The following is a 72,089-nucleotide window of genomic DNA, read 5'->3' as shown; positions in this document are numbered from 1 at the left end:
TCTCAAAGAAGGATGAGAAGCTACATTTTCAGGGTCGGACAAGGAGCTAATTTAACAAATTGTGATTGCAGGTTCCTGGATACGAATAGAGAAATGAGCAAGCCGCAAGCAAGACTAAGGATTAGAAAGAGCTGTCTCCCACGGAGCAGTAAATCTGTGGACCATTAAAATAATCAAGTATCAATTAACGCTCTTTTGGAAAAGTCCTTTTTGAGGATTTGGTTCTCATTATAACCAGAGATGATCAAACACACCACGGAACACCTCGGTATGAGAGGAAGAGATGAAATTGGAGGGAAGGGGATTATCATTAGATGTCTGTATAAAGAAAATCAAAGTTAGTTTTGTTTTTGGCAATGTGCCAGCTCCTTGGAGGTGTATTATGCCTTCTTATAGGGCCCCATGCACTATTTTGCTTATTTTATTCAGCATTGCAAAACACTAAATATTAACTAGCCTATTTCCAGGAGTTCCCAAGCATACTTTCATGTCAGCATTTCACGGGCAGCAAATGAAGTGACATAATACGTTAGTAATTCAGCAGAAGTTTCAGCTCTGAAACGGATAGATAAAAGGAAATATTAAACAACCCCTATTCAAAAGTGCACATGTGAAGATATTTTCAAGATATTAAGGGGAACTGATAGGGTAGATAGAGATAAACTATTTCCGCTGTTTGGGGAGTCTAAGACTAGGGGACATAGCCTAAAAATTAGAGCCAGGACTTTCAGGACTTCTACACGCAAAGGGTGGTAGAAGTTTGGAACTCTCTTCTGCAAACGGCAACTGATGCTAGCTCAATTGATAATTTTAAATCTGAGATTGATAGATTTTTCTTAACCAAAGGTATTAAAGGATATGGGGCTAAGGTAGGCATACGGAGTTAGGTCACAGATCAGCAATGACCTCATTGAATGGCGGAACAGGCTTGAGGGGCTAAATGGCCTACTCCTATTCCTATGTTCTTATGTGGGAAGGGCAGTATCAGACTCAGCAGTGATAGCCCTGTGCTGAAAATACCTGTCAACACTCACTGACTGAACTCACGTGAAGAATGGATAAGGTACTAGAAAACACGCATGGAATCTTACCTCGGCAACAGTAACTGCCTTCTCTAGATGAGGGAGAAACCTGGGGAAAAATAACAAGCAGATCTCTAGCAGTGTTATTTGAAAGAAAGAAAACGAGTAGGAGAAAAAGATAAACAATAAGAACACAGAACCTCCACAGCAGTAATCTTGAATCCCCGCCTATGTCTCTTTTCTCTTTTCAGATGCTATGTATTTATATAATTTTCTGTTTTTAATTCAGATTATCAGTATTTGCATTTTTCCCCCATTTTGTCCCTTGTTGTTTTCTGCCATATGTTCCTTGAAATCGTTTGAACTATGCTATATTTAGTTGGTACTGCCAGCAAACACTAAAGGAACATTATTACCGTTTGCAAATGTTTTGCTTAAAAAAACAAACGTGTATTAGGATGTGGCACAATGTAGGCCATTGTCTGGATGTGTACTTGCATGAATGCAAATCTAAAGGATTAATGGGTTAAAAAGGCAACCTCCTAAAAGTATGTCAATCTCTCAAAAGTATGTTAATCTCTCAAAATCCCTCGTAAGAACGGGATATGACGCTCGACTCGTCGATCGACAGTTCCGACGGGCCACAGCAAAAAATCGCATAGACCTCCTCAGAAGACAAACACGGGATGCAACCAACAGAGTACCCTTTGTCGTCCAGTACTTCCCCGGAGAGGAGAAACTACGCCATGTTCTCCGCAGCCTTCAACATGTCATCGATGACGACGAACACCTCGCTAAGGCCGTCCCCATGCCTCCACTACTCGCCTTCAAACAGCCACCCAACCTCAAACAGACCATCGTTCGCAGCAAATTACCCAGCTCTCAGGAGAACAGCGTCCACGACACCACACAACCCTGCCACGGCAACCTCCGCAAGACATGCCAGATCATCGACACAGATACCACCATCACACGAGAGGACACCACCCACCAGGTACATGGTTCATACTCCTGTGACTCGGCCAATGTTGTCTACCTCATACGTTGCAGGAAAGGATGCCCCGGAGCATGGTACATTGGCGAGACCATGCAGACACTGCGACAATGGATGAACGGACACCGCGCAACAATCGCCAGACAGGAGGGTTCCCTCCCAGTCGGGGAACACTTCAGCAGTCGAGGACACTCAGCCTCCGATCTTCGGGTAAGCGTTCTCCAAGGCGGCCTTCGAGACACACGACAACGCAAAATCGTCGAGCAGAAATTGATAGCCAAGTTCTGCACCCATGAGGGCGGCCTCAACCGTGATTTTGGGTTCATGTCACGCTACATGTAACCCCACCAGGAGGGGAAAAATAAGTTATCTGTTTTTAATACAACTGGCCATTCTTTCTCTCTCTCTCTCTCTCTCTCTGTCTTTGTAATCTGACCGCTTGCGTATTCAGTGGTCTGAGGTGTAATGTTCCCCTGTGTGAACACCATCCATGCAGAGGCGTGATAACAGGCAGTTGGAAAGATTATCTGTAATCACCCGGCATTGTTCTGTGGCTATATATGCGGTGCTTTGATGGAAACCTTTACACACCTGACGAAGGAGAAAAGCTCTGAAAGCTTGTGATTTTCAAATAAAACTGTTGGACTATAACCTGGTGTTGTAAGATTCCTTATATTTGTCCACCCCAGTCCATCACCGGCATCTCCACAGCACATCTTATCAGTAAGGAAAAGAGAGAGCAACGGAGGGAGAAATAATCAGAGACAGGGCAACGGAGGGAGAAATAATCAGAGACAGGGCAACGGAGGGAGAAATAATCAGAGACAGGGCAACGGAGGGAGAAAGAATCAGAGACAGAGGAACGGAGGGAGAAATAATCAGAGACAGGGCAACGGAGGGAGAAATAATCAGAGACAGGGCAACGGAGGGAGAAATAATCAGAGACAGGAGAATGGAGGGAGAAATAATCAGACAGGGCAATGGAGGGAGAAATAATCAGAGTCAGGGCAACGGAGGGAGAAATAATCAGACAGGGCAACGGATGGAGAAATAATCAGAGACAGGGCAACGGAGGGAGAAAGAATCAGAGACAGAGGAACGGAGGGAGAAATAATCAGACAGGGCAACGGAGGGAGAAATAATCAGAGACAGGGCAACGGAGGGAGAAAGAATCAGAGACAGGGCAATGGAGGGAGAAATAATCAGAGACAGGGCAACGGAGGGAGAAATAATCAAAAACTCAGCACCGAGTGAGCAGACAAAAGTGATAAAAATAGAAAAACTATCAAACCAGGCACTGTTGTCTCAGCGATGTCACCATAACTATAGTTGTCAACATCGCCGGTGGTTTCAAACTTGTGCAGATGACCGGAAATGAACTGTGTACACTCAATAAAAAGTCCCATGACAAAAAAAGAGAGCAAATACAGATTACGTTACAACGTTAATGTAGTTTTCAAAATGCTTCATTTACAACTGATACATCCATAAGCCCAAACAGGTTGACCTTCAGTTTGATCCCTTCAAAAACCCAACTTTTGAGAAATATAAGATTTTTTTCCCTACTTATGGTAACAAGGGGGCTTTAATTTATAAAATTCAGCATATCCCTTTATTAAAGCGAATGTATAAATCCCATAGTTTTAATACATTAAAGGCCCAGAAAAATAGGCGTGTGCTGGCCCAAACCTTAGACATATCTGCACCAATAACGTAGTAAGCTGCATCCAATATTCTATTATCCATTTTGACTAGACTACAGGTGAATATAGCACACTTCGCTGGGGATCAGAAAGTGGGCACGGGTGCAGCTCTTAAAGGGCTGCAGCTCACCATAAAAGGGGAAACTCTGGTGGGGGCCAAAAAAGATGCCTAATTGTTCACACTGGCACAGTGGAGACATGTGGAAAACACAGCTCCCTTTCATGTGGAAGGATAGGGGATCCTGCAGCAGATGACACATTTAAGGAAGATAGTCCTATTGGGTACGGTAGCATAGTGGTTATGTTACTGGGCTAGTAATTTGGAGTTATGAGTTCAAATCCTGCCATGGCAGCTGGGGAGTTTAAGTTCAATTAATTAAAATAAAAATCTGGAATTTAAAAAACTAGTATCAGTAATGGTGGCCATGAAACTATCGGATTGTCGTAAAAACCCCTCTGGTTCACTAATGCCCTTTGGGGAAGGAAACCTGCTGTCTTTACCCGGTCGGGCCTATATATGACTCCAGACCCACAGCAATGTGGTTGATTCTTAATTGCCCTCTGAAATGGCCCAGCAAGCCACTCAGTTGTAAAATCTCACTTAAAAAAAAAAGTCATAATAAGAATAAAACCAGACAGACCACCCAGCATTGTATCACTAGGCACCGGACATGACAAAGGCAAACCAAGCCTAGTCGACCCTGCAAAGTCCTCCTCACGAACATCTGGGGACTTTCCGTCACCATCCCTGGGTATGTCCTGTCCCACTGGCAGGACAGACCGACCAGAGGTGGTGGTACAGTGATATATAGTCAGGAGGGAGTGGCTCTGGGAGTCCTCAACATTGACTCCGGACCCCATGAAATCTCATGGCATCAGGTCAAACATGGGCAAGCAAACCTCCTGCTGATTACCACCTACCGCCCACCTCCATGTTGAGCACCACTTGGAGGAAGCACTGAGGGTAGCACGGGCACAGAATATACTCTGGGTGGGGGACTTCAATGGCCATCACCAAGAGTGGCTCGGTAGCACCACTACTGACTGAGCTGGCCGAGTCCTGAAGGACATAACTGCCAGACTGGGCCTGCGGCAGGTGGTGAGCGAACCAACAATGAGGGAAAAACCTACTTGACCTCGTCCTCACCAATCTACCTGTCGCAGATGCATCTATCCATGACAGTATTGGTAGGAGTGACCACCGCACAGTCCTCGTGGAGATGAAGTCCCATCTTCGCACCGCGGACACCATCCAACAAGTTGTGTGGCACTACCACCGTGATAAATGGGATAGATTCAGAACAGATCTAGCAGCTCAAAACTGGGCATCCATGAGGCGCTATGGGCCATCAGCAGCAGCAGAATTGTATTCCAGCACAACATATAACCTCGTGGCCCGGCATATTCCTCACTCTACCATTACCAACAAGCCAGGGGGTCAACCCTAGTTCAATGAGGAGTGTAGAAGAGCACGCCAGGAGCAGCACCAGACGTGGCAACCTGGTGAAGCTACAACGTAGGACTACATGCATGCTAAACAGCGGAAGCAACATGCTATAGACCAAGCTAAGCGATTCCACAACCAACGGATCAGAACAAAGCTCTGCAGTCCTGCCACATCCAGTCGTGAATGGTGGTGGACAATTAAACAACTAACGGGAGGAGGAGGATCTGTAAACATCCCCATCCTCAATGATGGCGGAGTCCAGCACGTGAATGCAAAAGACAAGACTGAAGCGTTTGCAACCATCTTCAGCCAGAAGTGCCGAGTGGATGATCCATCTCGGCCTCCTCCCGGTATCCCCACCATCACGGAAGCCAGTCTTCAGCCAATTCAATTCACTCCACATGATATCAAGAAACGGCTGAGTGCACTGGATACAGCAAAGACTATGGGCCCCAAAAGCATCCCGGCTGTAGTGCTGAAGCCTTGTGCTCCAGAATTAGCCGCGCCTCTAGCCAAACTGTTCCAGTACAGCTACAACACTGGCATCTACCCGACAATGTGGAAAATTGCCCAGGTATGTGCTGTCCACAAAAAGCAGGACAAATCCAATCCAGCCAATTACCACCCTATCAGCCTACTCTTAATCATCAGCAAAGTGATGGAAGGTGTCGTCGACAGTGCTATCAAGCGGCACTTACTCACCAATAACCTGCTCACCGATGCTCAGTTTGGATTCTGCCTGGACCACTTGGCTCCAGACCTCATTACAGCCTTGGTCCAAACATGGACAAAAGAGCTGAATTCCAGAGGTGAGGTGAGAGTGACTGCCCTTGACATCAAGGCAGCATTTGACCGAGTGTGGCACCAAGGAGCCCTAGTAAAATTGAAGTCCATGGGAATCAGGGGGAAAACTCTCCAGTGGCTGGAGTCATACCTAGCACAAAGGAAGATGGTAATGGTTGTTGGAGGCCAATCATCTCAGCCCCAGGACATTGCTGCAGGAGTTCCTCAGGGCAGTGTCCTAGGCCCAACCATCTTCAGCTGCTTCATCAATGACCTTCCCTCCGTCATAAGGTCAGAAATGGGGATGTTCGCTGATGATTGCACAGTGTTCAGTTCCATTCGCAACCCCTCAGATAATGAAGCAGTCCGTGCCCACATGCAGCAAGACCTGGACAACATCCAGGCTTGGGCTCATAAGTGGCAAGTAACATTCGTGACAGACAAGTGCCATGCAATGACCATCTCCAACAAGAGAGAGTCTAACCACCTCCCCTTGACATTCAACGGCATTACCATCGCCAAATCCCCACCATCAACATCCTGGGGGTCACCATTGACCAGAAACTGAACTGGACCACCGGCGCACTGTGGCTACAAGAGCAGGTCAGAGGCTGGGTATTCTGCAGCGAGTGACTCGCCTCCTGACTCCCCAAAGCCTTTCCACCATCTACAAGGCACAAGTCAGGAGTGTGATGGAATACTCTCCACTTGCCTGGATGAGTGCAGCTCCAACAACACTCAAGAAGCTCAATACCATCCAAGACAAAGCAGCCCGCTTGATTGGCACACCAGCCACCACCCTAAACATTTACTCCCTTCACCACCGGCGCACTGGGGCTGCAGTGTGTACCATCCACAGGATGCTCTGCAGCAACTCACCAAGGCTTCTTCGACAGCACCTCCCAAACCCGCGACCTAGAAAGTCAAGGGCAACTGGCACATGGGAACAACACCACCTGCACGTTCCCCTCCAAGTCACATACCATTCCGACTTGGAAATATATCGCTGTTCCTTCATCGTTGCTGGGTCAAAATCCTGGAACTCCCTTCCTAACAGCACTGTGGGAGAACCTTCACCACACAGACTGCAGCGGTTCAAGAAGGCGGCTCACCACCACCTTCTCAAGGGCAATTAGGCATGGGCAATAAATGCTGGCCTCGCCAGCGACGCCCACATCCCGTGAACGAATAAAAAAAAACTTGTGTACATTGTCCTCTGGTAAAAGCATAGATGCGAGCTGCTTGAAGTCATTGCAGTCATCCAGCTCCCTCTTACCTGGATGCGGTGGCCCCAAAAAGTGATTGGAAAATTGGACAGGAAGAGCACCTGGCAGTTGAGGTTCTGCGCCTGACATTCTAATTGCAGATGGTGATGTCCAAGGCCCCCCTCGGCAGTGGAGCCTCAGAAAATAAGGTCATTCCAATCAATTCTAGTACCCTGTCTGTCCCTTCCTTTAAAGAAAATTTCAATAGGTCACTCTGGATGGATGAATTAAAAAGGACCGAATGGTTGTCCTCATTTTTATATCTTTTGAACATCATTTCTATAAGAATGCAACACAAATCACTTTCTTAAAATAAACTTCAAATTTTCTGCCAACATTTGAAGTTTTCTTCCCTCCAACACATTCCAGTGATGTCACTGATGGGACATGCTGTCTGTGTCCTGGAGTCGCTCCATTCATTTTAATGAAGCTGGAAATTCAGACTGGCCTGAGAACTGACCCAGAGCCACCCTACACTGGGAAATACTTAAGGAACAATTTTCTGACTTCGCACCCTCAAAGGGGAGCCTCCGATATGCACTTCAAATGGCCAAGATTCCCTGCCAGGAATGCAAAGTCAGAAAATGAACCCTTTTGAGTCTTACTACATTATACTTAAACAGTGGTTATCCTATAAGTGCCAAAATCAGTTGTAAAGTTATATTATTGAAATTTATAATTAGGATGGAAAGACACCAAAATTGTGAGAGCTGAGCATGTTTTTAGGTGAAAAAAAAAGCAAAATACTGCGGATGCTGGAAACTTCAGCAGAAAAAACAGAAAATGCTGGAAACACTCCGCAGTTCAGGCAGGAGGAAGGACTAAAGGTTAGGTTAATGTTTCAGGTCTTATGACCCTGCGTCAGAACTCAGAATCTAATAAGATCATTTTGAATAAATAATAATCTTCACTGAGCAGTTAGAAAAATACAAACCTGTGACATTATTTTTCTGTAGAAACTCAGTTGCAGTTCTCGGAAGAATGAAAAACCAAAATGATGATTGAAAATGGATTTAGCAACTTAACCTGGAGAAAGCCACAATTACTCTTTCGAAAATAACAGCTTTTGTACACACACCCACATCACCAAGGTCACAGGACTAAAGCCTGCATGGTGAGAGCTGGTTATGAAAGAACGTTCTGTATACTTCTTTCTAAAACAGGAATGGCACACCCACCCAATACAGTTGCTATGTTTTTACTGTTCACAGAATTGGCCATGCACAAAATTCAATTAAATCTAGGGCAGCCAATTTCATACGTCTGAGAGAAAAATAATAATTTTCTCATCAACGTGCTGCTTCTCAGTGTCATCATCCACAGGCACAGGGTCAGCTTCTGTATGTATGCTGATGACACCAGCTTTTTCTATCCATCACTTCCCTTGACCTCATGTCCAATCTGACATCAGGTCATGGATGAGTCAAAATTTCCTCCAACTGAACATTGAGAAAACCAAAGTAATTGTTTTCAGCCCCTGCCAAAATCTCTGCTTCCTTGCCACTGATTCATAGAATTACATTAAAATTGCAACACTGAAAGAGGCCATTTGGCTGAAGCAGTCCCTGTTGGGGTTTATCCTCTACATGAACAGTAGTCCTAATCCCATGTATTCACCCCCGGGTACGGTAGCATAGTGGTTATGTTACTAGACTAGTAGTCCAGAGGCCTAGACTAAAATCCAGAGTTATGAGTTCAAATCCCGCCATGGTAGCTGGTGAATTTAAATTCAATTAATTAAATTCAATTAATTAAATAAAAATCTGGAATTAAAATACTAGTATCAGTAATGATGGCCATGAAACGACTGGATTGTTGTAAAAACCCATCTGGTTCACTAATGTCCTATAGGGAAGAAAACCTGCCATCCTGACCCGGTCTGTGGGCCTAAATGTGACTCCAGACCCACAGCAATGTGGTTGATTCTTAATTTCCCTCTGAAATGGCCTGGCATTTCAGAGGGTACAATCTCGTTACGAAAAGTCATAATAAGAATAAAACCGAACGGACCACCTGGCACCGGACACGACAACGGCAAACCAAGCCCAGTCGACCCTGCAAGGTCCTCCTTACTAACATCAGGGGACTTGTGCCAAAATTGGGAGAGCTGTTCCACAGACTAGTCAAACAACAGCCTGACATAGCCATAACTCACAGAATCATACCTTTCAGCTAACGTCCCAGACTCTTCCATCACCATCCCTGGGTATGTCCTGTCCCACCGGCAGGACAGACCGACCAGAGGTGGCGGTACAATGATATACTGTCAGGAGGGCGAGGGCGTGGCCTTGGCCTTGGGAGTCCTCAACATTGACTCTGGACCTCATGAAATCTCATGGCATCAGGTCAAACATGGGCAAGGAAACCTCCTGCTGATTACCACCTACCGTCCTCCCTCAGCTGATGAATCAGTCCTCCTCCATGTTGAGAAGCACTGAGGGTAGCAAGGGCACAAAATGTACTCTGGGTGGGGGACTTCAATGTCCATCACCAAGAGTGGCTTGGTAGCACCACTACTGACCGAGCTGGCCAAGTCCTGAAGGACATAGCCACTAGGCTGGGCCTGCGGCCTGTGGCAGGTGGTGAGTGAACCAACATGAGGGAAAAACTTATTTGAGCTCGTCCTCACCAATCTACCTGTCGCAAATGCATCTGTCCATGACAGTATTGGTAGGGGTGACCACCGCACAGTCCTCGTGGAGATGAAGTCCCGTCTTCGCACTGAGGACACCATCCAACGTGTTGAGTGGCACTACCACCGTGCTAAATGGGATAGATCTAGCAGCTCAAAACTAGGCATCCATGAGGCACTGTGGGCCATCATCAGCAGCAGAATTGTATTCCAGCACAATCTGTAACCTCATGGCCCGGCATATTCCTCACTCTACCATTACCAACAAGCCAGGGGATCAACCCTGGTTCAATGAGGAGTGTAGAAGAGCATGTCAGGAGCAGCACCAGGCGTACCTAAAAATGAGGTGCCAACCTGGTGAAGCCACAACTCAGTACTACATGCATACTAAACAGCGGAAGCAACATGCTATAAACAGAGCTAAGCGATTCCACAATGAACGGATCAGATCAAACCTCCAGCAGTCCTGCCACATCCAGTCGTGAATGGTGGTGGACAATTAAACAACTAATGGGAGGATGAGGCTCTGCAAACATCCCCATCCTCAATGATGGCAGAGTCCAGCACGTGAATGCAAAAGACAAGGCTGAAGCGTTTGCAACCATCTTCAGCCAGAAGTGTCGAATGGATGATCCATCTCGGCCTCCTCCTGATATCCCCACCATCACGGAAGCCAGTCTTCAGCCAATTCGATTCACTCCACATGATATCAAGAAATGGCTAAGTGCACTGGATACAGCAAAGGCTATGGGCCCTGACAACATCCCAGCTGTAGTGCTGAAGTCTTGTGCTCCAGAACTAGCTGCGCCTCTAGCCAAGCTGTTCCAGTACAGCTACAACACTGGCATCTACCCGACAATGTGGAAAATTGCCCAGGTATGTCCTGTCCACAAAAAGCAGGACAAATCCAATCCGGCCAATTACCGCCCCTTCAGTCTACTCTCAATCATCAGCAAAGTGATGGAAGGTGTCGTCGACAGTGCTATCAAGCGGCACTTACTCACCAATAACCTGCTCACCGATGCTCAGTTTGGGTTCCGCCAGGACCACTCGGCTCCAGACCTCATTACAGCCCTTGGTCCAAACATGGACAAAAGAGCTGAATTCCAGAGGTGAGGTGAGAGTGACTGCCCTTGACATCAAGGCAGCATTTGACCGAGTGTGGCACCAAGGAACCCTAGTAAAATTGAAGTCAATGGGAATCAGGTGGAAAACTCTCCAGTGGCTGGAGTCATACCTAGCACAAAGGAAGATGGTAATGGTTGTTGGAGGCCAATCATCTCAGCCCCAGGACATTGCTGCAGGAGTTCCTCAGGGCAGTGTCCTAGGCCCAACCATCTTCAGCTGCTTCATCAATGACCTTCCCTCCGTCATAAGGTCAGAAATGGGGATGTTCGCTGATGACTGCACAGTGTTCAGTTCCATTCGCAACCCCTCAGATAATGAAGCAGTCCGAGCCCGCATGCAGCAAGACCTGGACAACATCCAGGCTTGGGCTCATAAGTGGCAAGTAACATTCGCGCCAGATAAGTGCCAGGCAATGACCATCTCCAACAAGAGAGAATCTAACCACCTCCCCTTGACATTCAACGGTATTACCATCGCCAAATCCCCCACTATCAACATCCTGGGGGTCACCATTGACCAGAAAGTTAACTGGACCAGCCATATAAATACTGTGGCTACAAGAGCAGGTCGGAGGCTGGTTATTCTGCGGCGAGTGACTCACCTCCTGACTCCCCAAAGCCTTTCCACCATCTACAAGGCACAAGTCAGGAGTGTGATGGAATACTCTCTACTTGCTTGGATGAGTGCAGCTCCAACAACACTCAAGAAGCTCGACACCATCCAAGATAAAGCAGCCCGCTTGATTGGCACCCCATCCACCACCCTAAACATTCACTCCCTTCACCACCGGCGCACTGTGGCTGCAGTGTGTACCATCCACAGGATGCACTGCAGCAACTCGCCAAGGCTTCTTCGACAGCACCTCCCAAATCAGCGACCTCTACCACCTAGAAGGACAAGAGCAGCAGGCACATGGGAACAACACCACCTGCACGTTCCCCTCCAAGTCACACACCATCCCGACTTGGGAATATATCGCCATTCCTTCATTGTCGCTGGGTCAAAATCCTGGAACTCCCTTCCTAACAGCACTGTGGGAGAACCGTCACCACACGGACTGCAGCGGTTCAAGAAGGCGGCTCACCACCACCTTCTCAAGGGCAATTAGGGATGGGCAATAAATGCCGGCCTCACCAGCGTCGCCCACTTCCCGTGAACGAATAAAAAAAAAACCTTGTTTCCATAACCCTTTCTCCCCCTTTCCTTCAATCATTTCTCTGACTTGTTCTTAAATGCTGACATCGCCTATGACTCAGTCACTAACTCCTGTAGTGCATTCCACAGCCTCAGCCTCACAACCCTTAAAAATTTTCTCCTGCTCTCTGTCCTAAATCTCTTACATTTAATCTTATATCTGTGTTGCCTCATTCTAGACCCCTCCATCACTGGAAACAGTCTCTTTCTATCTACTCTGTCCCATACCTTCATAATTTTAAACACTTCTATTGAATCACCATGGGACCATATGGGACTGAAAGCCAATAAATCCCCCAGGACCTGATAATCTGCAACCCAGAGTACTAAAAGAGGTAGCCATGGAAATAGTGGGATACTGCAGGGATCAGTGCTTGGGCCCCAGCTATTCACAATATATATCAATGATTTGGATGAGGGAACCAAATGTAATATTTCCAAGTTTGCTGATGACACAAAACTAGGTGGGATCGTGAGTTGTGAGGAGGATGCAAAAAGAGGCATCAAGGCGATTTAGACAAGTTGAGTGAGTGGGCAAATACATGGCAGATGCAGTATAATGTGGATAAATGTGAAGTTATCCACTTCGGAAGGAAAAACAGAAAGACAGAGTATTATTTAAATGGTGATAGAATGGGAAATGTTGATGTACAAAGGGACCTGGGTGCCCTTGTACACCGGTCTCTAAAAGCAAACATGCAGGTGCAGCAAGCAGTTAGGAAGGCAAATGGTGTGTTGGCCTTCATTGCAAGAGGATTTGAGTATAGGAGCAAGGATGTCTTACTGCAGTTATACAGGGCCTTGGTGAGACCACACCTGTCTCCTTACCTAAGAAAGGATATACTTGCCATAGAGGGAGTGCAGCAAAGGTTCACCAGACTGATTCCTGGGATGGCAGGACTGTCGTATGAGGAGAGATTGGGTCGACTCGGCCTGTATTCACTCGAGTTTAGAAGAATGAGAGGGGATCTCATTGAAACATATAAAATTCTGACAGGGCTAGACAGACTGGATGCAGGGAGGATGTTTCCCCTGGCTGGGAGGTCCTGAACAAGGGGTCACAGTCTCAGGATATGGGGTAGGACATTTAGGACAGAGATGAGGAGAAATTTCTTCACCAAGTGGGTGGTGAACCTGTGGAATTCTCTACCACAGAAGGCTGTGGAGGCCAAGTCACTGAATATATTTAAGAAGGAGCGAGATAGATTTCTAGGCACAAAAGACATCAGGGGATATGGGGAGAGAGCGGGAATATGGCATTGAGATAGAGCATCAGCCATGATCATATTGAATGGCGGAGCAGGCTCGATGGGCCGAATGGCCTACTCCTGCACCTATTTTCTATGTTTCTATGTTTCACCACTTAATCTCTGTTCCAACAAAACAACCTAGATTTTTCAAGTCCTTCTTTGTATTTGTATTTTTTCATAATAGGCAGCATTCTAATTAATCTTCAGTGTACCCTCTCTATTCCATCAACATCCTTCCTATAGTATGGAGCCCAAAACTGTACACAGTACTCCAACTGTGGTCTTACTGAGCTTTATTAGAGATTCATCATTACATCTTGACTTTTATATTTCATACCTCTTGCCATAAAACCCAGTATTTCATTAGTTCTTCTTACAGACTTATCCACTTGAGGTGTTGCTTTTAAGGTCTGTGAAACTAAACTCCCAAATCCCTTTGTTCTTGCATATCACTCCTTCCCCCATTCAGAAATATTTACTATGCATCCTCTGAAAATTTAAACACCACTCCCTCTAACACTATATCCAAATCATTGATGTACCACAGATGTTAAACTACCTGGTGTGTAAGTATCCATGATGTGGAGATGCCGGTGATGGACTGGGGTTGACAATTGTAAACAATTTTACAACACCAAGTTATAGTCCAGCAATTTTATTTTAAATTCACAAGCTTTCGGAGGCTTCCTCCTTCACATCGTTCACCTGACGAAGGAGGAAGCCTCCGAAAGCTTGTGAATTTAAAATAAAATTGCTGGACTATAACTTGGTGTTGTAAAATTGTTTACAATTGTAAGTATCCAGGTTACTTCTGTCTCCCATTTTGAAAATAGATATTACATTGGCCACTCTCCAGACCTCCAGCACAGAGATATGTGGAAATTTCAGGGTCACACTGGATAGACGCATCTGAAACTTTTTTGTGTAAACACCATTTACACCGTTTCTCCGGAGTTTTTGTGGATCTTCTGCCAAAGTTACAGTGGATGATTGGGAGAACCCCAATAGAAATTCAACCCTTAGGTGCTGGTGGTTGTCATAGCCAAGCCCAGTCCTGTTCTCAGCTGACGTGCACATACGCACACTTTCAGCAGGGTCACCGAAGTGCGGGCCCTGGACATGTTGATGGGATTATCCTCTTCAGAACGGACTTCCTGCCGTCCCTCTGATTCCACACCACCCCCAATTCTCTGGGTTGTGTCCTGTTGAATATGCATGGTGGGATCTTGGCGGGATTCCTGCCACCAGCAGGGAGCCCACCAGTGCAAAGAGGGAAATGGTGGCAGGATTGCTGCTGTAGCAACCGAAGAGACGACAAACATTTAAAGGGGCAGAAACACCCTGAATACTGATGCAGCTACAGCCTTGTAGGCTTCGGCAGAGACCAAGGCATACATAGATAAGTTATTGGAGGCTAGATTGGAGGGAGATGAGGGTACTACGAGGCCTTCTCCCTCCATTAGGGGAACCATGGACTGTTACTGTTGCGCCCTGGGACCTACTGCCACCTTCCGCCATCTTGACTTTTATATTCCACACCTCTTGCCATAAAACCGAGTATTTCCCAGGACCTGGGAAGCGGCAGTGAGTGGGGCAGACCGGGGTTGGGGTGTGGGGTGAATTCTCCAGGGGATTGCGGGGGAAATCCCAGCCCTTTTCTCTCCCTAGTTTTGGGACTCTAGGTCATTTGTAACATCAACGTTAAAGCCACAATAGACATCAATTAACAACGGTATCAAATCTGAAAACATCTTGGAGTGTGTGTATGTGGTGACCCATAGTTCATTTACTAACCGAGTTACTAGGGAATCAGAGTTCTTTTTATGCTTATCAAATCAAGGGTGAATATTAGATAGATTAATATGGTGATGGTTAATTGTATAAAATTGGGTGTTTAAACAGCACTAATAGCAATGTTTCACTTCAAACATGTAACCTTCAAACATTGTAACCTTCTTATTACCACCTAATAAAAATTATTTTAGCCAAAGATGATCTTTTGGAGGCTTTGCATTCCATCCCTACATTAATAATGCTTTAGCCAAAACTAGACAACAATAATTGCCACAACATGCATTCTGCACAGTAGCATTTATTGTAATGTTAGACATATGGACATCAAGCAAGGTGGAAAACGTCATGGTGAGATGTATCACAAGATTTTATTGTGGATTATATTATTACCATAATTTGTTTATGTGATTTCAAGTCCTCTTTGTAGAATGCAACATGAAAATGTCACCAGCGTATCTCCTGTAGGGGAAATTCAAAAATATTGGTTTTTTTCAATATGTTCTGCTATGATCTGTTCTGCGGGTTTCTAGAACATGATGAAAATTTCAGCGAGGAATCAGATTTCTGTTGCAGAAACGGAAACACTTTTTGTTTCCTTCTAAATGTTGAAAGGTCACTTTTTTAGTCAGTGTTCCAATTGCTGCAAATGTGCATTCTAACCTCAAGCTAGCAGCTGGGTTTGAATTAGACTCTCAGAAGTATTTTACACAGGAAACAGACTCCACATCCTCTCCCACTGCTTCCTATTGTAAAGAGACACAGGGCCCGAAATTCCACAGACCCTTTTAGGGGGGTGGATGTGCTGTGGGATGGAACATTCAATTGCTACTTTGTCCTGCTGTTGACCCCCTCCCAAATCACAGAAACAGGGTCATTTACAAGCCTGAGATAAATACCCTGCACCTGTGAAAGTGAAACGGGCCCGCCTGCCCTAATGAGTTAGCGGAAGTCAGAGAGGCACCTGCCACTCTGACAGGGCACCCAAGACCTGAGAAGGGCCAAAGAAAAAAGCCCAAAATGTCCCACAGAGAGCAAAGGGACAGCTTTCCGGGGACCTTCTTAAGGCCAAATACCGGATCAATGCCTGCTCAGTAGGGTCTCTGCCCCACTTAATTTGTGGCACTTCTTATGCGAGACCCATTGGGTGTGCGCGGGCGGCCCCAAATTGCAGTTCCCTGACAAGATTGTTCCGCAGTTCCACCCTCCCTGGCCCCTGAAATTTCAAGCCTTCGGTCTTCAAGGAAAAGTGGGTAGCAAATCTTTTTGATGAGATTTACTATGAGTAAAGAGTAAGTTCGTTTTATGCACTGCAAGCTGTAAAACCTCATCATTCAGAAAGGTATTCCCATTGACATTAACAAGGATCAGACTTGCACCCTTGAAATAGGATACTCACACAAATCTGTGCAGAGGGTAATGATTCAATGTTGTCGGGGGTGGGGTGGGGGGGGATTGTGGAGAGAATTTGATAGCCTCATTGTTCACTGGCTTTGCTTAACCATGTTTATTGTTTCATTCAGTTGACCTGTGTCAACTTGTTTATTATGTACTGGTGCCATCTACATGTAAAGTTATTGGAAACAAAAAAGAAATCTGCTCTTTGTTGGCCAACTTTAAAAGTTTCTAACCATATGTTGTGGACCACACTATCATATTACTTGCTAAGAAAGCAAGGGAGGAAGTAACAGAGGCTCTGACTATCATTTTCCAATCCTCCCTGGCTACAGGTGTGGTGCCGGAGGATTGGAGGACTGCTAATGTTGTACCATTGTTTAAAAAGGGAGAAAGAGATAGACCGAGTAATTATAGGTCAGTCTATCTAACCTCAATGGTGAGCAAATTATTGGAATCGATTCTGAGGGACAGCATAAATTATCATTTAGAAAGGCATGGGTTAATCAAGGACAGGCAGCGTGGATTTGTTAAGGGAAGATTGTGTCTGATTAATTTGATTGAATTTTTTGAGCAGGTAACGAGGGTCGATGAGGGTAATGCGTTTGATGTAGTCTATATGGATTTTAGCAAGGCTTTTTTCAAGGTCCCACATGGCAGACTGGCCAAGAAAGTGAAAGCCCATAGGATCCAAGGGAAAGTGGCTACTTGGATCCAGAATTGGCTCAGTGGCAGGAAGCAAAGGGTAATGGTTGACGGGTGTTTTTGTGACTGGAAGGCTGTTTCCAATGGGGTCCCGCAGGATTCAGTACTAGGTCCCTTGCTTTTTGTGGAATATATTAATGATTTGGACTTGAATGTGGGGGGCTTGATCAAGAAGTTTGCAGATGATACAAAAATTGGCCGTGTGGTTGATAGTGAGGAGGAAAGCTGTAGACTGCAGGAAGGTATCAAAGGACTGGTCAGGTGGGCAGAAAAGTGGCAAATGGAATTCAATCCAGAGAAGTGTAAGATAATGCATTTGGGGAGGCCAAACAAGGCAAGGGAGTACACAACAAATGGGAGGATACTGAGAGGTGTAGAGGAACAAAGCGACCCTGGAGTGCATGTCCACAGATCCCTGAAGGTAGCAGGACAGGTAGATAAGGTGGTTAAAAAGGCATACGGGATAGTTTCCTTTATTAGCCGAGGCATAGAATATAAGAGCCGGGAGGTTATGCTAGAAATGTATAAAAACATTGGTTAGGCCACAACTTGCGTGCGACGTACAGTTCTGGTCACCACATTACAGAAAAGATGTGATTGCACTAGAGAGGGTACAGTGAAGATTTACGAGGATGTTGCCAGGGCTGGAGAATTTTAGCTATGAGAAAAGATTGGATAGGCTGGGGTTGTTTTCTTTGTAACAAAGGAGGCTGAGGGGAGATTTAATTGAGGTGTGTAATATTATGAGGGGCCTAGATAGAGTGGATAGGAAGGACCCATTTCCCTTAGCAGAGGGGTCAGTGACCAGGGGGCATAGATTTAAAGTAATTGGTCGGAGGATTAGAGGGGAGCTGAGGAGAAATGTTTTCACCCAGAGGGTGGTGGGGGTCTGGAACTCACTGCCTGAAAGGGTGGTGGAGGCAGAAATCCTCAACTCATTTAAAAAGTACATTGAAGTGCCGTAACCTACAGAGCTACTGACCAATTGCTGGAAAGTGGGATTAAGCTGGATAGCTCTTTTTCGGCCGGCACAGACATGATGGACCGAATGGCCTCCTTTTGTGCCGTAACTTTCTATGATTCTATGATTCTCTGAAAATAGAAACGAGGCTAACATATATAAACTATCAGGTATAAAAATCTTTCACTATATGTTTTTTTCTGTTGTGTTTATTTATGTGTTGTACCCATTGAAAGAATAGTGGGGTAGAAATTGGTGTACGTTGTGCCTGTCTTTCAGCCGTAAATGGGTGCAGCAATGACAATTTTAGTAGTCGGCCCGCGTGCGTTTGGGCTACTGCTAAATCCGTCTGCCCCATTTTTCGGGCATCCCTGGCGGCTGTCTAAAACAGGCGTTAGGCACTTACATATGTAAACGAAGGGCCTTAATGCCTGTTTTTAGTCCCCTTGCCAAAATTTGTTGGTGATGAGTGGAGCAGGAGCCGGGCCTTGGGATTCTTCAACGGTCCCTGCGGTCGCCAACAAAATTCAGAAATCGTTGCTGTGAAGCCAGGAGGAGCAGGAGTGCTCCCCCGACTCCACGTTCCTCACCCCCATTCCCCACCCTCCTGTTGCCGTTTCAACCCCCCTCCCAGGATTTACCTTCAAGCTGCTACCGGCGAGGCAACAGGCCCGATATTCATCTGAGTAAAATGTATGAGCAGGCACGAAGTTTTATCAGGAGGGGCGGCAAATATGTAGATGGAGGAGAAAAAGTTATTTTACAACTTTCAAAAAAAATATATTCCACTGAGGAAAAAAGGGTGTAAAAGAAATGACAGCCATCCGTGGCTAAGTATAAAAATCAAGGATAGTATCCGACTAAAAACAAGGACATATAAGGTAGCCAAACTTGGTGGGAGGATAGAAGATTGGGAAGTCTTCAAATGACAGCAAAAAGTAACGAAAGGATTGATTAAGAAAGGGAAGATAGATTATGAAAATAAATTAGCAAAAAATATAAAAATAGATAGCAAGAGTTTCTATAGTTATATAAAAAGAAAAAGGGTGGCTAAGGCAAACATAGGTTCCTTAGAGGATGAGACCGGGAAATTAATGGTGGGAAACATGGAGATGGCAAAAATGCTGAACAAATATTTTGTTTCAGTCTTTACGGTAGAGGACACTAAGAATATCCCAACACTGGACAAACAGGGGGCTCTAGGTGGGGAGGAGCTAAATATGATTAAAATCACTAAGGAATTGGTACTCAGTAAATTAATGGGACTCAAAGCGGATAAATCCCCTGGACCTGATGGCTTACATCCTAGGGTCTTGAGGGAAGTGGCAGTATGGATTGTGGACGCTTTGGTAATAATTTTCCAAAATTCTCTGGACTCGGCAAAGGTCCCGGCAGATTGGAAAACTGCTAATGTAACACCCTTATTTAAAAAGGGTAGTAGGCAGAAGGCTGGAAATTATGGACCAGTTAGCCTAACATCTGTGGTGGGTGAAATTTTGGAGTCTATTATTAAGGAGACAGTAGTGGAACACTTGGATAAACATAATTTAATAGGACAAAGTCAGCATGGCTTTACGAAGGGGAAGTCATGTCTGACAAATTTGCTTGAGTACTTTGAGGACATAATGTACAGGGTGGATAAAGGGGAACCAGTGGACGTAGTGTATTTAGACTTCCAGAAGGCATTCGACAAGGTGCCACATAAAAGATTATTGCTCAAGATAAAGAATCACTGGATTGGGGGTAATATTCTGGCATGGGTGGAGGATTGGTTATCTAACAAGAAGCAGAGAGTTGGGATAAATGGTTCATTCTCGGACTGGCAACCAGTAGCCAGTGGTGTTCCGCAGGGGTCGGTGCTGAGTCTCCAACTCTTTACAATCTATATTAACGATTTGGAGGAGGGGACCGAGTGTAACGTATCAAAGTTTGCAGATGATACAAAGATGGGAGGGAAGGTAGAGAGTGAGGAGGGCATAAAAAACCTACAAGGGGATATAGACAGGCTGGGTGAGTGGGCGGAGATTTGGCAGATGCAATACAATATTGGAAAATGTGAGGATATGCACTTTGGCAGGAAAAATCAGAGAGCAAGTTATTATCTTAATGGCGAGAAACTGGAAAGTACTGCAGTACAAAGGGATCTGGGGGTCCTAGTGCAAGAAAATCAAAAAGTTAGTATGCAGGTGCAGCAGGTGATCAAGAAGGCCAACGGAATGTTGGCTTTTATTGCTAGGGGGATAGAACATAAAAACAGGGAGGTATTGCTGCAGTCATATAAGGTATTGGTGAGACCGCACCTGGAATACTGCATGCAGTTTTGGTCTCCATACTTAAGAAAAGACATACTTGATCTCGAGGCAGTACAAAGAAGGTTCACTCGGTTAATCCCGGGGATGAGGGGGCGGACATATGAGGAGAGGTTGAGTAGATTGGGACTCTACTCATTGGAGTTCAGAAGAATGAGAGGCGATCTTATTGAAACATATAAGATTGTGAAGGGGCTTGATCGGGTGGATGCGGTAAGGATGTTCCCAAGGATGGGTGAAACTAGAACTAGGGGGCATAATCTTAGAATAAGGGGTTGCTCTTTCAAAACTGAGATGAGGAGAAACTTCTTCACTCAGAGGGTAGTAGGTCTGTGGAATTTGTTGCCCCAGGAAGCTGTGGAAGCTACATCATTAAATAATTTTAAAACAGAAATAGACAGTTTCCTAGAAGTAAAGGGAATTAGGGGTTACGGGGAGCGGGCAGGAAATTGGACATGAATTTAGATTTGAGGTTAGGATCAGATCAGCCATGATCTTATTGAATGGCGGAGCAGGCTCGAGGGGCCGATTGGCCTACTCCTGCTCCTATTTCTTATGTTCTTATGTTCTTATTAAAATCACAGGGTAAGACATCTCCTCAAGAAGAAAGGGGTGGAAAGAGCCCATCAACCTTTGGTCCTCAGTTTAATGGCCTGTATGAAAGCTAAAACATTCCTGCACTGGCACCCAGTGCATTGTGTTTGAACTGCCTGCTGAATCTATAGCTTAAAATAGAGTTACAGTACTCTGTTTGCAACTATTGTTAGAGGTCAAGACTTTTATTATTATAAAGGTCTAACACAGTGTCACCTGCAGGTATAACTGATACTGCATACGAACATACTAGTTAAGAGCAGGAGTAGGCCATTCGGCCCCTCGAGCCTGCTCTGCCATTTGATAAGATCATGGCTGATCTGATTGCGACCTCAACCTTACTTTCCCATCTACCTACTATAACCTTTGACTCCCTTGTTAATCAGGAATCTATCTAACTCAGCCTTAAAAATATACAATGACCCTGCCTCCACCGCTTTCTGGGGAAGGGAGTTCCACAGACTCAAGACCCTTTGAGAGAAAAAAAATTCTCCTCATCTCCGTCATAAATGGGAGACCCCCTATTTTTAAACTGTGGCCCCTAGTTCTAGTCTCTCCCACAAGGGGAAACATCCTCTCAGCATCTACCCCTTCTAGTCCCCTCAGGATCTTATATGTTTCAATAAGATCATCTCTCATTCTTCTAAACTCCAGTGTATACAGGCCCAACTTTTCCAACCTTTCCTCATAGGATAAACCCCTCATCCCAGGAATCAGTCGAGTCAACCTTCTCTGAACCGCCTCTAAAGCAATTATGTCCTTTCTTAAATAAGGAGACCAAAACTGCACACAGTAGTCTAGATGTGGTCTCACCAATGCCCTGTACAAATGTAGCAAAACATCTCTACTTTTATATTTCATTCCCTTTGCAATAAATGACAACATTCCATTTGCCTTCCCAATCACTTGCTGTACCTGCATACTAACTTTTTGTGATTCATGTGCTAGGACACCCAGATACCTCTGTACCTCAGAGTTCTGCAATCTCTCTCCATTTAAATAATATACTGCTTTTCTATTCCTTCTGCCAAAGTGGACAAGTTCACATTCACTGCAGTTACATGGTGACACTTTTACAATGGTTCTTGTCCCCCAGGAGGCCTGATATAGGAGTTTTGGGTGGAGGTAAGAAATAGCAAGGGAAATAAATCACTGTTGGGAGTAGTATATAGGCCCCCTAACAGTAGCTACACTGTAGGGCAAAATATAAATCAGGAAATAAGGGAGGCTTGTAAAAAAGGTAATGCAATAATCATGGGCGATTTTAACTTTCACATAGATTGGACAAATCAAATTAGCAAAAATAGCCCTGAGGAGGAGTTCATAGAGTGTATTAGGGACTGTTTCTTAGACCAATACGTTGAGGAACCAACCAGGGAACAGGCCATTTTGGATATGGTAATGGGTAACAAAACAGGATTAATTAATGATCTCAAAGTAAAGGATCCCTTGGGAAGCAGTGATCATAACATGATAGAATTTCACATCCAGATTGAGAGTGAGGATCTTGGGTCTGAAACTACTGTATTAAACTTAAATAAGAGCAATTATAAAGGAATGAGGGAGGAATTGGCTAAAGTGGACTGGGTAAACAGATTAGATGGTATGATGGTGGATATGCGGTGGCAAACATTTAAAAAGATATTTTATGACTCGCAACAAAAATATATCCCTGTGAGGAGGAAAGACTCCACAAAAAGGGTGAACCAACCAAGGCTAACTAAGGAAGTGAAGGATGGTATCAGGTTAAAAGAAAAAGCATACAACATGGCAAAGATTACTGATAAGCCTGAAGATTGGGAAAACTTTAAAAACCAGCAAAAGATGACTAAAAGAATAATAAAGAGGGAGAATATAAATTATGAGAGTAAACTAGCAAGAAAAATCAAAACTGACAGTAAAAGCTTCTACAAGTATATAAAAAGGAAGAGGGTAGCTAATGTAAACATTGGCCCCTTAGAGGATGAGACTGGGGAAATAATAATGGAAAACTAGGAAATGACAGAGGAATTGAACAGATATTTTATTTACAATACATATCAATGACTTGGATGAAGGAACAGAGTGTCTTGTGGCCAAATTTGCTGATGATACAAAGATAGATGGAAAAGCAAGTTGCAATGAGGACACAAAGTGTCTGCAAAGGGATATTGACAGGTTAAGTGAATGGGCAAAAATTTGGCAGATGGAATATAATGTGGGAAAATGTGAAGTCATCCACTTTGGGAGGAAAAATAAAAAAGCAAAATATTATTTGAATGAAGAAATACTACAAAATGCTATGGTACAGAGAGATCTGGGTGTCCTCATACATGAAACACAAAAAGTCAACATACAGGTGCAGCAGGTAATCCGGAAGGCAAACGGAATATTGGCCTTTATTTCTAGGGGGATGGAGTATAAAAGCAAGGAAGTCATGCTACAACTGTACAGGGTGCTGGTGAGACCACACCCAGAGTACCGCTTACAGTTCTGGTGCCCTTATTTAAGGAAGGACGTACGTGCATTGGAGGCAGTTCAGAGAAGGTTCACGAGGTTGATTCCGGCTATGGAAGGGTTGTTTTATGAGGAAAGATTGAACAGATTGTGTCTATATTCATTGGAGTTTAGAAGAATGAGAGGAGAGGCTGAGTTAGACAAATTTTTGATCAGCAAGGGAGTCAAAGGATATGGGGAAATGGCAGGAAAGTGGAGTTGAGGTAAAAATCAGATCAGCCATGATCTCATTAAATGGTGGAGCAGGCTTGAGGGGCCAAATGGCCTACTCCTGCTCCTATCTCTCTCTTATGGTTTTCCATGCATTTTGAAAAAGAATGTTGTGACAGACTGATCAATGTTTATATATAATAGATGAGACTAGTTTGACAACATGCAAGTAGTCAACAATACCCCACAAAAAACAGCTGCCATCGTGTTATGGTTTTTACATATTCTGCTGACAAACCACATGTCTAGGCAGCATTTAATGTGGTTAACAAACAGTTAGATGGATTCAAGCACAGGCAATCTTTTACAGCTAGATGCGGGTGTGTTGGACAACGTGCTTCCTGTGTGATGATTCAAGTCTAAAGATTATCTTTTATTCCCACTTCTTTGCATTCAAACTATACGCTTTTGTGCAAGCCAAAATATGAATAAGGGACGTCATGGTTAAGATGGTGAGAACGATAAGTTCTGCAGCTCAGAGGGTGCTCTGCAGCATACCTCTTGTTAGTAATTAAGCTCTACTGCTGCCAACCTCTTTGTTGTAGTACGTAGTCCATCCTGGTTTCTCCAGATTAAGTGATAACAGCTGAGTTAAATGTGCCCAAGAATAGCCTAAATACCAATCAGATTGTTATTGAGCATCTATCACCGACCGTCACAGATTGGAAGACACGACACATTGCTTTCATACAATTTGAACCTTCCTGAGAGCAATCATCCTTCGTGAGACACTCTATGCAAGTACAGTAATGGATAAATACTGTTGTGCCCTGAGTGTAGCACATAGTAGTTTAGCACTGGCAGTAATGTAATAGGGGCTGCTCAAAACACACAGCCTGATTTTCTCAGGGCAGACATAGGAAGGAAAAATGACGGAATGCACATACTACATAAATTGTGCTGAAATAGCTAAGAATGAAGTTGAAGGAGACCTCGGAATCTTAGCAGGTGCGACAATCGACATGTCCAATCATTGAAGAGCAGTAATCAACAAAAGCAATAAAATATTGAACCAGTAGAATATAAGTCTAAGTAAGTCATGATTAAGCTGTGTAGTGCTGTGGTCAGACCACACCATCAGTACTGTGTCCAGTTGTGCTCACTGAGAGGCAACAGAAACATTCAAGCATTGGAGGCAGGGCAGAGAAGAGCCACGAGACTGATCCCTAGTATCAAAGGCCTGAGTTATGACGAAACACTGGAGAAACTTGGGCCTTTCAGGCTTGAAAAGAGGCATCTGAGAGATGATCTTACAGAGGTGTATAAGACAGTAAATGATATGGAAAAGGTAAATCTGACTTTAAATTAAATTGCAAGAGTAGGACAAAGGATCACAAATTTAAACTGGTAAATAGCACATTTAGATTGGTTTCAGGAAGTTCTTCTTCACACAGAGTGAGAAACACATGGAGTGGACTCCCAAATAGATGATTGGAATTGAAAACCCTGGAATCATTTAAGAACAAATTGGTTGCTGCAATAGGTTGTGGGGAGGGGGCACCTTTAGGGTTTTTCTGAATGGATGAACTAAGATGGACTGAATAGTTACCTGAATGTGTAGCAGAAAGGTGCAGGTAGTTATCTTGTTACCATCACCTGGAAGCCAGTTGATATTGTTGGCCTCAGAATTTGTTCCCGTCGGACTGCCAGCAATGAACTGGGCTCGGGGAACGATCCCAGCGCTTGAATGGGTAGGCCTGAGGCTCACCCGATATTAGGGCTCAGGCCTCATTTAAATGAGACAGGGGCGAGCTGCGGACACCTGCTGGTTTGACACTAGGGATCAGTCTCCTGGCTCTTTTCTGCACTGCCTCCAATGCATGAATGTTTCTGTTGTGTCTCAATGAGCAGAACTGGACACCTGGCAGTTCGCCGGTGAAGACTTTTGGAACTTCGAGCCTCTGCGTTGCTGGAAGCGGGCTCAGGTAAGTGCTTAAAGAGGAAGGGAAGGTAATAGAGAGGAGGTCGACCATGAGAGGGGCCGTTTAGGAGTGGGGGGAGACCAGGAAGGAAGGCGATCGGGGGGGGGCGGGGGGGGGGGCGACTGAGAGAGAATGGCGATTGGGAGGGGGGTTGAGGCAGCGATCGGGAGGGGGATCGAGGCAGCAATCAGGAGGAGGGTCGAGCAGTGGCCGGCAGCGGCTCATAGTTTAAATGTGGAGCCTGCTCACCTCCTGGCTACACATTCAGATAAGTATTTTTTATAAATTTACAATTTTGGTGGCGGCCTGCAGCGGTCCATTTAAGGACCGCTGGTTAGGCTACATGTAGAGCTGGTTTTCCTGATCGCAGCCAGTCTAGTGCTAGCTGCATTCTGGGCAACCTGATTTTGCACAGCGGGCCTCAGGCAGGAGTTAGGCCCCTTATTTGCATATATAATGGGCCCTGGACGCCTTTTTTTTGCCTATACCAATATGGTGGGCATGGCACTTCCGGCTAGTAATGAGCACACATTTCCTGCCCACCATATTGGAGGCTTAGGCACCTGGTTAATGCCTGAAAAATGGGTGGGTGCCATCGAATTTCTAAGCTGTTCTCTGCAAATGGTTCCCATGGCACCTGAAGGCCATTAAACTTCTTTCAACGATGCAAAGGAGTTCCGGGGGTCAAGGAGGTGGCACTCATTGCCATGATCACCTTCCTCCACAAAGTGTGAACTATTGACGCAAGGTGTCTCCTGCCCCAGACCCTAAACAGCCATCCCCCTATTCTGAAATTTCAGGACATTCAGGTCTGATTTCAAGAAGATTGTTGCTGTTCTCTGTTCCGATTGCCATCCTTGTCTTCAAGATTTGCTGCTTCCTCCAGTGTTGCCCTTGCCCTTTTATTTCCTGCCGCTGCACCAGGTCTCTGCCCCTCTCAACAAAATCACCCCCACCCCTGCCCACAGCACATTTTAGACTCAACTGCTGCCTCCCACCCCACCACAGCAGTGCCATTCCACCACCAGAACCTCTGGGCTCATGCCTTTTAAAAAAATATCAAGCTTACTTGCTTTACATTTCAAAGTCCTAATTCATGGAGGCCAAACATCTGTGGCCCGGCAGTCCGCTCCCACCAAAAGTTTGGTAGGAGTGCACCGGAAGGGCTGGAAATTAGGCCAAGACTTGGATACTGCGCCCCTCGGCCTTATGTTGGGGATTTAACAAGCTTTATTAAAAGGTGGAGCCTCTCACAATCCCTGACATGCCAACAGCATTAGATGGGTGAGGTCAGGGACGGGGTCTCCCAAAGCTGGGAGTTTACACTTTTTAGCCCACCCGGAGAAACATAGCCTGAACACTCAGGAAGCAGGCTGAATCAGCGATATTTAAAGGGATCCCCATCTCCATTAAGGTATGGCTTTGGATAGTCACTTTTGGCTGCTGGGGATTTTTGGAGCCATTTTTTGGCTGCTTTGGCTGAGTTTGGAAAGTCTTTAACGCTAAATAGCTGTTGGACAGCTGACTTTTGGCTGCAACTGTGCTCTGTCACTTCACTGGCTGCAGGAGTACTGGGAAAGATGGGAATTGGGAATGTTGCTGGCAATGCCATTGAGGCTGCCACACCAGAAGGAACAGCAGCAGCAGCAGCAAGCACGGCAGCACAGAACTGTGGAGGCTCAAAGAAGACAACGAAGGAGGCAAGGGCTTAGGAGGCCTTGCAGCATGCGGGTGTTTCGCATTTCCATGGCACTACAGAGAGGAAAAGGGGGAAAATTCCCTTTACATCGCCCTGAGGTTTGCAGGGCTTCCCCAAAGAGGCTGACCTTGGCCTGCACTTACAACAGGTGTAGAACAAGGACAACTATGGAGAAAAGAGAGGAGGAGTCAGACGAGATTCGAAGGGGCCTGGCAGCAATGTAAGGATGGTCTAAGAAGCCAAGTGAAACCTTCCTTCATGATCTTTGGATCTGGAGGCCTTTTGTCTCTTGTTCTCCAACAGCAGCCAGAAGCCCCCTATGTCCAGTGGCCATTTCTGTAACTGCAGGTCCCTTAAGCTTGCAGCTGCACCTGTGTTCCTGCCCCCATTTCCAGACACAAGGCCTTTCCAGGGGAGGAGGGTAGGCCTGCATTGGGGCCACGACTGGGCCACACAAATGATCCTGACCACTAAATTTGGATGTTTGGAGACCTAGACTGCACAGGACACTTCATGCATGCAGCATTTGTCTAGCATTCAGGCAAAAGGACAGGGAGGAATATTAGGGCTACAATGCTTTGAGAGCAGCTTTTGACCTTGATACCATTAACTGACTGCCAATGTTCTATAATATTGTACATGCATAAGCATTTTACAATATATATATCTAAAAACTTTAAAGTTTGTATCTAGTATTTATCCATCGAATGTTCTTTCAAAGGCACCACAGCTGAATGTTTGGCCCCAGAGGTGTCATCATCAACAGCGTTACACTGAGGAATCGCAAGATATGGGGCTCGATTTTAAAAGTAAAAAACGGGTGAGTTGGGGGCGGGAGGGCTTTGAAAATTGCCACCAGGACAGACCTACCCCCAAACCACCTCCAACCTGCCCATTTCCGGTTTTCACGGGGACGGGATGAGGGGCAGGCGACCAACCCACTCCCAGCAGACGGGTCGGGCCTTAAATCCTTTCAAGGACGCTCCGGGAATCCATTTTTCACTAATTCCCGATTTCAACCCCGAGGGACCGGAATTCCTGGGTTTTCTGTTTTACGCATCATGAAAAGAGGCGAAAAGGCCCGAGACTAACAGGTAAGTGCCTCGAAAGGCACAGCTTGTGGGCCCGGAGGAACAGGAGTGCTTCCCCCAGGTCCAACAAGCCTACCTGCACTGACTCTCCCACCACCCCCCGACCAACAACCCCCAACCCCCGATCACAGACCCCCGACCTCGACCCCGATTCCCCGACCCCGATCCATCCCCTCCGACCCCCTACTCCGACCCCAATCCTTCGACCCCGATCCATCCCCTCCGACCCGACCCCAATCCTCTGACCCTGATCCTCCAACCCGACCCCTGATCCTCCCCCTCCGACCCCGATCCCCCGACCCCCGACCCTCAACGATCGTGGACCCCCGCAATAACCCCTGATCCCGCCACACCGTGACTGACCCCCGATCCCATCCCCCATGACTTGCGACCCGCATGCCCACCTATGTCCACCCGTGCCCCTTGGCCACCCATGCCCCTATGCCCACCCACACCCCCATGCCGCCGTGCCCACCCATGCCCCCCAGCCCCACCCCGGTCCATGCAAACAAAGACTTACCTGCAGACTTACCTGCTGATGTCCTCTCCCTGACTGCTCTCCCGTCCGACTGAGACCAGCCTGTCAATCAGCCAGTCAGTCGGACGGGAAACCGAGAGAAAAAAAATAAAAGAGGTCCTTACGTCAAAATCCCGGGAAACCCATATTAATGGGTTTCCCGACCTTAAATTGACCCCCTGCCCCTTTCCTAGCTCCGTTTTAAAATCACCCCCATAGCATTAGGAGGGCTGTTGTGAGTATGTGTTGCTTTGTGTGTAAAGTTCAAGTTCTTTTATTAAACTGCCTTAGGTTTATCATTGCACTTTTGTAAAATTAATTTTTCTTTAGCTTTACAGGCAGAGCAACATACATGCCCCAGCCTCATGTCCTAATTCACAGCAGAGTCAATGAGGTGAATTTTAACTCCCCCCACCCTGTAGAAATTGGAAGGGGGCAGATAATTGGGGGGCCAATGACCCATTCCGTTCTCGTTCTGCAGGGATTTTAACACCATTGTTTTTGGCGGTGGATGTTACCCCACCTCAATAAGGCGGGACCCTCGTACACGCATGTAAATCAGGATCCTACTACATCGATAGGACCCCGATGGCCTTTTAACTGTGGTATGAGTGGAATGCCCAAGGGGGCGCTTCCGCTCAGTGAAAGCTGCTCTGAAGACTGATGAGGCCACAAAGTGTAAGTGTCAAACTTTCCTTTCTCGGGTTGGGTGGAGCAAGAGTACTCCTTTGGGACCCTGGTCTCACCCCCATCATTCCCACCCATGAGACCCTGTCGAAACCCCCTTCCAGTTGGCTGGTGGCCTATAGGCCATGTGATTTTAACCAGTCAGCTGGCTCTTTCTGCCCATTTCGGGCGGACAGCTGTCTAGTGGGATGAAAATGAGACCCGGGAGTTAAAATAGCCCGGGCCTCAAACTGATGGCGTCAGGTAGACCCCGCCCCAGCCCCAGCTAAAACCAGCTCTCCATTAAAATCCCCCCCCTCCCACATTGAGTGTAGCTGTGCGTTAGTGGCTGCTTTTCCTTCTTGGTCACAGTGCTTTTGGAGATGGAAATAAGAGAATGAGAGCTGGAAGGTAGCCAGTAAAAGACAGCAATAATACAGCTGCCAGTTGTTGCCTCGACCCAAGCTCTAGATTTCACCTCAGTTGCAATAAAAGGTTAACATTACAGCTGGCTTTACCAAGCTCAGGCGTAGCTGTGAGCTAGTTATTGTGCACCTGTAGGAATGTAGAAAGCTCTACTAGTTGCACTTGTGTGACCACTGGGGGCAAAAACCTTGATAGTATAGTGTTTGTTATAAATTTGCCTGAAGTACTTCAGGTTAGATCATACTAGTGTCAAGTCAAATAACATAGACAAGTGGTGGTAAGTACATGGGTTTTATATACCAGTACAATGAAAACACATGGGTATTCCTGATAAAAACAATGTGCAAGTGGGAAGTAATTAAACAATTTACAGTATAGTTGAGTAGTGTAGATTTTAATTATACAGATGTGAAATGATTTATCTCTCAAAAGAAAGAAAGAACTTGCATGTATACAGCACCTTTCATGATCTCAGGAATTCTCAAAGTACTTCACAGCCAATGAAGTACTTTTAAAGTGTAGTCACTGTATGGAAATGTGGCAGCTAATTTGCGCACAGCAAGATCCCACAAACAACAATGAAATAAATGATAATCTGTTTTTGGTGTTGATTCAGGGATAAATATTGGCCAGAATACCGGGAGAGCTCCTCTGCTCTCTCCTTGACTTCAATGGAAATGAAAATCGTGAGAGATCCGATATCCCCCGTTTTACACTATCGCCTAAAGTCCAAATCCCTCCCAAGCAGTTCAACAATTCTAACCAAACGTCGCCTCATCTAGTCTTATGTCAGTCCACCTTCAGGGAAATTGAAGAAACTCAAGTGCAAAGGCACAGATATCTGGTTCACATCACAGAGATGTTTAATTGTTAATCCTCCAGGTTCTGCTACTATTCAGATCGATATAGATCAGTGTGAGTCAACTCCCACAACAATAAGATCCACAGACTGCTTACAGGAGTGACTGATTCCACTGTACTCGAGATTTATCTACCGCGACCTAAATTTGTAACAAATGTTATGCATTGACTAATGATTTGCTTGGATTCGGTTTGTGACTAAAAAGTGTAACTATTCCAATGAGTCTTTCCTTGGAAAAAAAATCTTCTCTATGCTGAAAAAAAAATTGTGTCTCATTTCAGAAGAGTACTACTAGTGGGGGATATTAACCGAAGAAATCCATTCGTTAGATAACTCCAAATGTTTCAAATAACTACAGATGTGCTCATATGCAAAATTATGAATAGTTCTGTTTGCTTTAATATTTTAAATTATACATTTTTAGCAAATGAAAAGCTAAAAATACCAAGTTGGAATAACAGTACAGTGAAAATTGTCTGCACATATCATTTTAATGAAGCATCATTTACAGGACATGATCAGATCTCAACAGCTAAAACTATCACCCATTTGAACTTAATGGTTTATCGGACTTGGTAAAACAAAATAACTTTTTATGGTCATATTTAATTTACAACCATGGGGTAAAAGTTCCATTAGGAGTGAAGCCATGGAAAGTGCAGGCATTTTTCACATTGTAGGCACAGGGAGGTGATCTGAGGTGATCTCATTTACAGTGGCAGATAGACTAGCCATCCACTGGATTGGGGGAGGGAATTGAGACCCCAACTTCCTGTCGGACAGAGAATCAGAGGAAAAAGACCCACAAGCTGAAGGTCAGTGGGTGAGGTCTGCTGAGAGTTAAACCCCAGGCAGATTACCTTAAAAGAAGAGTCATCCAGGCCCAGTGTCTGATTCAATGCCAAGATTGACCAAAATCAAGCAAATTTAGCCGGCTAATGTGATTTTTTCCCCCTTATTTACAAGGAGGGACCGAGGATAAGTTGGAATAAGTGAGGTTTGATAATACCTGTTAATCTGTACTTTTACTTGCTGACGATTATGTATCAGCCTCTTAAGGATTTGTATTCAGTCTCACTTCGCTAAAATTTAAATAAGTCTGCCAATCAGAAGATTGGAGAAGTGCACATGAGGGCACATACAGAGAACCTGGTATTCAATTTAGAGAACAAAGGGGACAAATGATTACACTCCCTGAGCCCCATTGCATAATTAGATACTTGCAGTGTGAGTTAATTCTGCTGCATAAGAGACGTGAGACCATTGCCACTGAACCTGAGAGAATATCTACAGCAGGCCTGAAACTTATAAACGGTGCAAATCATATTAAAGAACATGATTGCATCATTTACACAAACATTGCAACAAAAGTAATTTATTATTCTGGCTTTTCTCCTTCCCAAACAAAAAAGGCTACCCCCCAATCACCTTTTCACAAAGACAATGCCCCCTTAAAGCCAAAGGAATGGAACACGATAATTACATAGAATGTACAGCACAGAAACAGGCTATTTGGCCCAACAGGTCTATGCCAGTGTTTATGCTCCACACGAGCCTCCTCCCACCCCTCTTCATCGAACCCTATCAGCATAACCTTCTATTCCTTTCTCCCTCATGTGTTTTTCTAGCATTCCTTTAAATGCATTTATGCTATTCGCCTGAACTACTCCTTGTGGTAGCAAGTTCCACATTCTAACCACTCTCTGGGTAAAGAAGTTACCCCTGAATTCCCTATTGGATTTATTAGTGACTATCTTATATTTATGGCCCCTAGTTTTGGACTCCCCCACAAATGGAAACATCTTCTCTACGTCTTCCCTATAAAACCCGTTCATAATCTTAAAGACACGACCTCACTCTTCAGCCTTCTCTTTTCCAGTTGTTCTGATGGTGTCCCAATTTCTATATTCAATAATTTAACACAGATAAGACCACTCCACATTGCTGAGTTAAAAAACAATAATTCTCTCTCCCCTCAGATACATTTCAAGTTTGCTACTCAGCAAGTCTAGTGCTTGGGAGGAAGAAATGTTTGAAACAAAAGATTTTGCTTGATACACAGTAATATCTGTATTTCTACCATAATCACAATCAAAACACCACAGGGTGGACTTTTAAATATTTTAATCTGGTTGTTGTTCCAAAAATGGAAAATATAAAAATGAAGTAGATATCAAGTATCCAGATTATTGTTAGCTGTGACTGCAATGATTACTCCTCAGCAGAAGCAAACTCCATCTCCTCATCTTGTATATGTCCATACTTCTTGTAAAAAGTCTTAACATTTATGAGCAAAGTTATAAGTTTAAATCTTAGATAAACTTGTAAAATGAATGATTAATTAGGCTGTTGTGCAATACATTACTTATTTTTTTTATTTGCGGTCTATAGAAATTTCAATCCATGAGTCACATTTCTTCTGAAATTAGCTTTGTATTCCTCAGGGTTTAACCACTGTAGCAAAAAGTCCAAAGATGGTTTTCCAGCATTTAAGGAGATAATGTGCTCATTAGTAGAATCGACTTTCTTCACACATGGTTCCATTTTTAAAATTATTTTCCTGAAGCAATTTTGTCAGTCAGAATCAATGACTTACTGAGGTGGGAGAGGCAAAGGCCCTCTCTCAACTCTCTTTTCCATTCTCGGCCCTCTCTCTTCTCTCTGGGCTGCCTCTCCTCTCTGTGCTCTCTCTCCTCTCTGTGCTCTCTCTCCTCTCTGGGCTCTCTCTCCTCTCTGGGCTCTCTCTCCTTTCTGTGCCCTCTCTCCTTTCTGTGCCCTCTCTCCTCTCTGTGCCCTCTCTCCTCTCTGTGCCCTCTCTCCTCCGCCCACTCTCTCTTCTCTCTCCCTGTTATTTCGGGAGTGGGGTCGTGGATGTGGTGAGCTATATTCTTCATGGTGTTGTCCAGGACATGGTACTGGTAGCTTTGGCTGTTTCATCGGCTCTCTGATTTCCATTGATACTTTCAGTTCAGTTTGGAATTCCTTCGCTAAACAGAAAGAAAGAAAAAAAATAATAAATTCAATGTTACAAATTCTTCATACATGCAAGAAACTAGGGTATGAAGGCAAATTTTTTCACTAAACTGTCATTGTAACCCTCCCAGTTTAACAAAAAAAAATTCTTTAACTTTACACGCAGGACAAAATATCCTCCCATTGCTATAGTTATTTATTCACTCTTTGAATGCCAGACGATGAAAGCAAATTTCAGCTCTGTATTTCAAAAAAATTAAAAAGAGGCCCTCCCTCCAAAGTTGCAGTCAAAACTCAGAATTGTTTCAACTGACTTAAATGTTCAGAGTAAAGGGAGAGCAAGCTCAGTAATGAATGCCTTAGGTGTAGAAATGAGCACAGAAGTAGGTTGTCAAGAACCAAAGTGATTTAAATTGAGTTGAACTGAATTCAGTGGATTCATTTGGATCAATTCACCTACTCCAGGCTAAGATGGGCATGTTGTTTAAAATTGTTGGCACATATGCAGACAGAATCAAAATGTCCCTCAGCAAAAGCAAGCAGCCTGTCAGCTATGCAGCATCATTAGTTTGTTATTGTATTGTTGGATATGAAATGAGCAGCTGTCTGTCTGCAACTTTAACCAAATCACCTAAAGTAGGTCATTTTTACTTTTTGTATGTCTGGTGAGTGCCCTCCCACCCAGGGTATAGGAGCTCCAGCAGTCCATTTGTTTCCCTCCCTCAAATTTCTCCCGTTGCCTTCTCTTCTTTACTGAAGGCATTGACTCTTTCTTGGGGTAGGGTTCCATGGGCACCATTCAGCCTCTGGTACTTCGTCCAGGTAGCCACTGTTTATGTGTGAATTTAAACAGTGATTATTGCAAAGCTACTCAGCCACAGAGAGATCATAGCCAAGCCCAATCTGTTCTCACTCAGTGACCATAAACATACACTTCTAGCAAGGCTTATTAAATGATGATCAGAAGCAGAAATCCTCGCTGATTTTCCATTCTCTAACTCAGAGAAGAACTAACTCAGCACAGACAGGGACTCAAACCTGGGACCTTCTTGTTCTATATGGCTCAACTACTCAGCACCTTAACCAGTTCAATGATTGGGCCAGCATCCCTGCCAGTGGTCTAGATAATTAGGCACAGTATGTGGTCTATATTCATTGCCTTAATGGATATGGTTTGCTCAATATTTCTTGCATGTTTTCCTGTGGCTCAGTAGTGAGCAAACACGTTCATTGTCTGATATTTCATCCTTCACAACTACACAGACACCTAGGCACACGCGCATACCCACACGCGCATACCCACACACACAAACACCCATTCCTCTAGCTGATTCTCTCTTTTCACTCTATTTATAATTAATAGCAGGTTCAGCAATGTGCAGCTGCGTATTTTGGATGTACTTTGTATGACTGTCTACAAAGTGGAGTCCGTTTAGGACTATTATTAAAATGGTGTTCAGTACGGCAGAGTTGAGTGGTCAGAACTGTGACATGTGGCCGGGTCTGTAATAGTTTATAAGTAACCTGCTTTTACTCTTCTCAATAAATTACTGTTTGTAACCCATTGCCTGTGCTTCATTTGATCTTGATAAGAAAAAGGCAGAAAGGGATATGGCAAGAGCAGGCAAAGGGTACAGCAAAAGCTTGCCTGAGCTAAGAAGGTAGATGAGACTAATAGACTCTAGTTACAATTGGTATCCACTGTATTCTTTGGTAGTCCATTTTTTTGATGTTTAAAGTAGTCAGTCTGACTCTTACCACTGATATATCCCCAGGCCTCGGTGCCGCCTCATAAAGGCACTCAATATCAGATCTGAATGTGTGTATTAATCCAAACCATGATATAAATCAGGATTACCAATGGATTAATTAACCATTACTTTATAATAAAATGATGGTTGTATGAAACACACATTCTACTGCTGATAAAATATGATATAAACTTTCAGTGCTCTTTTTCAACGTTATATAATTCCTCCTTCACGTATACATCTTTTTCTCAATGTTTAATATCTTCATTTAATTTTTTTTTCATTTTCATTATATTTTTGGACATTACCCTTTTAGCATTGGTAGATGTTATTAGCACATTGAGTATGATAGAAACAAGGCTCCATTGCACCATTATTATCCTCCCTTATTTCTCAAAAAGCTTTCTTTTAGAACATTGCCATTCACGATTTTTAATCAAATATGTCCATCCTACATACCAGTGTTCCAATAAATACAATTCCAGTAACAGTCCAATGAAAAAGAAATCTTCATTTAAAAAAAAAGGTCTTTCTGAACATTGATGTATTCTCCTATTGGCCATGAAACAATACAAATGTGAAGTTGGAGGGGAAACTGTGGACCCTTTGTTACTTTATTTCCCTCCATTGAAAGTGCACCTCTTGTTGGCCAGTACTGCTGCCTGAGATAGGGGAAAAGTCACTGGGGTAGATGTCCCAATTGGTTTCACCTGATAAATGGTAAAACCAATTGGGACTGATTGGAAATTCATGTGGTGTTTCATGACACTGGATCACTGCCCCTTTAGTGCAGTATCCAATTTCCTGATACTAAGTTTGAGGGGGACCAGAAACATCCCCCAGTTCATAGTTGAATTCGGACAAAATCGGGTTCATCTTATTCTGTAATTTCTGGGCTGCTTCTCCAATTCCACTACCCCTCCTAGTTAGGTAAAATTTGCAAATTTGATGACATTGCATTGAGTTTTTGAATCCAAGTCATTGATAGAAATTAGAAACAGTAGTGGTTCCATCACTAAAGCCTGAGGCACCCACCCAGTACTTTCCACCACTATGATATAACTCCTCTAACAAGAACTTGTTTCCTACCCTTCAGCCAGTTTCATATCCATTCCCAGGGCTTACTCTGAATCCCTACAGCTTTGAGTTTAATTAATAGCCTTTTGTGTAGAACTTTGTCAAAAGCCTTTTGGAAGTTGAGGTATACCATATCAGAGGTCTACCACCGTCACTTCCTCAAAGAAGCCAAAGAGGTTAGTCAGGCAGGATCATCCCTTTCTGAATCCATGCTAACTAATGTTTGCTCCTGATAATTAATTCTGTTATTTTATATGGAATTGAAATAAGAGTAATGGATCTATAGTTGCCTGTGTCTGTTTTGTTACCTTTTTTGAATATGGGTACTATATTAGCCTGTTCCCAAGCTACTAGTATCTCCACAATGTCTATTGAGTTGCTCATAATGATTGTCAGTGCCTCTCAGATATCCTCCCTAGTCCCCTTCAGCACACTGAGATAAATATCATCTATCCCTAGGGATTTATTTGTTTTGAGCTCACTTAGCCTGTCTGGCACTTCCGTCTCATTTATACGGAAATCATTGATTGTGCTTAGGATATACTTGGAGGAAGTAATCATTCAGAATGTTTACTATTTTGTGTTCATCCTCCGTTTGCATTTTTGATGGCTTTCACTTTTCTGACTGCCCTCTTGTTGTAGTGGCACTGAAATAATCTTTTACTATTATGATTAGCTTCAGCAGCTGTGCCTTTCTCCAGGCCTCTCTTTACCCTTGTGCTTACCTTTAAACCTGTTTCTGCGTTTCCTTCATCACAGTGATTCTCTTCTCCTTTCTACCTGCAAGATTTTTACGGGCCATTTTTCCTCTTTATCTCCCTTTTAATTTGTTTGTTAATCCATTTAGGGTCATGTTTGCTCAGTCTTAGTTTGTTGGTTTTGGGAATGTATTTGTTCTGCATGGGTAGAATTAGACCTTTACAGGTGTTCTGTTTGTCTTCTGCTGAAATGTTGTGGAACAACCTTCCCCAATTTATTTGCTTTAGCTGCTTCCTCATTTCATTGAATTTAGCTCTTTTAAAGTTCTGGTCTTAGGTATTTTAGACTCAGATCGGTTAAACTTTATTATTCTGCGTTTGCTGTCCTGTAGGGTGCTATGACTTCCCTTCCTTGTACAATTTCTGGCTCATTTACAAGCTAAGCATTGCCTGTTATGGCTTCCTTGACATACTGGGTCACGAAGCAGTCACTTACTACAGTTACAAACTCTGACTCTAAACCACTTGAGTTTTCCTATTCCTGGTCTCTGGTTCATGTGTGCTTCTGAGTTTGTACCCGTCGCTTACTGCCTTCTACCCTACGGTCTATCTTGTTACTGCCTTACCCATCCCATCCCATCCCCCCAATTTAAATGATTTTCTATTAATGCTTCACAAGTCTTTTTCTCCCTTCTTGGTTTAAGTATAGCCTGTCTCTTCTGTACCAGTCCTTTCTATTCCATGAGATTCCTAGTTATTTATGAAGGTAGGATTGCTGTCCTCACACCATGCTAAGGGACGTTCATTTACCTCCTCAATTTTTTTGGTGAACTCCCCTCCTTTGCCAAACACTAGAAGTATACAACAGAAAACATTACTTTGTATCCTCCATATTTGAGTTTTGAGCCAATCCTCAGACATGTGGCTTTTGTATATTATTTTTCCTAATGTTGTTTACCTCTACATGGACTAATACCATTGGGTCCCTACGTATCCCCTCCAGTATCCTTTCTAACCTTTCCTCAATATGGACTGCTCTACCTCCAGGTAGATGGCTCACCAACCTGTAAGTATTGTCCTTGCAACACGTATGACTATCCATTTTCCTGAGCAAAGAACCGCCTATGACAATAACCTCTCTGATCTGAAAATTGTGGGGTCAATTTGAACTCTTCTCACTGGACAGGAAATGGGCGGCAGTGAATCAGCCCTCTGTTTCACACCCCACCCAATTATCCTGTCCATTGAAGTCAAGGCACAAAAACACACACTGTTTCAGTTCACTAAAGGTCAGGTGTGTGGTCTTCCTGCACCGTCCACTTCCGGTTGAGTTTGAATCTAGTCAAAAAATCCACATCACCTTCTTTGACAACAAAAATGGCTTTATCAATGAAAATAATTATGGAAAGACTAACTATAGGAAAATAAGTAAAAGGTAAAAGCAGATTTAAAAAAAAATAATAAGGAAAAAATTGTTTAATAAATTTCAATTTAATTACACTTCACACCTGGTGGAGTTTTAAAAAATATATGTTTATTACATGTTTCATACAAATTGGAAACTATTGCTGTTCTTTGCTGTGAAGTTACGGAAATGTGTTTCGTGTTTCTACTTAATGATTTTCACATTTAGTCAGAAGTCGCTTGTTTTTGGATGTGGGTAGATCAATCACCAGCTCTGAAACTCAGTGCTCCAATTCTTTGTAACTAACACTGCACATACAATAACAACAAGTTGTATTTATATAGTGCCTTTAACATAGAAAAAAAAAGTCCCCAGGTGCTTCACAGACGTGTCATCAGACAAAAGTTGAAATCCAACCAAAGGAGGAGACATTAGGAGGGGTGACTAAAGAGGTAGGTTTTAAGAAGGGTTTTAAGGGAGGGGAAAGCAGTGGAGAGGCAGAGAGCCTTGGGAAGGGAATTCCAGAGCTTAAACCCTAGATGACTGAAGGCAAGGCAGCCAATGAGGAGTTGCACAGGAGGCCAGAGTTGGAGGAACGCAGAATTAGAGGAGGGTTGAAGGGCTGAAGAAGGTTACAGAGATAGGGAGGGGTGTGGCCATTGAGGGATGAGAATGTTAAATTGAGGCACTGGGGACCAGAATTCAATGTAGGTCAGTGCGCACAATTGTGATGGGTGAGTGACAATTGATCTGGCTTAGGATACGGACAGCAGTTTTGGATGAGCTGAAGTGTATGGAGGGTGGAGGATGGGAGTCCAGTCAGGCGAGCATTAGAATGATGAGTCTGGAGGTGTCAAAGTCTGAGGCAGGGCCGGAGACAGGCAATGTTATGGAAATGGAAGTAGGCGATCTATGTGTTGGAGAGGGTGGCCTAGAAATTGGATCGTGCCTGAGTTCAGGTACCTAAAAAGATCGGTAGCCGGACCACACGAAATTGGTCCTCCGGTTTCATTTATTTATTACTGATGAGCTGCGGGAGCCAGTTACAGCCCCAAAGGCAACTCGTGGTCGTGAGGGGAAAGGAGTTCAACCTGCTGGAATGCTGACTGAGGGCAGCAAATAAATCCAGGAAGAGGGGGAGGCAATTGGAAGGGGGGCAAGCGTGGGCCAACAGCAGCCTGCAGTTTTAATGTGGAGCCAGGAGGAGCACTCCCATCCCTTCTTGCTCCACATTCAGGTAAGCGGTGAAGTCCCCCAGGACCCCAAAGTGTTCATGATACAGGATCCGTGACTTTGAGATATGGCAAGATTGGCAGAGGATATACAGGTGGCTGTGCTGCCTGTGATAAAATGAAAGATTGTCTGCAATCTAGCTTAGTATTGGCTTCTTTAATTCTGTCATTACATATAAGGCATTAAAGGATACTGTGTACAGTTCTGGTCACCCTATTATAGAAAGGATATTATTAAACTAGAAAGAGTGCAGAAAAGATTTACTAGGATGCTACCGGGACTTGATGGTTTGACTTATAGGGAGAGGTTGGATAGGCTGAGACTTTTTTCCCTGGAGAGTAGGAGGTTTCGGGGTGATCTTATAGAAGTCTATAAAATAATGAGGGGCCTAGATAAGGTAGATAGTCAAAATCTTTTCCCAAAGGTAGGGGAGTCTATAACGAGGGGGCATAGATTTAAGGTGAGAGGGGAGAGATACAAAAGGGTCCAGAGGGGCAATTTTTTCACTCAAAGGGTGGTGAGTGTCTGGAACGAGCTGCCAGAGGCAGTAGTAGAGGCGGGTACAATTTTGTCTTTTAAAAAGCATTTGGACAGTTACATGGGTAAGATGGGTATAGAGGGATATGGGCCAAGTGCAGGCAATTGGGACTAGCTTAGTGGTATAAACTGGGCGACATGGACATGTTGGGCCAAAGGGCCTGTTTCCATGTTGTAAACTTCTATGATTCTAAAAACCAGCTTTACGCATAGAAATCCCAACTTAACTCAATACATTGTTGCAACGATGAATTAGACAGTTATTGGAGGGAGGAGCCAAGCTATTCAATTCAATTCAGGTGTGAGTAGCAAGCTGCCCTGAATGTCCAGGCCGTGTTTGATCAAATATGGCACAAAATGGGTCAAAAGGAAAACCCTCCAGTAGCTGTGATCATACCAGGAAGACGGCCGTGGTTGTCGGATGCCAATCATCAGAACCTCAGGACATTGCTGCAGAAGTTCCTCGACAGAGGCAAGATATTCTGAGCTGGGTGGCTCATCGCCTGTCCCCTTAAAGCCTCTCCACCATCGACAAAGCTCAAGTCTAGAGTGTGACAGAATACATACCACTTGCCTACTTACAGCTTAAGTTACAGGCCCATGTCCCATTCCTTCTGTAATGAAGTGTTATATGCTTATATTCAGGGCCATTTTTGAGTTGTCAGCTTTTTTGGAGCTGCAGCAGTTTTTTGAAGAAGTTAGACAACATTTGCCAGTTTTCTAGATAACGTGTATTTGGTCCTTAACAGAAGCCAGAATATTACTTACCATCTTGCCTTTGGGTTTGCAATCGATGACATCTTCGAATGCAATAAATCACCAGAATTGATAAGATGATTATCAGTGCTGCTGCTCCTGCTATTGCCGCAATTTGAATATAATTAATGGATGGAGCTATATCAATAAAAAAGAAGTTAATGAAAATATGAATAATGCCTGCAAAGCCACACAGTATAAATTTAACAATAAATATCATCGGACAGAAATATCAGAATTGCAATAAGATTAAGATAAGAAATTGTAGTGAATGTTTCCATTTAGACAATATACTGTTAATATAGGAATATTCACTGTGTGATAATCAACATTAAAAATGTATGAAATGGCTTGTTCTTATTCTAATGTACAGTCCCAGTGGGACCCATTTTCACTTTGGACAATCGGCGTTAACTGAGCGGTAAGGGCCTAAAAATGGAGCCAGTAACCTTACTGCCTTGTTAACCCCGACTATCAACCTTATGTAACTTTCACAGAGGCCTACCACTGGTTGGCCGAAGCCCCTGCCTGAAACAAGCAGTATGCCTCTTTCCCATGCAAATCAGGGTCCTAATGACATAGCCAGGACCCCGGTTGCAATTTTAAGGGAAACGTGACAGACATGCTCCTCCTGGCTCCATAAAAACACTGCAGACCCGTACTCGCCCTGCCTCGGCATCAACCACACCCACCCCCACTCCGAGCACCTACCTGCAGGCCTCTGCCGGCATGTCAGCAGGCCAACATTTGGTCGAAGAGTGGAGAGTTGCATCAGGACGAATGTTTGGCATCTGCAGCTCGCCTGCCAAATTCAAATGAGGTCAGGGCCTCAAAATCATGGCAGCCCCTTTGCTTCTGGAAAGGCCGGCCGACCAGCGCACTTCACTGGTCGACTGCCCCAAAGGTCAAAATCGACCCTAGTGAGTGATAATAGACTTACTTTTATAAGAATTTTGATATCAAACCAATGTCGAATGGCGTTGCCGATCGGCTGTCCGTTATGGAAAACACTCGATTTTCAGTTCCAATAAAATCAATGGAAAAGAAAATCAGGCGGTTTCTATAATGAGTGGCCAATCATCAATGACAATTTTGCATCCAGGCAGTAAGTTGAAAATCTAGCCCAATTTATTGACCAGGACTTTCAGTTCAATTTAATCCAGATTTAATAAAATACATTTCAGATCAATTCAATCTGGATTTACTCATTAGAATGTATTTCAGATTCAATCTGGAGCTACTTATTTGGAAGATTTTCAAATCAATTTAATCATTTAATGATCAGGAATCATTCCAGATTGGCTCAATCCTGTAATAATCAAGTAAAGTTTAATGCATAGAAGTCAGTTCATCTCAATTTCCCAATATCAGACAATAATCACAAAGACTCATATAAGAACAAACGTGCTGTCACTATAAAATATCAATCTGCATTTACCTGGACAGTTAATTTCTTTTGAGATCTCGCCTTCACTAATGTTATTGGAAGCGGTACAGGAATACTTGTTATTTCCAGTCACTTTGAAGGGATGTATCTTGGTTAAATTTTGATCTTTGACTGTTTTATTCAGTGAGTCACCAAGTAAGTTCAAGATGAATCCCATTTCATCCTTCATGGAACAGGTTATAGTGACTTCTTTTGGAGAGTTACACTTAATGTCCAAGTCTGGCTTTGAGACTCTTTCTGAAAGAAAAAGGAAAGTTTACATATCAAACAAGTAATCTGCAACAACTACAATATACATTTATATAGCATCATTAATGTAGTAAAACATCTCAAGGCGCTTCACAGGAGAGTAATCAAACAAAATTTGACACCGAGCCACATAATGAGATATTAGAACAGGTGACTAAAAGCTTTTGGATGAGCTGCTGGTTACCGAGAGTGAAGGACGAGAGGCCGGCAAGAAGAGCATTGGAAACGTCAAGGTGACAAAGGCGTGGATGAGAGTTTCAGCAGCAAATGGGTTGATGTAGGGGTGGAGGTGGATGATGTTATGGAGGTGGATGAAAGTGGTCTTTGTGACAAAGAGGATATGCGGGTCAGAAGCTCAACTTGGGTTCAAAAAGGATGCCACTGTTGCAAACAGTCTGGTTCAGCCTGAGGCGATGGCTGGGGAGGAAGATGGAATTGAAGGCAAAGGTATGGTATTTGTGACGGGTTAAGGATGATGGCTTCCGCCTTCCAAATGTTTAACTAGAGGCCATTGCAGCTCATTCAAGACTGGATGTCGGACAAGAAGTCTGACAACACAGAGACAACAGAGGGGTTGTGAGAGATGGTGTGGAGAGGTACAACTAGGTGTCATCAGCATACATATGGAACCTGACTCCATGTCTGAAGATGATGCCGCCAAGCAGCATTGTGTAAATGAGGAGGCCAAGGATAGAATCCTTGGGGGACTCCAGACGTCGTGGTGTGGGGGCAGGAAAAGAAGCTATTGCTGGAAATGCTCTGACTACAGTTGGATAGGTAAGAGTGGAACCAAACAAGGGCAGCAACGCTGAGTTGGACAGTGGAGGAGAATGGTGTGGTCGATCATGTCAAAGGCTGCAGAGAAGACGAGGACGATGAAGAGGAATAATGCACTATGATCACAGTCACAGAGCAAGTCATTTATATCTGGCTAGGGCTGTTTTGATGTTGTGGCAGGGCCAAAAACCTCATTGGAGAGATTGAAACATGGAATTGTGGGAAAGATGGGCACAGATTATGGAGATGACAACATGTTCAAGGACTTTTAAGAGGAAAGGGAGATTAGAGATGGGGCGGTAGTTTGCAAGAACAGAGGGATCAAACGGGTTTTTTGATAAGGGGGTAACATGGTGGTTTTGAAATGGACCAGACAGTACCGGAGGACAAAAACCATTTACAATATCAACTAGCATGGGGGCCAAGAGAAGAAGTTGGGTGGTCTGCAGTTTAGTGGGAATGGGGCCAAGGGAGCAGGAGGGGTGGGTCTCATAGACAAGTTAAACTTGGAGAGGGCATTGGGGGAGATTGGATTGAAACTGGGGAAAGGCAAAGATTCAGGGCTAAGCCGGGGGGAATGACCACAATGACAGAGAGTAAAGGTTTTGCTGGGGATAAGGGCATCAACAGTGGAAGTCAGGGAGTGGTTGATCAGACTGACAGCTGCAGAAGTATCATGGCTAATCGAGGGCCAAAGGCTAAGCAGTTCAGAGTTTGAAAGTGCAGTTGCAAGTGACTTGGGGAGAGATTTTTCAGGGATGGTTGCAGATAGGAGTGCGGTTGAAAGGTGTAGGGGAATTTGGGTGATGAGGGATACAAAGAAGTGATCAGAGATGGCCTTGTCTATGATTGAGACCCAAAGGAGCAGAAGGGCCACAGGAATTGGCAATGTCAAGGAGGTGGCCATAAATATGGGTAGGCCAGTTTATATGGAGGGAGAGGTTTCGGGAGTACAGGAGGTCAGTGCATTCCGAGGAAAGAGGGCAAGGGGAGCTAAGATGGAGATTGAAATCACCGAGGATGAGGATTCGCAAGTGCAGATGCTGAGGGAAGAAGGGAGGGAGGATATCTCGATGAGAAAGCCAGGATATCAATGCATTTGTCTAGAATAATGTCATGGATGGCAAGTGCCTTGTTTTCACATGAATGGACATGCTGGATGGAAATGCGAAGAAGGGCAATGATTTTGATCACGGTAGAGTCCAAGGGGCAGTGGTGGGTGGAGTGAGCAGGACAGGAAGAAAATTGGCAAGGATAACCCCAGTGGGAATGCTGCGTAGAAGGCCAGTGAGAGAGGAGAATGGGCAGTTGTGGTTGGTGTTTGTAAGCAGGTAGCGACAGGTGCCTCAATGGGCCCTTCGAGAATACCAAGAGAGGCACAAAGGGAAGCTGTGGACTTATTCAAGAGGATTTTAGCCCTGCAACAGCAACAGGAGAGTTGGCAGGATGAAGAGTAGTTAAGAGTTGGTTTAGGGATGGTGGGGCAAAGTACCCAAGAGGGGAGAATTGGAAGGTGGCATGGCTGGTTAAAAGAAAGAGGAGGAGAGTAGGGCCCAAGAGGAGCCAAGAGAAAAAAAAAGAGGAGAAAGAAGTAATGGACTCGGGTCTGGAGTGTCAGCCAAAATGCACAAGAGGGATTTCAGATTACATAAGGATGGCAGAGGTTGGAAGAGACATGTTCTAAACAGAGGACAGGGAGGAAATGATATGTGAGAGTCCAAAGTTACACAGGATGGAGTCAACTTGAGGCATCCACGAACCACTGCTCAAGTTTGGAGACAATTGTGGAGAGGGAGTGGATCCAGGAGCTATTTGAGGGGCAGACTATCAGTGGGCACACAGCTGGAGGTTGCCCGGCGGAATCAGAGAGCTGAGAGTGAGTGCAGAGTCCGCCATGAGCCAACAGGGGTTGATCCAAGGGTCCAGCACAGGTGAGTAGCGGCCTCAGGTATTACCCCAAAATTGACGGAGCACCCTTCCCTTTTTACATACGCTAATGGAGCTCGAGCCCACTTTGGGTGCGAGCTGCAGACACCTGCATCAGGCCCGACCCAGAGACCAAGCAGGGTCTTAAACAAGGGAAATCCGGCAGAACTGATTTCCATCAGATTTCCGGACCTCTACCGTCCTGCTGCCGGCCCAAAATTGGGAATGGTAGCAAGCTGAAAATTGCCCTTATATATGTTAAAGAGCACAGTCAGCACTCAGGAAATGTAACTTCCCATTTGCTCAGCAGACATTTGCAATGGATAGAAAATTGTAGACTCACTGGCAGCAGAGGACTCAGAAAATCTACCCTCTCGAATTCAAAGATCCGATTTCTCACAATTGGCCCTTTTTAATTATTAAATGTAAAAAAATCATCTGGTGGACCAACTCGAAATTGGTTTGTATTTTTGTCATTTTGTGCAGGGGTTTTAGAAAACTGTTCATTGGTTGATTTCAAATGTTCCAAAGTTAAACAGCTGGTCTGCTTTGAAAAAAGATACCATCGGATTTTATAGTGAGAGACAATGTGGGGCCAGGCTCGACCCTCAATAGTCATGATGCAATTTGAGAAATAGTATCAAAAGCAAATTACTGTGGAAGCTGGAAACCTGAAATAAAAACTGAAAATGCTGGAAATACTCAACATGTCAGGCAGCATCTGTGGAGTTAACGTTTCAGGTCGATGACCTTTCATCAAAACTGGAAGAAGTTAAAAATTTAACAGTTTTTAAGCAAGTACAGAGCCAGGGAAAGTGGGGAGGGAGAAAGGGGAGGGAAGGAAAGAAGAAAAAGGAATGTCTGTGATATGGTGTAGGGCAGGAGTGATTAAATGTCAAAAGGGATGATGGTGCAAGGCAAAGGAGGGTGGTAATAGGACAAGTAAAGAAACAAAAGATGGGTCTAGAGGAGCTGTAAATGGCAACAGCAGAACTATTGCCAGTACCTGCTATCTGAAAAAATAGGCATGATGTGGAGATGCCGGTGATGGACTGGGGTTAACAATTGTAAACAATTTTACAACACCAAGTTATAGTCCAACGATTTTATTTTTAATCCCACAAGCTTTCGGGGGCTTTCCCCTTCCTCAGGTGGTGTGGAAAAAATACCGTTTTTTCCACACCGCCTGAGGAAGGGGAAAGCCCCCGAAAGCTTGTGGGATTAAAAATAAAATCGTTGGACTATAATTTGGTGTTGTAAAATTGTTTACAATTGAAAAAATAGGAGCAGTGGTTATGATCTGAAGTTATTGAAATCAATGTTGAGTCCCGAAGGTTGTCAGCATTTTCTGTTGAGAAATAGTATTGTAGTTTTTAATAATATATGCTTTTAAATAAGATCATGTGTGCAGTAATATTGAAAGTAAAACATGACTGACATTCAGTTTACTTCAGGAACTATGATGAATTCAAATGTTCTTTAGAAATTTACAGATACAGTGGATGTTTTTCGGACTGGAGGGAGGTGCACAGTAGTGTTCCCCAGGGGTCAGTTCTAGGACCACTGCCTTTCTTGATATATATTAATGACTTGGACTTGGGTGTACAGGGCACAATTTCCAATTTTGTTGATGATACAAGCTTGGAAGTGTAGTGAACAGTGAGAAGGATAGCGATAGACTTCAAGATATAGACAGGCTGGTGGCATGGGCGGACACATGGCAAATGAAATTTAATGCAGAAAAATGCGAGGTGATACATTTCGGTAGGAAGAATGAGGAGAAGCAATATAAACTAAAGGGCACAATTCTAAAAGGGATGCAGGAACAGAGAGATTTGGGGGTATATGTACACAAATCGTTGAAGGTGGCAGGGCAGGTTGAGAAAGTGGTTAAAAAAGTATACGGGATCCTGGGCTTTATAAATAGAGGCATTGGAGTCGACTTTAGAATGACCGAGCGGGTGCATTCGTGGTGGGGGGGCTCCGAAAATTTGGGATTCCCGGGGCGGGTCCGGAGCCCAACTCCAACCCGCATGTGGGGGCTTAGATGCGCCGCAGCCCCCACATGCGGGACTCCCGCCAGCATTTAAAGTCGGCGGGATCCCAATTAAACCAAATATTTTGATAGTTCAGGTCGTTTGCAGACCTGATTGGGAGGATATTTTAGGAGAGGTGGGATTTTCATGTCAACTGAGCGTGTTTCCCGTACTGGGGGAAACACTCCCAGTTGAAACAGACGTGTTGCAACCACCTGCCAGTGGGAGCTGCAAAGGTCCATTTGGCAGGTGGTGAGGGGGGGAGACCCTCACTCATTGCAGGAGGCCACTCTGTCACTTTGGACAAAGTTTGGCCTCCACCACCCTCCTCCTAACACTAACATTCACCAACTTGGAACCTCAACCCTGGTGTGCAGACACATTTACCTACCTTGCGGACCCCCTCAAATGTACATCTTCCGGATGGGGGCCGCCATAGCTGCAGTCATGACCTCCTCGGAGGAGGAACAGCATCACCAGCCTCGCCGGCCATGCCGTCCACCTCTGACACGAGGAGCTCCACAACGCAGTGCTATGACACATCCACCTGCACAGCAGGAGGGAGGGCAACCGCAGAGAGAGATGCGTCGCAGGAGGCACTACCCTCGTCACAGGGTCTACAGACTGAGGCTCAGCTTCCTGGACCTCTCTGAGGAGCAGTGCACACAGAGGCTTAGAGTACTCGACATGTAGTCGTGGACATCTGCAGCCTCCTTGATGCCGAGCTGCTCCCGGCTGGCCTGAGCACCATTTTTACTTGCCTGAATTCAGGAGTGGAGGCCTAATTTAAATGGCAATATATCATCCTGATGGCGTCATTGGGATGCGACACTGCCATTTTAACTGCGGGCCTGATTATGGCCCACACGGTCTCTAGCACACCAGTGAAAAGCTGGTGGCAGCAAGGATCCAGCCGACTGGAGGCCCAGGCAAGTGTTTTTTTAAAGGTTCCTTGTGGGCCAGGAGGAGCTGGGGTGCATAGGTACTCCTGGTGGGACTCGTCATGCTGGCCAACTAAGTGACAGATATGGGCTCACCTGGGGCTCCCACCCGGTCTGGACCCCAAGATCTTGGATCAGAAGGTAGGATTGCTCCTTTTGGGCCCACAAAAAAACTCCGGCCCACTGCTGGCCCATACGAGACCCCCTCGGGATCATCTTCTCTAGTCTCCAACTGTCAACCAGCTCTGTGTAGTCAATGGCCAATTTCCCACCCTCCCCAATCAGTGAGGTGCTTTGAAGTGCTGGTTTGGAGCTTGCCGGCTGCATGTAAATGAGGGCTGGGCCTCAAAATGGCTCTGGCTTCATGGTGGTAATAACAGCCGGGAGGCAGGCGCACTCTTCCCACTGACTGCTCATTGTGTGCCTCAAATTAAAATCGTCCCCTCTGTTTGCCCGATGTGGGGTGCACGCTCTCTCTTTTTATAGAGGAAAGAGTGTGTACTCCACATTGGAAAAACAGAAATATATGAAGATTTTATTGAATGCACTGATGTTTTAGACTCAATGGGGGTGTAATTCAACCATGGTGGGGCCGCAAAGAGGGCGGTAGCAGATCTGCCACCCATTATAAACCACGCTTATTTCAATGGAAAGGAAAATCGTGCTGCGTGTAAAATGGGCGGCTGATCTACTACACCGCCCGTTTTGCACCACCACCGATGTTGAATTTTACCCCCAACAGGTCATGGTCTGGCAGAACTGTGCTTGTTGTGTCTAACTACTTATGGTTTAGGAAAAGATTAAGCAAGCACAAGGCTTTGACAAACGTAATCATGTAAGTGGAAAATTTGATGGGGTACAAGCACACATTAAAATGGTTGCCCCTAAAGCCTCCTTCTTTGTTTGCAATGCTTACTGCCTCAAAACTGCATTTTTAACATCTTCCAGTTCTGACGAAAGGTCTTCAACCTGAAACGTTAACTCTGTTTCTTTCTCCACAGATGCTGCCTGACTTGCTGAGCTTTTCCAGCATTTTCTGTTTTTACTGCAATTGTCCACTTCTGCCATGAGGCAAGTAGTGAACATGCTTGGCGCCATAAAGTAGGCCGCCACAGCACTCAATTCTTTTATGAACTGCCACAATGGGCATGCCGGCGGGAGGGGAGTGGGGTGGGGTGAGGGGGGCGGGGGAGGAGGGAGGATTTGCAGGTGCGAACCCCAGAAGGGAAGTAGGCGGCGATCGCGACCTTAATGAGGCAAATCAATGCCTCTTCCGGATTTCGCGCCCGGCAGAGAGGAGCTACACATCCGAGGGACGAGGGGGGAGAAAGAGAGAGAGAGAAAGAGAGAGAGACCTCATCGGCCATTGGGAGAGAGATGGGGGGGGGTGGGGGACAAACATTGGAGGGGTGGTGGGGAGACATCGGACATTGGAGTGCTGGGGAGACATTGGACATCAGGGGGGAGGGGAGACATCAGACATCGGAAAGACATCGGTGGGGGAGATATTGGATATCGGAGAGACTTTGGACATCGGAGGAGAGGGGGAGATATCGGATATCAGAGAGACATCGGACATCGGGGGGGGGGGTGCAGGTGACATCGGTTTTAAGGTATGTTTATTTATTTTTTACAATAGGAAATGTAATTTTCTTTAATTTATTTAGTTTATTTTTCACTGATCCGACCCTTCCCGCCTAGTTTGACCAGATGTGAATCGGAAGCAATGGGAAAGCCGCCCAGGTAACATTAAAACCTCTCTAAGTGTCCAATATGCAAAAAAATAAGCTACCTTAAGTAGCTCAATGAGGTACATATGCCCCTTTAATTATCGGCCCGCTGGATTTAATTGTCGACGGGACTTCCGGCTTCTGGATCCGTGCGCGCCCAGATGTGTTCGGGTCGTACGCGTTTTTCTGCGGGTTGGAGCCGGGATTCCCTCCCGCTCCATAAAAATACGATTTTGTTTGCACTCCTCCACTCCCTCCCCCGACCCCCCCCGCCCCGAACCCCACCCGGACTTGGCAGTTAAAATCCTGCCCAATGTCTTCCTTTCAGATCGAAGAATACGGCCGTCTCCCTAGTAATTATAGTGAAACCTCTGACTAAACCTCATCAATTCCCAAGGCAGTGAGCTCCAGATGGATGAGGCAGAGAGTTTCCCTCAAGAATCGAGAAAAATACATAATGATTATCAGTTCACGGGAGAAGATAATGGAATTCAACAGTGATTCCATTGCAAAATTTTCTTGTGGCTAGTGTAGACATTCTGTCCTTCAGTAAAACCCTTACATGTGTACTTACAACGTGTGAAATTGACCTAACCCATGCTGCAGACAGGCCATGTATTATAGAACATAAAGTAATATTCCAATTGCAAGTTTTCTGCATCAACACAGTGTACAGGCTTTGACTAGGTTTAGGTTCACCAAAGAGTTAGTTTTTCCTACACGTAGAAGGCAAATACAATGTAGCAACATCAGTGCCGCTAACCTTCAAGGTTACTGCAGGGTCAATGTGTTCTATCCATTTTTTCCACCATGTAAGAAGGGCTTATTGAGTGTTGCCCTCAGCTCCTTGTCCAATACTTTGTTCCACAAAAACTGTATTTTGTTCAGGATGAGGACAGGATGTCTGAGCTCCACGGTGCCTCTGAGGTTGACTTCAGCAGCTTTGAGGAATTCAAAGCGGAGGTGCAGAGATGAAATATATGGTGAAATATAGATGTACCAATGCTGATCACATAAGTTGTTAGTTAAGGGGTCTAGAATGAGGGGCGTAGATACAAGATTAAAGGTAAAAGATTTAGGACAGAGATCAGAAGAAACTTTTTTTATATAGACGGTTGTGAGGCTGTGTAGTTAGTGATTGAAGCAGAGACCGAGATTAAGAATAGATTAGATAGGTGGTATGAAGGAACAGGGGATAACAGGATATGGGAACAGCGTGGGCACATGGGATTAGGACTACTGCTTGTTTGGAGAATAATCACCAATATGGACTGGGCTGAACATGTTGTAATTTCTATATTATTCTAAATACAGTCTCATGCTTATAAAGATTAGCCAGTGTAGATAATAATAATGAATAATAATTGTGTCATTGAGTTAGACTGAACAGCAATTCATCTTAACATTTACTATCATAAGCTTTAGTCTTTCCATAATTATATGCACAATAAATCTTGCTAAGCACTTTTAGCTGTATAAGCTAATTGTAATAAGAAAACACTTAGGGTAAACCTAATTTACTTATATCCTAATTAAAATCACTTAGATTATCCCTCATTTATTTAACCCAATTACAACTAAACCAAGGTGCATCACATCTGCCAAGGTTTTGAACCTTAGTTTGAAGTCATGGTAGCATTCTACAGTTCGTGAGGTAATTAAAAAGCACTGGGGATTAAATTGGTTAACTCCCAAACACAGGCACTGGGATCCCTTGCCCATCGGTTGCGAAGCAGGCAGCATATAACATTCATGCTGCCTGATGATTTGAAAGATATCTGCGCGCAGCCAGTTTCAGTTTCCAGTTGACTGGCTGCACGGACCAGCAGGGGACCCCGATATCGGGAGTGGCTAGCACTACTTAAAGGCAATCTGCATCTTTTAAAGGAAAGGTGCACTGTGGCTGCAGGGAGAGCTGGAATTCGTTCGTCAACTAACTCTGTGCTACAGAAAGGCAACCGTTTAGAGCCTTCCCGCCATCGTATACCGAGGGGCTGCAATCAGGGAAAAACCCCTCGGCAGAATGTAAAATTCAAATTGATGTAATGTACCTGTAATGAATCTGTAATCAATAATCTGTATTGAGTGTAATGCAATGAGGCACCCTAGAGTGTCATGAACTGTAATTATGTACAATGTGTTCATTGAGCTGTACTTGATGTAACCTGCAAATTGTATAATCTGTATTGTGTACGTTTGGAATGTGATATGACAACTGTATTGTATGTATTGCTGCAAATTTTATGAATAAAGTATATTTTTTGAAAAAAAATGAAAGTGAGAAATGGCTGCACCTGTGAGAGAGCGTGCACCAAGGTTCTTGGACAACGCACTAGAGGCCATGGTGCAAGAGGTGGACAGACGGAGGGGCATCCTATATCTGCAGGGGGGCAGGAGGCCTTCCAGACACATGCTAAAGAGGCAGTGGGAGGAAGTCGCTTACAAGGTAAATGCCAGGAGCATAGCACCACAAACATGGTGCACGAAGCATAAAATTGGTGATACCCTTTGTTCTACGTAACATGAAGCTGCTTTGACATTTGAGTGACATCAGAAAACCTCCTCAATTAAAGTGAAGGCCCACCACAGTATGAAAAATAATCTTCAACAAAATGTCACAATATCGCTGGGTACATGTTACAGCTGCAAGGGAACTTAAAGGAGTCATACACTTGAGTTGGTCTTAGTGACAAAATCACTAATGTTACATCTCCGCCATCAACAATCTATTAAGTCAATATACAAAATTTATAAGAACATAGGAACATTGAACAAGAGTAGGCCATTCATCCCCTTGAGCCTGTTCCACCATTCAATGGGATTATAGCTGATCGGTATCCTAACCCCATCCACCCGCCTCGGCTCCATATTCCTTAATACCCTTGGTTAGCAAAAATCTATCTATCACAGATTTAAAATTATTAATTGAGCTAGCATCTACTGCTTTTTGTGGGAGAGAGTTCCACATTTCTACCGCCCTTTGCATGAAGAAGTATTTCCTAACTTTTTTCCTGAATGGCCTGGCTCTGAGATTAAGGCTATGTTCCCTTATCCTAGACTCACCCACCAGCAGAAAAAGTTTCTCTCTATCTACCCTATCAATTCCTTTCAAAATTTCAAAAACCTCAATCAAATCACCCCTTATCCTTTTATATTCCAGGGTATCCTTTTATATTCCAGGGAATACAAGCCTAGTTTCCCCATTTAAAAAATACTCAGATCTATCCTTTTTTGTTCCAAAATGGATGATCTCACACTTACCATCTTTGAAATCCAACTGCCACAGTTTTGCCCACTCACTTAATCTATCAATGTCTCTTTGTTCATTTATGCTCCTGTCTACATTATTTACTGTGCTACCAATCTTTTTGTCATTGGCAAACTTGGATATATGGCTCTCTATTGTGTTATCTAAGTCATTAATAAATATAATGAATAGTTGAGGCCACAACACAGATCCCTATGGGACACCACGAGTCACTCCCTTCCAATTCGAGCTAACAGTCTCTTATGTGGAAACTTGCCTTCTGGAAGTCCATATAAACTACATCCATTGACATTCCCCTGTCTACTACTTTAGTTACTTCCTCAAAAAATTCAAGTAGGTTCGTTAAACATAACCTACCCTTTACAAATCCATGTTGGCTTTCCCACAGTGCTGTTAGGAAGGGAGTGCCAGGATTTTGACCCAGCGACGATGAAGGAACGGCGATATATTTCCAAGTCAGGATGGTGTGTGACTTGGAGGGGAATGTGCAGGTGGTGTTGTTCCCATGTGCCTGCTGCCCTTGTCCTTCTAGGTGGTAGAGGTCGCGGGTTTGGGAGGTGCTGTCAAAGAAGCCTTGTCAAGTTGCTGCAGTGCATCCTGTGGATGGTACACACTGCAGCCATGGTGCACCAGTGGTGAAGGGAGTGAATGTTCAAGGTGGTGGATGGGGTGCCAATCAAGCGGGCTGCTTTGTCCTGGATGGTGTCGAGCTTCTTGAGTGTTGTTGGAGCTGCACTCATCCAGGAAAGTGGAGAGTATTCCATCACACTCCTGACTTGTGCCTTGTAGATGGTGGAAAGGCTTTGGGGAGTCAGGAGGTGAATCACTCGCTGCAGAATACCCAGCCTCTGACCGGTCTTGTAGCCACAGTATTTATGTGGCTGGTCCAGTTAAAGTTTCTGGTCAATGGTGACCCCCAGGATGTTGATGGTGGGGGATTCGGCGATGGTTATGCTGTTGAATGTCAAGGGGAGGTGGTTAGAGCCTCTCTTGTTGGAGATGGTCATTGCCTGGCACTTGTCTGGCACAAATGTTACTTGTCACATATCAGCCCAAGCCTGGATGTTGTCCAGGTCTTGCTGTATGCGGGTACGGACTGCTTCATTATTTGAGGGGTTGCGAATGGAACTGAACTCTGTGCAATCATCAGCGAACGTCCCCATTTCTGACCTTATGATGGAGGGAAGGTTATTGATGAAGCAGCTGAAGATGGTTGGGCCTAGGATATTGCCCTGAGGAACTCCTACAGCAATGTCCTGGGGCTGAGATGATTGGCCTCCAACAACCACTACCATCTTCCTTTGACTCAAGCCACTGGAGAGTTTTCCCCCGATTTCCATTGACTTCAATTTTACTAGGGCTCCTTGGTGCCACACTCGGTCAAATGCTGTCTTGATGTCAAGGGCAGTCATTCTCACCTCACCTCTGGAATTCAGCTCTTTTGTCCATGTTTGGACCAAGGCTGTAATGAGGTCTGGTGCTGAGTGGTCCTGGCGGAACCCAAACTGAGCTTCGATGATCAGGTTATTGGTGAGTAAGTGCCGCTTAATAGCACTGTCGACGACACCTTCCATCACTTTGCTGATGATTGAGAATAGACTGATGGGGCAGTAATTGGCCGGATTGGATTTGTCCTGCTTTTTGTGGACAGGACATACCTGGGCAATTTTCCACATTGTCGGGTAGATGCCAGTGTTGTAGCTGTACTGCAACAGTTTGGCTGGAGGCACGGCTAGTTCTGGAGCACAAGTCTTCAGCACTACAGCCGGGATGTTGTCGGGGCCCATAGCCTTTGCTGTATCCAGTGCACTCAGACGTTTCTTGATATCACGTGGGGTGAATCGAATATACACTGACGACACCCAGCTCTACCTCACCACCAACTCTCTTGACCCCTCCACTGTCTCTGATTTGTCACACTGCTTGTCCAACATCCAGTATTGGATGAGCAAAAATTTCCTCCAACTAATATTGGGAAGCCCGAAGCCATTGTCTTTGGTCCCCGCTGCAAAGTCCATTCACTAGCCACCGTCTCCATCCTTCTTCCTGGCCACTGTCTGAGGCTGAACCAGACCGTTTGCAACCTCGGTATCCTATCTGACCCTGAGATGAGCTTCCGACCGCATAACGGCTCCATCACCAAGACCGCCTACTTCCACCTCTGTAACATCACCCGTCTCCATCCCTGTCTCAGCTCATCTTCTGCTGAAACCCTCATCCATGCCTTTGTTACCTCTAGACTTGACTAGTCCAATGCTCGCCTGGCTGGCTTTCCATCTTCCACCTTCCATAAACTTGAGCTCATCCAAAACTCTGCTGTCCATATCCTAACTTGCACCAAGTACGGTTTACCCATCACCTCTGTGGTCGCTGACCTACATTGGCTCCTGGTCCAGGAACGCCTCGATTTTAAAATTCTCATCCTTGTTTTCAAATCCCTCCATGGCCTCACCCCACCCTATCATTCCAGATTTTAATCGCTCCACCATTGGCGGCTATGCTTTCAGCTGCCTAAGCCCTAAGCTCTGGAATTCCCTTCCTAAACCTCTCCGCCTCTCTACCTCCCCCTCCTCCTTTAAGACACTCCTTAAAACCTACCTCTTTGACCAAGCTTTAGGTCACCTTTCCTAATATCCCCTTATGTGGCTCAGTGTCAAATTTTGATTGAAAATCTCTCCTGTGATGCACCTTGGGACATTTTACTACGTTAAAGGCGCTATATAAATGCAAGTTATTGTTGTTGTTGTTCAACAAGTCTGCATTTCCTTATTTTCATTTGCAACATTCCCCACATGTGTTTTTAAAGGCTCACGTTACCCTTGACTAACCTTTTTCTTCTAATATAATTGTAAAAACTGTTTGTGTTATTCCTGATATCCCTCACAAGTTTCTTTTTGTATTCCCTTTTTGTGGTTCTTACTATCTTTATTGTCTGTCTTTGCTGCTCTTTATATCTCTCCCAGTCCCCTGGATCTACACTATTCTTTGCACTTTTGTAAGTCTCCTTCCTTTAGTTTTATGTTATCTCTCACCTCTTTTGTCAACCATGGCTGTTTTATTTGGTAAGTAAAACTCTTGCCCTTTAGGGGTTTATACTGGTCCTATATTAAGCTGAATTCTTTTTTGAACACCTCCCACTGTTCATCTGTAGTTTTACCCGATAACAGTTTTGACCAGTTTGCTGACATCGGTCTCTGTCTCATCCCGTTAAAGTTAGCCGTACCAAAATCTAGAATCTTACTAACTGTGTTATGTTTCTCCTTTTCAAGCCTAATATTGTTAACAAGTGAACAAGTGAATTATGACACCTCATATCCTCATGGGAACAGTATTTTCAATATGGATGAGCAAAGCAAACTAACCAATGTTCAATGATCAATTCACATAATAATAGGAAAACTAGAAATAAGCAAAACTTCACTGTATATTACAATTTATATTACATACAGAAGCAAATAATGAAAGGTGAGCTTAAGGAAGTAATTTACTCTCAGGCTTCTGATGTTTCTCATGATTAACTACTTTAGTTTTGTGATTCTAGCAAATAACATGATCAGAACTCTTTGATTCAGCTATATCCTTGGACAACTGCCTCCTATCCGTACTGCAGATTTTTTGTGACAACTGTAAGTCTGTAACATGCAGTTTCCTGTCATTTACGTATTAACATTTCAAGGCAATACAGGGGAAATTTGAAATGTCACATTGTATTTAAACTACAGCCCTAGACTTTGCAAATATTGTACAAATAGGAAATACAAAGTAGGTCAATTGACATCCAAAAAAGAGAAAGATAGGGCTTTGTTTCAGGTATTACCCTTCATTAGAACATGAGATAATAATCCTTTCCTTTCAGACTTTGATTCACAGGCTGTACAATTCTAGTATTTTCTGTTTTTATTTCACATTTCCAGCATTCTTTTTACTAGTGCTGGAGTTCACGGTGTGCACTTGAAATCAGTGTACAGAAAAGTGTCGGCAGTGCACCTGTGATTTTCTGATAAACCACCTGCTGTGTGCAAGACCCCACCGATGTCAGAGGTCTTGGAAAATTTATCTCGTGTTTGTTTCCTACATCTTGACTGACAGACTTGCACAGTGATAGGAAATGCCATTATTTGACCAAGAAGGAGCTGGCACCAGCTCACAGAGTGTGTGGGAAACTTGTCTGTGTAAAAATATTTCTGAAGAAAATCCCAATGACTTAAAAATAAATTAGAATAAAAATAATAAGAGCCAAGCTATAAATCCTATTGACAGTCCTGGAAATGTTACCACAGTAGAAAAGGAATATTCACCTTACATTTCTGGTGATTTTTATGTCTTTTTTTCGTTACTGTTATATCTAGATTAACTAGGAAGGAATAGTTTATTGAGACAGTATAAAGAAATACAACTTTAACATTTTTCAATTACTTAAAAACTGTACTGTTCAACCATACAATGAACTGAAAGAAAGGGCTTGGTAGAATTTGCTAAAAATATTGCTCTAAAGAACCAGTCAGATATTCAGTTAACATGATGTAGAAAGGATTATCTTGTAGATTAAAACCAACAAGAGATTCGTATGAGTTCTAAACTGGTACTGGTGTAGGAGCTGATATTCCAGTTATATTGTATATTATGGGACAAGCAGCTTTGAATTTGGCTCCTGGTATACAGTAACTACTCTGAACTGCTTGCAATTTGGTGCACTCAAAGCAAACAAGTTTTCCTTAAGTGTTGGTTCTTGTTTGTTTTGAAACCACCTAAAGTCTGCTGGTTTGAGATTCATTGTCTTATAATTTGCTACATAACGAAATGATGAACAGTACAATGGTCTGCATTGCTTTGTGAGTGTAACCCATGCGTACTCTTTTTTTATTATTACCAGAATGCAGTTTAAGTGGTTCAAAATATGTATTTTGCTTTCAACTCTGATCTTAAATGCTGCAGCCTCTGGGCATCACAATCCAATATAACAAAAACAAAAGAGTGCAAGTCCAGTATTCCAGAGGTTCTGTATGTACCAGTACCAGACTAATATCAGATCTGTACCAGGACACTAACAATACCAGTGTAGCACCAATATAAGAGTGATAACAAGTACCAGATCTATATCAAAATCAGTACCAATTCCAAACCTTTACCAGAGCAGTACCAATATCAACTGCTTCCACAAGAACAGCATCAAACTTTTAGCATGCCAGATCAATACTAAACCTGTACCAGTACCAGACAAGCATCTAAACTGCATCAGTACTATTGTGACAGTGTTATAATTCTTTTCCAGGCCAATCAGCAACCCGATTGATGTGGTTCAGATGCTGCCAACGCTATTATTCTGCAATCTTCCTACAAGTCTTGCAGCACCAATTCTGCACCATCATGCATGTGCATGGAGCAATGCATGACGCTAACAACATGTACTCTGTGTGCAAATGCATGTTGATCGGCTGATGTTACAGGTGCAGAAGGAGTTGGAGCCTCCACAATGCTTGGCTAATCCTGACTCAGAAAGTAAGGCATTATTACCTTTCCCCAACTTTACAATACCGTAACTACCTGGAATTAAATCCTTTACTCCAAAGGATTTGGAGTCCCCTACCATTACCCAGTGAATTTGTCCCGAAGCTTTGGACTGGATTCTAATACAAGGTTTAAAATAAATAAACTCACCAAGTAAACACGATTTAAAATGTTGAGAAAGTTGAAATATTCCCCCTTTGTTATATATTTTAAAATGGTATTCCCCTTCATCATCTGCTGTTGTGATGTTAAATCTCAGAGTGCCATTTGGAAAAACCCAGAGGTTAACCGGACCACTGTCCTTTGCGGTTCACAATACCCCATCGCAGCCTGGCACCACAGTTGCTTCTTTCACTCGGGGAACATTTATATAAAACAATAGATTGTGCAGAAGGAGAAGCACGCCCTATAGGGTCACCAAGGACAAGCGTAGTAATAGTACTCTGGATTAGTGCAGAACATCAACTGCACCTACCAGATACTCAGACATCACAGGTCCAGGTGCAGGTCCATTAGAAAATCAGCTATCCTGATTTAGGTTCCAACTCTTGAGGCATTTCTTAATTTTATGATACCTACTGCATCACAGGAGTACTGAACTATAAAATATAATGAGCCAGTAATTTTTGATACCACTCTATTACTGTGCAGAATGGAAGCTACTTACAAGCAATCCTTTTACCCAATGGAGTGGTCCTGAAGCTTTGGGCCGGATACAATTAGGGAACGTTTGAAAGAAATAAACTCACCAAGTAAATGCAATGTAAAATGTTGAGTAGATTCAAGTTGTCCTTCTTTGTTATGTATTTCAACTCTGTATTCTCCTTCATCAGCTTTTGTTGTGATGTTAAATGTCAGAGTGCCATTTGGAAAAACTTCTGCTTTCTGTTGATATTCACCGTATGCTTTAGAACCACCTTTGTACCGTGCAACTGTTGTGTTTCCTTTAAACCACTTTGTGGCATGTTTAGTATTGGAGCTTTGATTACTAACACATAAAAAAGCTGAATTCCCAAGTTCACTGAAAATAGTCTTTGCAACGTCACTACTTTCTGTAAGAAACAGTCCTGTGGATTAAAGAACAAAACCTTTAAAATGTATTTACTTGTTTTTGGTCAGCTGGGTCTCTGAAATGCACTGAAACCCATCGTCAAGATTGAGTATCTAATCCAAGTTACTGAGAAATCCACCTGGTTGGAGTTTGTGTTGGCCTGTTTTGGAGTTCAGACTCTTTCACACGAGGAACATAGAAAACGTAAGTGAGTCCAGAGGGCTTAGGCACAGGTTGGCAGTGGCAAGGCTTATGGAACCCCAAACATGCACAGGAATACTGCTGGAGTTTAACCTGCCAACACCACACAATCGGACAGCACAGAACGCTGGTAAGTTACCACCATTTGTCCAGCCAGGACTAAGGGCAGTAGCTTAAGTGGTTATCTGGAGCTGAGTGAGAAAATTTCCAGGCCCCATTGAGAGTTCTACTTCTGCTAGACGAATTATCCACAGTGCCCTGGAATACCGCAATTCTGCTTAGATCAGGTATCAGATTATTGGGTCTGCCACAGAGGATTGACTTGGTTACAAACTTTCAATGCCATCTGTGTCACCTTAGGAACCATGACCCTAAAGACACTTAATTTACTTCCCTCTCAAGGAATGTATAGGTTTAATTTATAACATTTCAACTGAAAAATTAAATGACAATTTTTTAAAAATAAAAATATCCAGAAATAGATGCTCAGTGAGCACCAAAAGCAGTATAAGATAGGCAACACAGAAACAGTGATGTTTTATTTATTAACGTTGAGAAGTACACATTGCAATGATAAAAGTCTCCTCTTAGAAGTAATTTAGCTAAGTTTTTTGAATCAAATACCTGTACATGTATATTGGGTGTTTCTTGCTTTTGAAAGTAAATTGAGTACACACATAGAGAAGGTAATATATCATAAAACAGATAATAATAGCAAAAGATCCAACCGAAATGTTTGAGTAAATATAATAGATATTTGTAGCAGCAGTTAATGCAACATCAAATCCACCTGTGCACTTTACACTGTACAGTGTACCAACTTCATTAAAATATCTCTATTTCCAGATTTCCTTTGGAAATTAAATGCATAGGACAATCTTAACTTTCGATGATAGCGTAAAACTGACATTATCAGATCGGCTGCCCATTGACTTCAATGGAAAGGAAAATCGGGCGGGATGTATAAGGGTTTGCTGATCCAATACCATTCGTTTTACACTATTGTCGAAAGTTAAAATTACCCCCATAAAATTTAATGCATAAAAAAGTTAAAAATACATTTACAATCAAATATTCTTACCTGATGTAGCTAGCAGAAAAATTATGTTGAACTGTGGTGAACATTTTTGATAGCATAGCATTTTGACTGATTTTTGGCTGCTTAGCAGTAATTGCGAACAGAATCTGTATGTATTTAAACAAGAAGTTCTTCGACAAAGAGGAAGCTGACATAAGTAACTCAGCTCAGTGAACGGGAAGGGTTGTGACTGAAAGTTCAGTGGAAGGAAAGGGTTGTGATAGATAGCTCTGTATAGGAAGTAGGTGTTATGGCAGGCAGCACTAGGCAGAAGGGAAGGGGAGCAGAAGGGAAGACTCGACTAGACTAGACTAAAAAATGACAGAGCAGCATTAGGTAAGAAGGGCGGATTGTGGCATGCAGTTCTATACAGAAGTGGAGAGTTTGGCAGGCAGTTCTGGGTAGGAGGAGTGGAGAGGGAAGAGTCGCAAAAAAGATTTACTAGGATGATACCAGAACTGAGAGGTCATACCAATCAGGAAAGATTGAGCAGGCTGGGGCTCTTTTATCTAGAAAAGAGAAGACTGACGGGTGACCTGATAGAGGTCTTTAAGATTATGAACTGGTTTGATAGGGTAGATGAAGAGAAGGTATTTTCACTTGCAGGGGAGACCAGAACTAGGAGCCATAAATATAAGATAGTCACCAATAAATCCAATACGGAATTCAGGAGAAACTTCTCTACCCAGAGAATGGTTAGAATGTGGAACTCGCTACCACAAGAAGTATTTGAGGAGACTGGCATAGATGCATTTAAGGGAAAGCTAGATAAACACATGAGGGAGAAAGGAATAGAAGGATATGCTGATAAGGTTAGATGAAGTAGGGAGGGAGGAGGCTCGTGTGGAGCATAAACACCGGCATAGATCTGTTGAGCTGAATGGCCTGTTTCTGTGCGGTACATTCTGTGTAATTCTATGTGATAGCCAGGACTGGACAGAGGGGAAGATTGTGATCTCTGGTAAGCAGTGCTCAGCAGAAGGGAAGGGGAGGATTGTGACTGGCATGTCTGGGTAAGTAAGGAAGGGAATAATTTCACCAATGTCCTTTCTTACCACCCCATTACCATCATCTCTGGAGTCCCCAAGGATCAATCATTGGCCCCTTCTCTTTCTCATCTGCATGCTGCCCCTTGATGACATCGTCCACAGGCTTGGGGTCAGCTTTCACATGTACGCTGATGACATACAGCTCTACCTCTCCAATACTTTGGTCAACCCTTCAACTGCTTTTGTGCCACCAGACTGCTTGTCTGACATCCAGTCTTGGATGAGTCATAATTTCTCCAAGACAACATTGAAAATACCAAATCCATTGTCTTCAACCCCTATCACAATCTCCACTCCTTGTCACTGATTCCATCCCAACCCCGGCCACTGTCTCAAGCTGAGCTGGACTGTTCACAATCTTAGTGTTCTGTTCGATCCAGAGGTGAGCCTCAGGCCCTCTCTGTCACAAAGGCCCCTTACTTCCACCTCTACAACATTGTCCCCCTCCGCTTACCTCAACCCTGCTCCTCCCCATCGCTGTAACCCTTAAGCATAATTTTAGCACCTCCAGACTAGATTATTCTAACAATCTCCTTGCTGGTTTCCCATTCTCCATCTTCTTAATCTGCAAAATATCCAAAACACTGCTATGCTTATCCTGTCCCTCACTGACTTACATTGGCTTCCATCCCCCAATGCCTTAAATTTGAAATCCTCATCCTTGTCCTTAAATCCCTACATGGCCTTGCCTCACTCTATCTCCGCAACCTCTCCAGCCCTATGTATTTTCTGTCTCCATTCACCCTTAAAAACAGGAACAGGGCAGCCAGCAGCGGTCCTGCAGAGACCGGGGGAGGGGAATTGAGGTCAGGCTGGGCAGGCGGCAGTAGGTTTCACCATCCCATTTTCCCACCATTTCCACTGCTATCCTGCCTGATTTCAGGTGGGATAGTGGAGGAAAACTTAGCCCATTTTTTCTCACTTCTGGAGACATATATACTGCATCATTTATATTACAGCACTGTTTCCACAGACAACTGTATACAACACTAAAATATAACTGTGGTGGAAAGCACTCTCTCCTCTTTCTACAAGATAGTTTATTTTTGTCACTCCAGTTTCCATTGATACTTCTGCCCAGGAAACAGAAATGTTAATTCAAGTCAACTTGTATTGCTCAGCTGTAACCTGAGTGGAAGCTGTTGAAATGGGCCTAATTATATATATTGCAACGTTTGATCATGTGAAGGAATGCACTGGCTGCAGTGACAACCTGCTTCCTGTGGCTCAAATTCAGCATTGTCGTTTTACTCAATTGTGTCCAGTACTCAATCTGGCATCAAAAATGGCAGCCAAGCATGCCTTTGAAAGAGTTCAGCTGTGAAACTGCAAGGACTCCCATTACGTATATGCTGTTTGCTGGAATAATAACTTTACCCTTGAAGCATTCCCTGTGAGTTTACGTATTCAGGCAGCGTTGGGCTGCTGAATGTGTACTTATTGACAGCGGTCTTTCTAAGTTTGGACATCAAAACTGACCTGGCCCCATTGTACATGCCAACTTGGCAATATACAGATTGTGAGTGTTTTATTGCGTGGAAAGCCAACTTTTGGCCAGTGCAAATCCTTTTGTTTTAAACAAGTTGCCCCTACCTCCAAAATGGATGATGGGAACAGAACAAGAAGGCAGAAAAATAAAGGTGAATGAATGATTATAGGATCTAAAAAAACAGGAAAAAAGATTAAAATAGTGTGTATATTAGTAAAAAAAATGATTATACGAAAATGACAGGGAAGAGATGAAAAGAGAAAAAAGGCACAACAGGGTAAGAATTGGTAAAGTGTTTAATTTTTTAATCTTTAAATTGTATTTATTTTGATAACTGAGCGTTAATATTACAGAATCAAAGCTATTCCTGATGTCTGAGTAGCTTTATTACTGTAATATTAGTATTGTTTCAGCATGGTTGCAGGAGCTGAAAACAAACAAAACCAGTCAGCTCAAGGATTCAGAAGTTTCCCTGAGCAATCTGAGGATTAATGGCAGATGTTGGAACATGATATTCCATTTTCAAAGTACTTATTTTCTCTCTGACAAGTAAAGGATCAGCTTAATCCAAGGAGGAGGTTTGGTGCCTAACGTTTGTTGGGATCACACTGCCCATTTGATTCCAGCCAAGCCAATCTGTGCTGGGTTTGCAGGAAACTCTTGCTGCAGCACCTGCACATGTGGGCCTCACTGCTCCTCCGCTGCCACCTGGGTTTGCTGCCCCTCACTCATGTTATAATGTTATACCTGGTGCTCCCAGCTCTAGGACTAAATCAGGATCCCCTGGAGTCCATATTCCTGTGCTAATGCTTGCCGTAGATGGAGTGAGTGCCATTGTGTGCTTTGAGGTTGTAAGATTAACATTCTCCAGGCACGGAGCTTGTGGTTCCTCAGGGATGCTGAGGGAAACGCAAAGTATGGCATGGCATCAACACACACGTTCATCTCAACAAGCTGCATCTTGACTTTGGCCATTTGATGATCATTTGCAAACCCTTTAGTCTTTCTCATACAACCACAAGGCTGCCCATATTCATGCATGGCATACCTTCCAGCTTCCAAGAAAACCTTATCAAAAAATATATGCTACTGTATCCACCAACAGCCACTTGTGTGCTGCTTATTGACTCGTGGTCTGGGAGGGAGGGTAGCCATTCCCATAGGTATGTCAGAGGGCTTCAAACTTGTAGCACTTCACCAATTTGTTCACATTTGCAAGGAGCCAATATCAGAAAAGAGTAGTGAGTATTTCATCTGCCATGTTGAAATGACCCTTCAAATCATTGGCCTAGAATTGGTAGAGCCCACTGGAGAGGATCACGCAGGAGGGCATACCACACCTTCAGCCTAGTACATTGTTGCTTTTTCTGCCGCCCCTTAATCTTCATGCTCTCAGGCACATTGTCAAATCTAAAATGCAAAAGAAAGACTTGCATTTATATAGCACCTTTCATGACCTCATTATGTCCCAAAGCGCTTTACAGCCAATGAAGTACTTTTGAAGTCTAATCACTGTTGTAATATAGGAAACACTGCAGCCAAATTGCGCACAGCAAGGTCCCAAAAACAGCAATGTGATAATAACCAGATAATCTGCTTTAGTGATGTTGGTTGAGAGATAAATATTGGCCAGATCACCGGGGAGAACTCCCCTGCTCTTCTTCAAAATAGCGTCATTGGATCTTTTACGACCACCTGAGTGGGCAGACAGGCCTCAGTTTAATGTCTCATCTGAAAGACAGCACCTCCAACAGCGCAGCACTCCATCAATACTGCACAAAAGTGTCAGCCTAGATTTAACCTTCTGACTCAGGGGTGAGAGAGCTACCCATTGAGCTGTCACCACCATATCCTGATGAATCACATTTGTTTCAAGGAGTGTCTTACTGATATCAGCACCATAATAAGTTAATGTCATTGCAACAATTAATAAAATCATACAACAACATTAACAACAACTTGCATTTATATAGCGCCTTTAACGTAGTAAAATGTCCCAAGGCGCTTCACAGGAGCGTTATCAAACAAAATTTGAGACCAAGCCACATAAAGAGATATTAGGACAGGTAAGTTTGGTCACAGAGGTAGGTTTTAACGAGTGTCTTAAAGGAGGAGAGAGAGGTAGAGAGGTGGAGAGGTTTAGCGAGGAATTGCCAGAGCTTAGGATTCTACAATATTATTATTAATATTATTATTATACAATATGCCAACAATTGAGAAAAAAGTGGCAAATATATTCCTTTAAATTTGACACGTGTGTGCACACTTCTGTTAAAAGAAGATTTTTTTTTGCTTCGACTGAAATAGTCCCTTATTAGGTATTCATTTCCAACCTTACTTTTACCTGTGTAAATGTCTCCTTCTAGTGGTTTTTAACAGAACTACTTTAAAATGTAAAGCAATTTGGCAGCTTTACCTTACTCTAGTCTACAAGACATTAATAGAAGGATAAGTTTTATCTTTATTAAAATGAACATGTTCTTTTGTAGCTACTCTGATCTGCTGCTTCTCACCACAAACTGATTCACAATGCCTGAGGCCAACCTGGAGGCCTCTTGGTCTGGAGAATTACTCTTCTGATTTCCATAAAAGCTTCAAAACCTTCAAAAAGTTGGATGATGACTATTACACTGGTTAACCAATTTGACGTCCAGCCAATGAGTAAAACCACAGAGGCACGCTGACTGACACACTCAGCTGCACTCGACTTCTGCAGAAATATTTGCATTTATACCTGATCAATCTTCTCTTAATCCTTTGTTTAGTGAATGGATTTTATAGTTTTCAAAGTAAAGGCACATCAATCACTATGGGCTCAATTTTCAAAAAGAAGTCCAGATGTGTTGGGGGGCGATAGGGAAATGAAAATTGGGAATATCCGGAGTGGTTAAGGAAGCCGGCTTCAACTTGCTGACTTCCAAGTTTCACACAGACGCATCTGAATGCGCGCAGGCTTCGTGAATCTGGAAGTTCCGCCAGCAATTAAAGCCGGTGGGCTGATATTTAAAGCAGTCATTCAGATATTTAAACTTGTTAAAGCACTTAAAATTTATGGTGATTGAGGCAGGGAAAGGATTTTCATTCTGTCTCAGTGTGTCCCGTGCTGTGTGAAACGTGCCATGGGTAACGAGTCGTGTTTTATCCGGCAGCCATTTGGACATTTAAATCCCTGTTTGACAGATAGGGATAAAAGGTCAGTATTGCAGCAGGGCACTCAGTTCTCTCAGACAAGCTTTTGGCTGGGAGATCTCTGTGCTTAGACTACAATTCTTGGTTTCCACTCAGGATTGTTCTGTTTACAAATATTTACCAACTTTCCGGACACCCTCAAACTGACACCATCAGGATGGGGGAGGATGGGGGGTGCGATGGCTGCATTCACCATTGCATCCGAGGACGAGGAACATTACCATCCTCGCCAGACACGGCGTGCACTTCCGCCACTTGGAGCTCCACAGCCACAGAGCAACAGGCACCTGCACAAGAGCACAGAGGGGAACAACAGAAGGAATGACGTCCTACAGACTGAGGCTCAGCTTCTTGGACCTCTCTGAGGAGCAATGCATACGGAAGCTGACAGTGAGTCACCAGGTGGCCACAGACATCTGCAGCCTCCTTCCTGCCGAGCAACTCCCGGCTGGGCCTGGCGGCATCTCATCACCCGTCGCTGTTAAAGTCACCACTGCCCTCCAGATCATTCCAGGGTGCCACCGGGGACATAGCCGGGGTCTCTCAGTTGTCTGCACACAAGCAGGTCACCGATGGCTTGTTTCGCAGGGCCTCGCAATACGTCAACGTCAAGGACGTCAAGGATGACCTCAGCCAGACAGAGAGGGCAGTGAGATTCCACACTGTGGCTGGCTTCACAGGGTGAAATCGATTGCATGCATATAGCAATCCGAGCACCTCCATACGAGCCAGGACTGTCATTCACAGAAAGGGATATCACTCCATCAATGTTCTGCTCGTTTGTGACCACCGCAAAAGATTCCTTCACGTGTGCGCCAGATTCCCTGGCAGCTACCATGATTCCTTCATTCTAAGGGAATCCAACGTCCCGGGCCTCTTCCATGCACCGAACACACTTAAGGGCTGACTCCTTGGGGACAAGGGATACCCCCTGCATACGTGGCTCATGACAACTCTGAGGAACCCCATCAGCGAGCAACAGCGTCGATACAATGACAACTACATCGCCACCAGGTCTACAATTGAGCACGCTATAGGGCTGCTTAAGATGCGATTTCGGTGGCTCGCTTGTCCTGGGGGAACGCTTCAATACGCACCGACAGTGTGGGACGCATTATAGTAGTGTGTTGTGTCCTGCACAACATGGCGCAACAGAGAGGGGTACTGGTTGAGGAGGCCCCATCCCCTCATCCACCATCCATATCTGCCATCCACATTGAGGAGGAGCAGGAGCAGGAGGAGGAGGAGGAGGACGAACCCATGGGCAGAACAACGGCTCACCTGGCTGCTCGTGAGGCCAGGGAGTCACTCATATGTGAACGGTTCTCTTAAGAACAGAAAGTGAGAAGAGCCCAGTCCTCACATCACCTGGAAAGACCAGCACCAACACCAGCCCCCTCCCACCTGCACAAAACAGTCCTGCAACTACATGTATACCCACTGTAAAGTGACCCACTGGGTGGCATCAAGTGTCACCGTTCATGGTGAAGCACATGAAAGGGCACTATCACAAAAGGCAGTCAAGAATGGTCAACACATGGCAGTAGTGATTAGAATGATAACATTTAATGTGACTTTAACAAAAACCAAATATAAGTGAAAAACATGACAGTCTGTCAGACACCCTTGTGCAGACCCTTCGTGATCACAAATCCTTCGCCTTTCTCTTCCTACCGCTTCTACGTGGTGCATCCCCTGTGGCTGCAGCAGAGGTAGTGGCAGGTTGCTCATGTTCATGCCCTGACTGCTTTCGGCCTACACCCTCTGGGTTTTGGAGTCCATGAGGGCTCCTCGAAAGACTGCTCCACCTGCACCAGCGCAGGGGCTGACTTGGCCACCTGGAGAGGAGGCAGCATTGCGGGTATTGGTTGAGCGGAGAGCAACGGGTGAGACGTGGGAGCGCTTGGAGTGGCTTCCATGTCCCCTTTCGCCATCATCCCTCTCCTGGGCCAGACCCATATCAATCCTACCATTCTGCTGGACAACGGGTTTGGAGGACATGTGTGATGCCTTGGAAGGCCAATGCTAAAGTGTCTGGCTGCCTGTCCAAGGCAGCAGAATGTAGTTAACCCTGAGTCCGCACAGCCGTTGTCAGGACCCAAATGGACTCATTTGTAGCTGTGCTTGAAGCTCAATGGAGGCTAGCCTTCTCTGCATCGCAGACATTCCTGCACTTACCTGCGACACTATCTCAGACATTTCCGCAGTTACCTGTGACACTATCTCAGACATTCCTGCGCTTACCTGCGACACTATCTCAGACATTTCCCCAGTTACCTGCGACACTATCTCAGATATTTCAGCAGTTACCTGCGACAGTATCTCAGATATTTCAGCAGTTACCTGCGACACTATCTCAGATATTTCACAGTTATCTGTGACACTATCTCAGACATTTCCCCAGTTACCTGCGACAGTATCTCAGATATTTCAGCAGTTACCTGCGACACTATCTCAAATATTTCACAGTTATCTGTGACACTATCTCAGATATTTCACAGTTACCTGCGACACTATCTCAGATATTTCAGCAGTTACCTGCGACACTATCTCAGATATTTCACAGTTATCTGTGACACTATCGCAGGCATTTCCCCAGTTACCTGTGGCACTATCTCGGACATTTCCGCAGTTATCTGGGACACTCTCAGATATTTCACAGTTATCTGTGACACTAGCTCAGATATTTCCGCAGTTACCTGCGACACTATCTCAGACAGTTGCTCACGTCCCTGTGACAATATTCCGGAGATTCCCCCACGTACCTGTGCCACCATTCCACTCATGCAGGAGTTGGACTCCTCCATCCTCTGTGCTATTGTGGAGAGTGTGGGTGGCATCTGTTCCAGCACCACGAAAATGTGCTGCTGTCCCTCGATCATTCTCCTTTTAAATGATGGCCCCGGGGTTTCAACATCTGCGTCCAGAAGAGCAGAGCCTGGAGAGGAGTGCGCCCACCGACACAGATTCTCCACACCTGCCCCTGCCACCAGTGTCTGCTCGTGCTCACTTGGGTGTGGTGACTCACCGGCTGCCAACCCAACTAACTGACTACTAGGATCCAGCGAGGTGTGAGTATCTGCGCTGGTGGATGGCTCGCTAAGGTGTGACGGTGCGCCCTCAGTAGCCTGGAGCTCCTCTGCCGTCACTGCGGTCGTTGAATGACCTGTAAGAGAACAGAAGGCAATATTAAGCACGATCACAGATGTGTCATGTTGCGATGAGCATACTGAGGTGTTCAATATGCCAGTCACTGTTAACATCAATTCATGTTGTGTGTGATAATAGTTAAAGTTGTGTTACCAAACGTTTGTGGGGTGCCAGTCTCAGTCCCCGACGGACCGGCACTCGAGGGTGCGGCTGATCTCCAACGCCTCCTCCTCCACGTCTGCGAGGACCACTATTTGTTGTGGCCCCCCTCCAGTCCTCGCCCTCTCGCGTGCGTTCTGAGCTCTCTTCTAGAAGGGGAGAAAGTACAGACAAAATGAGATAAATGGCCAATTAATTTGTTTTTGGTGGTGGTTGAGGAAGAATTTTTCCCAGGATACCAGCAGAATTCCCTGTTCTTTTTATAGTGCCTTGGGATCTTTAATGTGAACCTGAACAGGGAGGTAGGACTATGTTTAACATTTATTCAAAAGATCAACTCATCTGCAGCCTTTAAAAAGTTAATATATACAGCATCACTTATAACTTTATGGATGTAATCTGTTTGTTTATGCCACAGGAAATACCAGAGAAGGTGTGGACCCATGTTAATGATGTGTGGTTCAAAGAAAATTATCAGATAATTGAAGGTTTTCACCCAGACTATGAACTTCCTGAGACATGAGAAACACACATTTCACTGAGATGAAATATCATCCCTCCATCAACCATCTTTCACTGAGTTTAGTCAAATTGAACAACTTCTTTTACATTTGCACTTGCATTTTTATTCTCTCATTTATAATTATAGGGCCGGGTTTGCTACAATTGAGCGCAACTGCAGCATTGTGTGCCAGAAGTGTGCTTATTGGGAAGCACTGCATGAATGCACCAATTTACTGACCACCACCACCCCCACTCCATGATTTGCATAAGCTGGATGTTCTCTATGTGTAGTTGGCACACAGCCATTGGGTATATGTCCAGGAAATGGCAATTTGTAGTGCAGGCCATCAAGGCATGTGTCACCTTAAAGGGGCAGTGTTGTCTTCACTGCCTGCTCCAGGCCTACGTTCATTACCTGTGTTATCATTTATCTGGTGATTGGCGAGTAGAATGTTGTCTTTTTGGATCTGGAATAGCTCAGTTCCAGCTTAGTTTATGGTAGGGGTCACTGTAGCAGTCTTGTGCCTAGTTCCTCCATGTCTGGAACAACATCTGCAAGGAATAGGGCACTAACCTTTGAGGGTGAAAGCACTGAAATATTGCTGCAGGAAGTAGATAATAGAAGGAATTCCTTTTTCCATGGCACAATCAAAAGTTGCCCAAGACAACAACTGGAAGGGCATGGCAGCAGGTGGCAGAGTACATTAATGTAAGTGGCTCAGTGCATTATACTTGGCTGCAATGTCAAAAGAAGTTCAATGATCTTACCAGGGGCAGGTGTAAGGACACTTCTTATTTATGATTTACATCTATTAGCAAAGGCATGTTGTAGCACCTTAACCCCA

The 72,089-nt window shown here is 44.2% G+C and overlaps 2 protein-coding genes across 2 annotated transcripts in view; one reads left to right on the top strand and one right to left on the bottom strand.

Moving 5' to 3' along the window:
- Positions 1–2,658, top strand: part of LOC137326958 (uncharacterized) — a 10,760-nt gene extending 8,102 nt beyond the window's left edge. The window contains exon 2 of the mRNA XM_067992331.1: positions 1,591–2,658. Within this exon, the coding sequence (XP_067848432.1) occupies positions 1,591–2,358 (768 nt within the window). The 3' untranslated portion in view covers positions 2,359–2,658. The remainder of the gene's footprint in view (positions 1–1,590) is intronic.
- Positions 2,659–33,169: 30,511 nt separating this feature from the next.
- On the bottom strand, positions 33,170–62,100 carry LOC137327286 (T-cell surface antigen CD2-like). Its single transcript, XM_067992939.1, has 5 exons — positions 61,708–62,100; positions 60,124–60,441; positions 42,931–43,176; positions 41,505–41,630; positions 33,170–34,049 (listed from the first exon to the last, which is right to left on the bottom strand). Exons 1-5 carry the CDS (start codon positions 61,766–61,768, stop codon positions 33,655–33,657), a joined length of 1,146 nt encoding a protein of 381 aa, XP_067849040.1. The 5' UTR covers positions 61,769–62,100; the 3' UTR covers positions 33,170–33,654.
- Positions 62,101–72,089: the final 9,989 nt, after the last annotated feature.

Source organism: Heptranchias perlo, chromosome 11, assembly GCF_035084215.1.
Source record: "Heptranchias perlo isolate sHepPer1 chromosome 11, sHepPer1.hap1, whole genome shotgun sequence".
Taxonomy (NCBI): Eukaryota; Metazoa; Chordata; class Chondrichthyes; order Hexanchiformes; family Hexanchidae; genus Heptranchias; species Heptranchias perlo.
This window is presented reverse-complemented; position numbering and strand designations above follow the sequence as displayed.

Bases quoted from the DNA above. Each gene is read 5' to 3' on its own strand.
- LOC137327286 (XM_067992939.1), bottom strand. From the start codon at position 61,768: ATGCTATGCTATCAAAAATGTTCACCACAGTTCAACATAATTTTTCTG. The intron at 60,442-61,707 runs GTAAGAATATTT...TTTAATCCACAG, and splicing joins TTTTCTGCTAGCTACATCAG to GACTGTTTCTTACAGAAAGT. The intron at 34,050-41,504 runs GTAAGTAATATT...CTTTCTGTTTAG, and splicing joins GCAAACCCAAAGGCAAGATG to CGAAGGAATTCCAAACTGAA.